At 36.0% G+C, this 72,089-nt stretch overlaps 3 protein-coding genes across 10 annotated transcripts in view; all 3 read right to left on the bottom strand.

Moving 5' to 3' along the window:
* The window catches only part of HSL1 (HSI2-like 1), an 8,129-nt gene extending 7,533 nt beyond the window's left edge, over positions 1 to 596 (bottom strand). For 4 of the 8 annotated variants that reach the window (XR_016516324.1, XR_016516326.1, XM_068622015.2 and 1 more), the window contains exons 1-2: positions 222 to 596; positions 1 to 116 (exon numbers count right to left, since the gene is read on the bottom strand). The exon at positions 1 to 116 is cut by the window's left edge and continues 20 nt beyond it. Coding sequence is in view for 4 of the 8 variants with exons in the window: in XM_068622015.2 (XP_068478116.1) it covers positions 1 to 93 (93 nt within the window). In the remaining 4 variants the exon portion in view is untranslated. The remainder of the gene's footprint in view (positions 117 to 221) is intronic. The other 4 variants (XR_016516325.1, XR_016516327.1, XM_068622016.2 and 1 more) reach the window with 3 other exon arrangements.
* Positions 597 to 25,726: 25,130 nt separating this feature from the next.
* On the bottom strand, positions 25,727 to 26,077 carry LOC137817897 (uncharacterized). The gene has a single exon (XM_068621122.1). It carries the CDS (start codon positions 26,075 to 26,077, stop codon positions 25,727 to 25,729), a length of 351 nt encoding a protein of 116 aa, XP_068477223.1.
* Positions 26,078 to 28,542: 2,465 nt separating this feature from the next.
* On the bottom strand, positions 28,543 to 29,445 carry LOC137817898 (uncharacterized). The gene has a single exon (XM_068621123.1). The coding sequence runs from the start codon at positions 29,443 to 29,445 to the stop codon at positions 28,543 to 28,545; it is 903 nt and encodes a 300-aa protein (XP_068477224.1).
* Between the last annotated feature and the right edge of the window lie 42,644 nt (positions 29,446 to 72,089).

The raw sequence follows: 72,089 nt of genomic DNA, 5'->3' as shown, positions 1-72,089 counted from the left end.
GGCGAATTCGCCGGATCGCAGGGCCCAGCCTTTGCGCCACCGAATCGTCGTCAAGGTGGCGCACGCCACGTTCATGCAGTTCTTTGACTCCATTTTCAACTCCAATTCCACGCGCTCTGCAGCACACAACAAAAACCAGAAAAATCAAAACGAAAAACCCTAACTGTCACCTTACCAACTCGTTCGACGTCGGACGCCAAATCCGGCTACGGAAAACGTACCGTACCGAAATTAAGCCTGAGAGCAAAGCTCGAGTGGCCGCTCGGCGTCGCCGGAAATTCGCAAGAAGAAGTTCCAGTCACCGGAAGTCTCTACGAAGCGCAGGCGCGGCGAGTGATGAGGTTTAGTATTGGCATTCGCGCGGGAGAGAGGTGGCGAGTGTGATCGGAAGGTTGTTGGAATCTGAACCGAGGAGAGGAACCGGAGAGAGATTTGAATGGACGGTAACCGGAGAGAGAATATGAGAGAATAAGAGAGGGTGAAACAGAGAGAAAGAGAGAGAGAAGGCGTGTGCATGCAGAATAAGAAAGAAGAAAGGAAAATGCACCAAAATGCATGCACGATGATTATACTTCAAGACTCGGCCAACTCCCCACTTGCTTCCTCTTTTTTACAATTTTTAATTTATCATCATTATTAGAATTATTATTCTTTTTCTAACTTTTATTATTATCAATATCATCGTGCTTGGTTGGTTACTGTTATTCATTATTTTCCTCAATCTTTTTTTGTCAGATAATCTTTAGTATATATATAAAATTTGAATACCACTTTCACTCATAATTTCACCATCACCAAGATTAGATTATTTTTCTCACTTTCATTTTCATTGGTTCTTTATCTTAAAATATAAATATAAATTTATTCTTTTATGCGTAATTTTCTTATTCTTAAAATATATCAACGTGATAAAAAAAAAGTCTCTATAAAATCGATTCTTTCTTCTTACATGGCACTTCTATATTTATTTTGAATTATAATAATCAAATAATTAATAAATTAAAACTCTCGTTATCTTACCTACTATTATTTTCTAATATTTTTTAATTTTTTAAAATTACATTACTATCTCAATTCAGGAATTCCCGTAGTCCATGATGTTAATTATTATATTTCATTGCATAAATAATATCTATCAATCTAACATTATACTCTCCAAAATAACTTAGAACACACAAAAACATAATCAGAATCATTGGAATTTGCATAATAATGTATAGGCTTTAACTTATGGATAAAATGAAGTTTCGTTATTTTATTTTATTTTTCGATAAATGGGCCAGAGGGCATATGAAGCTTCGTTTGTTTGTCATTGTTATTGAGAGGACTTATTGAGAGGACATTTCTTCTAGGCGTCAGAATGAGTAGAAATTTGGTGTTGTTTGAGATAATATTGAGAGACTCTTTCATTTTATTAATTACACTAATACTACAATTTTTTAAATTAAAAAATAATAATTATGGTCACAGTTATTTAATTAATATTTTATTCATTATAATTTTCTTAATATCAGTTATTATATATTTTTCTCTCAATTCTTTTTTATATTTGTTATACGTTATGAGTACCCAAACTTAAAATATGAAAAGTAACAGATAAACGCGCAGAAATATAGCGTATAATGGGGGAGATGCGACCGTGAGCACCTCAAAATGCGCCACTCAGATACAGTTGCTTTTGCTGTAATTACTATATTATCCTCTGTCACCCAAAACATAGGATTAGAGTTAACTGGTCAACGAAGTTTGTCCTTTTTCGTCCATTCGTCTAATTTCAATTTCAATGTGGACCCGTCTAACATTGATTAACATTCCGACATTACAGTATAAAATAAACAATATTTATTATTTTTATCTTATATCAGTACTATATATATCTTTAAATCACATAATAAACTGCATCATATTATATGGTATGAAATCTTTATATACATGTTTTTATTAATTTTTTTCATCAATTTTTTTCTTATCATTTTAATTATATGATACTAAAATTCTTTGCTGCTGATAAAAAAAAAAAAAAAACTAACATTCTTTGCTAGACTTGATTATCATTTTAACCAGGGTTTTGGGTTTATTCTTGTATCAAAGAAATATGGCATTCTTCCACTTAGATATTCTATATATTTATTTATAAGCAAGATTTTTTTTATTTGTAATATTTTTTGCAGCAATTATGTCTTTAATTAAATTTATTTTTGTCTTATTTTACTAATTATTATTTTGATTATTTTTCTAGTTATTTGTATTAATACTCATTAGATTATCTTGGTATTTGTTTCTAAATTATTTATGTAATTTCATAGAATTCTTCTATATCTATATAAAATAAACTTCTAATTTGTTTGGTAATATTTCTATCTTATTATTTTAAATCCTACTTAATTTTATAATTATGAAATTAAGTTCATTGAAATAATATACCAGAATCAATTATTATATTTAATGTATTGTTTTTAAATTTGGTAACTCTATTATAATTTTGTTTTCATACATAGTACTAATATTTTGATATCAAATTCATTATAATTAAGATAACTATAGTCTAAAGGTTTTTTTTTTTTAACGTGATACTATAATTTCTTAAATAGATTTTCTCTGGTAATAAATTGTATCAGTGTATTTTGTAAGAAAAATCCTAACAATAATACCAAAGTTAAAAACAATAATACCAAAGTTAAAAATTTGTATGGATTAGATGGGAGATCCCACATCAATAAAAATATTTCATTGTATAAAAAATAAGTGAAGTTGGATAGAGTAATTTAAAGTTTATGTTAACGAAAGTGTTTAAGAAGAAAACCATAAAATGGACGTGAAATTGGAAAAGTTAACAAATTTTGAAATGTAATAATTTGTAAATGGAGTTTCTTTGAAGTGAAAATGATTGTGCAGTGTGACGAAGAGGAAGGAACAGAGGGTGATGCGAAGGGGAATGAAGGAGGACAGGTAAAGGACAGTGACAGAGTCATCTCCATCCATCTGTCACGCGTGTTCGCTCTGCTCTGCTCACTCTCTATGCCTCCCCACACCTTCTTCCTTTCACTCCACTACTATAAACAAAATTGTTATTAAGTTTTTAATTCTATTTTTTAAATATTAAAGTTCACATTGATACAAAATAATAACATTTTATAATAAAATTAAAAATAAAAACATACAAATCTTATGATATGAATCAGATCTTAAAAATAAAAATATTTTACAATAAATAAATAAATACAAATATCAAATTATGAGTTGATTTTATAAAAATTAAAATTTATTTTATAGAACAAATTCTTCCTTTCTCTAATTCCCACATATAAATAAATAAATAAGAGACAATTATTTTTATATGCAATAAAATTTTGGTAATGTTAATTTTAATATAATGACAAAAAGTTATCAATCAGTCATGTAACAAAAGATTTTCAATTTTAGGGAAATCAAACTGGATATAACAAGAAAGCAATCAATTTCAATGAAACCAGTAGATTATAGAATAAAAAATTCTGTCCATGTTCATAGAAGTTTGATTTTCCAAAAAAAAAAGGCATTAAGAATAAAGCTTACACATATCTTGAATTTTTTATAAATAAATTTAAAGAGAAATGCACGAAACTAAATTACTAATGAAATAAAAATGATTCGTGAAAAGATAAATATTAAAAGTTAGATTAAATTTCTTTTAAACAAAAATATTTTCATTAGGAACATGATTAATTGCATAAATAATATAGAAATCAATAACTCGGGAATGGAAAACAAATTATATTGGATATTTTTAAAACAATAAATATATCTTAGGAAAATTAAAAATAATAATTTTATTAATAAAAAGTTTACGCTTATTAAAATGGAAATGCATGTGCTGATAAGTTGGCTAATTTAGGGTTCATTCATAGACAATCATTTCATTGGTATAATAGACTTCCATCTAGTCGGTTCTTAGAATTCTTTATGAATAGGTATAGTCTACCTATGTATCGTTTTTGTTAACATGTGGGTTTTGGTCTAGTTCCCCATATTTTTGTATTTTTTTTCTTTTTCCTTTTTTTAATAATACTTTTTTCATGTGATGGCAAATGATTGTTGTTACTTGAGATGTCAGCCTAACTGAGATGTCAAGTTGCATAGTGATACCTAACATGAAAATTTTCATTAAAAAAAAAATTGCTATGTCTAAAAGTTAAAATGAATTTATTTCACGTGATAGATTAAATTTTAAAAATATTTTTTAACTTTTTTTTTTAATTTAAAATTATTTCATTTTTAAATTATTTTTATTTAATCCATTGGACCTAGTTTTGTTTTGCTTCTTCTACTATCTTATTTCACTAAAAAACATAAACTTAAAAATTATTAATTAAAAGTATACAACAGAGATATAATACTATGCACTTTTTACCCATTAGCTATAACATTACGTATGGATCATGTAATGTGCAACAAAAATATCTCAAAGATTTTTTCCGTCAATGTTGAATATTTGTGAGGAAACATGAACTGTTATCTTCAACATCCTTATGATAATAAAAAAGCAACAATTTACAAAGTTGCCACTTAATTCTTATTGCTCTTAGATTTTTTATTTCTTCCAAAAACAATGTATTTCTTAATTTCAACGCTGATTCAAATCTCGAGTAAGACTTTTTTTTCTTGAAGATATACATCAAAAATAAAAATTATTCTTTATGATTCTTTGTCCCTTTATTGAAAAATAAAATGTGTAAATAAAACTTTCTACTCATAGAATTACTCATAAAATAGTGACTAGAATACCTAGAGTAAAATAACTTGTTATTATCCCTAAAATTATATATATATATATATATATATATATAATTGATGAATTAGTTAGATTTATCTACGGATTTTTTAAATAAAATTTTATTAGCTTAATTTATACTTTTATTATCTTCTTATTTTCTAAGTTGTGTGTATACTTAAAAACTATTTTCTATTTAAACTCATTTTCCTTTTTTTAAGTTGAAATATGAAAAAAATTTAAATGTTTAAAAAAAATTAATAAAACTAAAAAATTCTGAAACTTTAACATAAATAAAAAAAACTTAATTAACTCATGGTGACCAAAGTTATATTACGTCTAACACATTACATATATAGTCTAATCAAACTTATTTTATTTTAATATCAAACTTATTTTATTTTAATTAGAAAATAATATTTATATGAGTTAAATAATCTCTTCTCATACCTATAATGTTAAATTAGTTTTTCTTTCTTATACAAACTTTAAACCTTCATTTCTGTAATATAAAAATATTAAAATAATTCTTCACAGCACGTTAATTTCATTTTTTTTATGTAACAAAACGAAAAATAATAAATATTATAATATAATATGTTATAATATATTATAATATTATAACATTCTCATTAATAATTATCATCAACAACCATGATAATGATGACTATATTTCATATTAATGTTAATGGACTAAATATAATTTTAACTATTTATTTATATAAAATATTTTTTTTTAAATTTTAAATATTTAAAAACTATATTATAATTAAAATTTATATTAATATAAATGTGAATATTTATTTACAAATATTAATTATAATATTAATTATAAATACTAATTATAATATTTATAATAAATATAAATTATAAATATTAATTATAATATTATAATATTTATAATAAATATTAATTATAATACTTATATATTTATAATAAATATTAATTGTAATATTTTTACATTTATAATAAATTATATTATAAATATTAATTATAATACTTATATATTGATAATAAATATTAAATATAATATTTGTTATGAATATTAATTATAATATTTGTTATAAATATTAATTATAATATTTATTATGAATATTAATTATAATATTTATTATGAATAATAATTATAATATTTATTATGATTATTAATTATAATATTTATTATGAATATTAATTATAATATTTATTATGAATAATAATCATAATATTTATTATGAATATTAATTATAATATTTATTATGAATATTAATTATAATATTTATTATGAATATTAATTATAATATTTATTATGAATATTAATTATAATATTTATTATGAATATTAATTATAATATTTATTATGAATAATAATTATAATATTTATTATGAATATTAATTATAATATTTATTATGAATAATAATTATAATATTTATTATGAATATTAATTATAATATTTATTATGAATAATAATTATAATATTTATTATGAATATTAATTATAATATTTAATATTAATTATAATATTTAATATTAATTATAATATTTATTATGAATAATAATTATAATATTTATTATGAATATTAATTATAATATTTATTATAAATATTAATTATAATATTAATTATAATATTTATTATAAATATTAATTATAATATTTATTATAAATATTAATTATAATACTTATTATAAATATTAATTATAATACTTATTATAAATATTAATTTTAATACTTATTATAAATATTAATTTTAATATGATGGGATGAATAAGGTAATTGTAGTAATTAATAAAGTTGCAATTGTACAATGTAATTAATTATATATTAATATGATAACTAATTATATAATATTTATAATTATATATTAATTATAAATGTAAGGACCGAGAAAAATAATCTTAAAGTATAAATGGTACAATTAAAATGGCACCTGAATATTGTATTATTAAAGTGGAAAGGTTATATAAATATAAATTTAGTTATTCAGGTTTCATTTTAAAAGAGTAAAAACATTTTTTTTCTTTTCCTCTGCCTTCTGTCTAAAATTTCGACCTCCTCGCTCATCAGATCAACGATCGAAGTCCGTCATTGGACTCTTGGCAGTGAACTCTACAAGATTTACTTATCAAAATCTTAGATAAAGTAAGTTCATTCTTGGCTCCTTTTCCTTGGAGTTAGTTTTGATCTGGTTAGGTTGCCTTTTAGTTTAAGTTTGCATGTGAGGTTTTTATCTTTAGAATTAGTCTTTGTTAGCTGAGGGTCCTAGTGATATAGTTAGATTTGTGATCAGGACTATGTGGTGCAGGTTAGGGTATCCTTAAACTTTTGGTGGGTTTGGAGCTCTTAGTGAGCATCTGCTAAAGTCCAGGTACGGGAAACTAGTTTAAAATTTTCAATAGAACCCTATGTTAGAAGATTTGAATTGAGTGTGACGTGGTCACCAATTCCAAATTTTGTTGCAAGATTTCTTGTTTTGAGTAGATTGTAGTTTAATTGAAATTGAAAGTGTTGTGATTGAGAATTGGTTGTTTGATTTAAATGGTTTTGGAATTAGAAATCATATATATGTATAGATGGACATAATAGCTCAATGATTCAATGAGAGTGATTGTATCATGCTGAACAAGAACTGTCGATGTAATGTGTAGATTTATAAATTTATGAATTGAATGAGATGTTGATTTATAATCTAATAGGTATATTAAGTTATGCAGAATTTTTCAGCATATTTCGCTTAAGTTAAAATTCTGGGTGCTCTCGGGTTGAGTTTAGCTCAAGCTAGCAAATTCTAGTTCAAGTTAAAATTCTGGGTGCTCTCAGGTTGAGTTTAGCTTAAGCTAGCAAATTCTAGCTCAAGCTAAAATTATGGGTGCTCTCGGGTTGATTTTAGCTTAAGTTAGCAAATTCTAGCTCAAGCTAGACTCTCTAAAAAAAAAATCTGAAATTTGTTTTCTGTATATATATGTTTTTAAAAGGTTGATTTATTTCTTTTTGTATAATTAAAAATTATATAGACTTTAATTTCATGTATATTTAATTGAAAATCTCTTTAATTAAACATTTATATGATCAGTAGATGAATTGTGGTATGTTTTGGAAATTCTAAAATTTTGTATGATTTGATTCTTTGATGTTGGATTTCTGTGAGGTTCAGAGTATGAATTTTAATCAAGACATAGTATTTTTAGGAAAGAAAATATCGTGTTAAGATTGTTTAGGATGTGCATTGACTAGGGATTTGTCTAGAAGGAGATATCCTGACTCTACTGAGATAATGGAATCATATAGATGAAGTTATTCAGGTGGTGAGAGTCGAAGGAGGTTCATATGAATTTGTAAGTTGTTTGAAAGATAACTAACTTGACCTGTTATATGAGTTAACCTTGTCATACTAGGAGAGAGATGATATTGAGATTATTTATGCGCATAGTTGTGTGGATTTCACAGTGATGTAGTATGACAGGTGCAGATCTTTGAGTCTAAGTCAACGTACGAGTCTTCCGGAAGTAGAGTCAAGTGTCTATGTGTTATGAGTGAGTAGAAGTTTGACATGAGAAAGATGAATATTGAAATTGTTGATAGACACTTGATGGTTATGTGAAATACATGAGAAATGATGGATTTATGTGGATGTTTAAAGTTATATTTATGTTATAAGTTTTAAAAATACCTAGCTTACCCTTTGTTTTCTTTTGTGGTTGTTTTTCTTTGATCTGTGATGATCGTGTATTTTACACGGGAGCAAATGATATTACAGGTGATAAAGTTTATCGGTGAGAAGATGGATGATGGAAAAATGTTTTTTTTTTCTTTTGAAATTTTGTTTTTAATTTTATGTAAATGTTTGAAGTCTTATAAAGAGAGAGATAATTTGAAACATTATAATAATGAAATTGTAGATATATTTGTATTATGTTTATATATTTATTTTAATATTTTATACAGATTATGGTTATTAGATATGGGAAAATATAAGGATGTTACATTTGGTATCAGAGTCGTTCATCCTTAGGATGACCTGATGGTAGTGGGTTCATTGTGTTTCTTCTGCATATAAATAATTATTTGAGTCTTAATTAAAGCTATAGTGAAAGGTTTTCAAATGTTTTTTTAAAGGTTTTTGAAATATTGCTTGTGCTATAGTAAATATGTGTTCTAAATGAAATTTTTAGTATTAAGAATGAAAGGATCTTGATAAAGTAGTGAGGTTGCACGCTCATAACTTAAACGAGATGATTCTCTATCTTAATTCTAAAAGTTTGATGTTTAGCATATATTAAATTTCTGTGTGATTTATTTTATTTTATTAAGTGTTTTTGTATTTGATTGAAAGTTGTCTTTTAGATTAACAGTTTTACATTAATAATTATTTTGGTATAATACTTTATATTATAAGTATTATGATTTTTTTGATAAACTCAAATTCTAGATGATTTTGAGACGCTTGCCTTTGTAAGATCTAGATGTTGTCTTCTAAATGAATTGATTCTTTATCAATTTCATTTTATAGGAATAGGAATAGAAAACAATAGTTTCAAAATCTCTAGAAAGTAAAAATGGATAGTTACCCTATAAGTGTAGAGCAAGTGCAAGTTAGATTTAGTTGTGCCAAGGTTTAGTTTCAGATACATATAAGTTATGAAGAGTAAATAAACAGTATGTTGAAGGTTTAAAGATTTAAGCACGTGTTTCCATGGGAAGTACCTGAGTTAAGTTCCATGATGAAAGTATGATTTTTCTTTGATCTGAAGCTTGGAAGATGTTAGTGTCGATAACACAACATAAGATGGCTCCAACTGAACAACAAAACTTAAAGAAAATTTGAGATTTTGTGGAGAAAGAAGTTTACAAGTTGATTATATCATTTTGAGAAGTATCAATGATATTGAGAAAGATGAAAGATGAGATATCTTAATTGTGTTTAGGTTACAGTGAGACAAAGAAAATTGTTGAAAAGCAGACAAAGAAATTACTTGGAAAAGGAAATAACTCATGCAGAATGGATGTTGTTTAGTTGATATGGATTTGAAAGCATTGTGTGATTTGGAATCGACAGACTAGCTTATGTCAAGTATGTAGGAGATGAATTGGATGTTATTCCAGGAATGGATTGGCTATCTTCCAATCACACTTTCAAAGGTTGTGCTCAACGAAAGATAGTGCTTCCAAATTCCAATGAGTTAGAATCCATGTCTACTCAACAAGTGTGGTATGAACTGAAGAAAAAATCAAGTTGTTTTATAATTTTAGCTCAGATGGGAGTTAAGAATGAAGATGAGATGAGTAGTATACATGTGGTGAAGGAATTCATGGAAGTATTTCCAAAAAGGAATACCTGGATTAACTCTAAAGAGAGAAGTAGAATGTTACATTGATCTGGTACTTGGAGTTGGACCAATGTCAATAGGACCTTACAGAATGACTCCAACTTAGTTGACTAAATTCAAGGAACAAGTAGAAGAGTTGTTAGAGAAGTGGTTAATCTGGCTCAATATATTTTCATGGGTTTCCATTGTTGTTAGTTAAAAAGAAAGATGGAGGGTCTTAGTTGTGTGTGAACTACATGCAGTTGAATAAGTTGACCATCAAGGACAAGTATCCTCTACCCAGAATTGATGATTTGATGGATCAGTTACATGGAGCCACAGTTCTCAAAGTTTTATCTGGGATCTGGATAGCACAAGATTTTTGTAAAGGATGAAGATGTGCAGAAGAAAACCTTTAAGTCTCGATATGAACTTTATGAGTATGTATTATCAGCTCAGTGGTCTCTATGGATCCAGCCAAGATGTGAGCAAAGTTTCATAAAGCTGAAGAAAAGGTTGACAAGTGCTCCAGTGTTGGTGATTCCTGATACAAGCAAAACCTTTTGAGGTTTAGTATGATGCTTCACATCAGAGATTGAATTGTGTCTTAATACAAGAGAATATAAGAGTTGCATATGTTTCAATGCAACTCAAAGTTCATGAGAGAAATTATTATACTTATGACTTAGAGTTGGCAGTGATGGTGTTTGCTTTGAAGATTTGAAGACATTATTTATATGAAGCTCAATTTCAGATGTTCAGTGAATACTTGTTTGATCAGAAAGAGTTGAACATGAGGTAGAGAAAATGGGTGGAGTTTATGAAAGATTATGATTTCCAGCTGATGTACTATCCAGGGAAGGCTAATGTAGTTGTATATGCTCTTAGCAGAAAGTCAACACAAGTGTCAGCCATGATGATTGAAGAGCAGAAGTTGATTGAGCAGTTTAGAAATCGAAATTTGGGAGTACAATTCCATGTTAATCATATTAGTTGTAGTAAGTTAACTATAACTAATGATTTCCTTGGAATGATTAAGGAAAAGCAATTAAGAAAATCCTAATCTGAAGTGTATTGTGAGTTTTCTAGGTATATATCAAACTAAGGACTTTGTGATGGGAGAAGATGAGATATTGAGATTCAAAGGCAGAGTTTGCATATCTACCAATGAAGAACTGAAGACAATGATTCTAGAAGAGGGTTATAAGGGTTATATAAGTTTACGTCCCAATGTGAATAAGATGTACCAAAATTTGAAGGAATCCTTTTAGTGGTCAGGCATGAGAAAAGAAATAGCTTAGTATGTTGTCACGAGTTTGACATCTCAAAAGGCAAAGGTAGAACATTAGAGACCTAGTGGTTGTTGCAGTAGTTGGATATTCTCGAGTAAAAATGGGATAACATTGTTATGGATTTTATTACCTATGTGCCGAGAATAGTAAGAGACCATGATGCAGTCTAGGTGATAGATGATTGACTAACGAAGAGTGTTCATTTTCTTCCAGTTAATTTGAGAATAATATGGCCAAGTTAGCACAGTTGTACATCAGAGGGATTGTGAAATTTCATGGAGTGCCTTCGAATATTGTTTTTGATAGAGATTTCAGATTTACTTCATAGTTTTGGCAGATTCTACAAGATTCTTTGGGGTCTAGATTGAGAATGAGCTCTGCATATCATTCTCAAACAAATGAGCAGTCTGAGAGAACGATCTAATCCTTAAAAGATTTGTTGAGGACATATGTATTGGATCATCTAGGAAGTTGGAATGAGATGTTGCCTTTGGTGGAGTTTGTATGGGAGGAAATGCAAAACTCTTTTATGTTGGTATCAGAATGGTGAGACAATATTGGTTGGGCTAAATTTAATTCAACAGATCACTGAGAAGGTGGAACAGATACAAGACAAAATGAAAATTTCTCATAATAGGCAGAATCATATGCAAATCAGAGGAAGAAACCTTTGGAGTTTACGGTTGGAGACCATGTGTTTCTGAGAGTATCACTTACCAAGAGTATAAGGAAGAGCTATTAAGAAGAAGTTATTCCTGAAGTTTGTTGGACCCTATCAAATCCTAAACCTACACAATGTCTTTCATGTGTCTCAACTAAGCAAAGTATATTCAAGAATCTAGTCACGCATTGGAAATGCATTGATATGATTCCACTAGCCAAATAGAGATGATTCTTTGAAATTTTATGGAATCAACTTGAGTTGGAGATTGAATAGGCACTTTTAATAGAATTGGATCAATGTTCTATGTTTCAAGAACTCACCAAAACTTGCACCAAACACCAAACTCACATGGAAGATCCATCTATTAAAAGCAAAAGAACTGAATAGAATGCTTCAAATACAGAATTGAATCGAACAAACAAGCTAGAACAAAAATGCACCGAACATAAAGTGAAAAGGAAGCTTAACACCGAAAAGAAAGAAGCTTAAGACATGTTTAGCATTTCGTAAAGCGTAGGAAATGAATTGGAAGATGAAGGAGAGAAGAACTTATGGAGATGAAGGACTTGGTTTGGTGATCACGCCACTTGGATGGTGAAGGCTCCAAGATAAGTGAGCTAATGCCGCCACTTGAGAGAACCTAATGCACTAAAGATAAGAAAAGGTGTAGGAGAAGACAAAGTTCTCACAATTATCTCTCAATTTGAGTAGAGTTTCTCTATATCCAATTTCCAATTTGCATTTTACAAGAGCTCACACCTCTATTTATAATGTGAGGGTGCTGAAAAATAGGTGGGAAAATTCAAATGAAACTTATTTGAAATTCCCACAAAAAACAAGTCACATGGGAGGTGTGCCCTTTTTCTACTATGACACCTCCTAAAAACTACACCTATACCTACTCTCCTAAGTCACATGGATAATGTGACTTTATTTTACATTTTCACACTTCTTTATTTAATATTCACACCTCCTACAACTATACAAGAGTACTTCAAATGATGCTCTTTTATTTAATGCTTGGCCTTGCCCCTCATAGGATGGACTTGGGCTTTTTGGGCTTTGGCCTTCTTGGGCTTGGGCTTGGGCTTTGGGCTTGGGCCTCATCTTTATTTTATGTCTTCTTTTAATTTTGAGAAGACTAGAAGGAAGAACTTCAAATGTGAGGGTGAATGTCCTCTTCCTTCATTAATAAAAACCTCATTTATTTGATTCTCATAATCCATAATGTGCAAATCAAGAATAACATGTCTTTTAAAGTAATATCAGTTTATATTGAAGACCGTCAGTATGGTGAAGGTAGTGTGGGTTGATAGGTTTGGTGATTCATCTTAAGAAATAGATGAAACCATGAGAGAAACCTATCCCTGTCCCTTTTATAGCAAGTCAATTTTTGAGGTCAAATTTTTTTTCTTGTTGGGGGAATGTAAGGATCTAGAAAAATAGTCTTAGAGTATAAATGGTACAATTAAAATGACACTTGAATATTTTATTATTAAAGTGAAAAGGCTATATAAATAGAAATTTAGTTATTCAAGTTTCATTTTAAAAGAACCACCATCTCTCTAAAAACATTTTTTCCTTTCCTTTGCCTTCTCTCTAAAATTCTGATCTCCTCGCTCATCAGATCAACGATGGAAGTCCGCCATTGGACTCCTAGCAGTGAACTCTACAAGATTTACTGATCAAAATCTTAGATAAAGTAAGATCATTCTTGGCTCCTTTTCCTTTGAGTTAGTTTTGATCTGGTTAGGTTGCCTTTTAGTTTAAGTTTGCATGTGAGGTTTTTATCTTTAGAATTAGTCTTTGTTAGCTGAGGATCCTAGTGATATAGTTAGATTTGTGATCATGACTATGTGGTGCAGGTTAGGGTATCCTTAAACTTTTGGTGGGTTTGGAGCTCTTAGTGAGCATCTGCTAAAGTCCAGGTAAGGGAAGCTAGTTTAAAATTGTCAATAGAACCTTAAGTTAGAGATTTGAATTGAGTGTGACGTGGTCACCAATTCCAAATTTTGTTACAAGATTTCTTGTTTTGAGTAGATTGTAGTTTGATTGAAATTGAAAGTGTTGTGATTGAGAATTGGTTGTTTGATTTAAATGGTTTTGGAATTAGAAATCATATATATGTATAGATGGACATAATAGCTCAATGATTCAATGAGAGTGATTGTATCATGCTGAACAAGAACTGTCAATGTAATGTGTAGATTTATAAATTTATGAATTGAATGAGATGTTGATTTATAATCTAATAGGTATATTAAGTTATGCAGAATTTTTCAGCATGTTTCGCTCAAGCTAGCAAATTCTAGCTTAAGTTAAAATTATGGGTGCTCTCGGGTAGAGTTTAGCTTAAGCTAGCAAATTGTAGCTCAAGCTAAAATTCTGGGTGCTCTCAGGTTGAGTTTAGCTTAAGCTAGGAAATTCTAGCTCAAGCTAAAATTCTGGGTGCTCTCAGGTTGAGTTTAGCTTAAGCTAGCAAATTCTAGCTCAAGCTAAAATTCTGGGTGCTCTCAGGTTGATTTTAGCTCAAGCTAGCAAATTCTAGCTTAAGCTAGACTATCTAAAAAAAAATCTGAAATTTGTTTTCTATATATATTTGTTTTTAAAAGGTTGGTTTATTTCTTTTTGTATAATTAAAAATTATATACACTTTTATTTCATGTACATTTAATTGAAAATCTCTTTAATAAAACATTTATATGATTAGTAGATGAATTGTGGTATGTTTTGGAAATTCTAAAATTTTGTATGATTTGATTCTTTGATGTTGGATTTTTGTGAGGTTCAGAGTATGAATTTTAATCAAGACATAGTATTTTCAGGAAAGAAAATACCGTGTTAAGATTGTTGAGGATGTGTATTGACTAGGGATTCGTCTAGAAGGAGATATCTTGACTCTACTGAGATAATGGAATCATATAGATGAAGTTATTCAGGTAGTGAAAGTCGAAGGAGGTTCATATGAATGGGTAAGTTGTTTGAAAGATAACTAACTTGACCTGTTATATGAGTTAACCCTGTCATACTAGGAGAGAGATGATATTGAGATTATTTATGCGCATAGTTGTGTGGATTTCACAGTGATGTAGTATGTCAGGTGTAGATCCTTGAGTCTAAGTCAACGCACGAGTCTTCCAGAAGTAGAGTCAAGTGTCTATGTGTTATGAGTGAGTAAAAGTTTGACATGAGAAAAATGAATATTGAAATTGTTGATAAACACTTGATGATTATGTGAAATGCATGAGAAATGATGGATTTATGTGGATGTTTAAAGTTATATTTATGTTATAAGTTTTAAAATTACCTAGCTTACCCTTTGTTTTCTTTTGTGGTTGTTTTTCTTTGATCTGTGATGATCGTGTATTTTACACGTGAGCAAATGTTGTTACAGGTGATAAAGTTTCTCGGTGAAAAGATGGATGATGGAATTTTTTTTTCTTTTTTCTTTTGAAATTTTGTTTTTAATTTTATGTAAATGTTTGAAGTCTTATGAAGAGAGAGATAATTTGAAATATTATAATAATGAAATTGTAGATATATTTGTATTATGTTTATATATTTATTTTAATATTTCATACAGATTATGGTTATTAGATATGGGAAAATATAAGGATGTTACAATAAATATTTATTATAATTATAAAATCCAGTTTTAATATAAAAAAATATTAATTATAATTTAATTTTTAAATAATTTAAACCTCTTTGATGTTAAAAAAAATATTTTATGTATCTCCGTAAACAATAGAATTGTATCAATGTAAACAAAAGAAGAACACTTGTTTTTCAATCTAAAATAGAATTGTATATAATAGAATAAGATTTGTTTTAAATGATTATGCTGATTGTTGATATTAAAAAATATCTAAAATACTGGATCTACATTTTTTTTCATTTAAGTATTATTAGTAATTAAGAGAAGGATACATTAGGGAGAGATACAAGGTTTACTAAAAACAAGTGATTATCATTATCAAAAACAAAAATAAATTTTGGAACAAACTAATTTAATCCCACCTAGAGTGGAATAGCCATTAAAAACAGGATACAAAAATTTGATGGCAACCAAAACTATTATTTGTTCCAGTACATGAAAACAACACACGGGAAAAGATAGGACAGTGGAAAAAGATGCATACAAGGGAAGTAGAGTTTGTTGGAAGGATCGAGCTTCAACGACGTCGTCTAGGAGATCTGATAAGGGAGTATTAGTTATAATTATAAATATTAATTATAATATTAACATTAATTATAAATATAAAAATTAATTTTTATATTTATTACAATTAATAAGTAATATTAAACTGGATTTTATAATTATAACTAATATATAAACATTATAATTAATATTTATAAATAAATATTCACATTTGTATTAATTTTATAAATATATATTATAATTATAAGATTCAGTTTTAATATAAAAAAATATTAATTATAATATATTTTTTAAACATTTTAAATTTGGACCCCACCAAACCTCGAGAAAGCATCAACAGAAGAAGAAGCTATAAACCAGAATATCAGAAATTTTCCTTCTGGTCTTTTTCACAAGAGAAAAGTTATGTAAATAAATTGGGCTCAATTTAGGGTCCAAATAGTAATGATAGGCTAGAATAAGGTGTCTTTAGTATAATAGGGGGTGTAGGTAGCATTTTAACTTGTTCCTAGCCTTTTTGGAAGACATTTTAACCTAGTTTTTATAAGGACAAACTTAGGATGCGGGTTTGACTTAGTCAAACCCTATGACTTCCCATTTTTTTCATTTTCCCATCCTACCCCTTTAGATTGTTCTCCAAGGCTCCTTCACCTATAAATAGGAGGCCTATGTATTTTACAAGTTGAATTAAATAGAAGAAAAGTTACTATGCACAATTTGTGTGAGATGCTAGTGAGGCTTGTCCTCTTAGTCTTTTAGTCTTATCTTGTGAGAATTTGAGAGCTCTCAAGTGGCGGCTTCCAACACTTATCTTGGAGTAATTTCATCCTCCAAGTGGCGTGCTCGTCATTTCAATTCTTGCTTATAAGCATCCTTAATCCTTCATCTTTTCCTTCCATTATCATTCCATTCAATTCATAAATATGTTCTCGTTTTGTTTCCTTGTTTCTATTCGGTCATTTCCTTTTGTTATTGTTTTTATTACGAAATAGAACAAAGATGAATAAAAGAGAACAAAAGAGTAAAAAGAAGGTAAAAGATATGAGAATGAATATCTCTCTTTTCTTGCTATTGAAATCAAAACAAATGATCTGAATATATACAATTAGTACACTCATTATAGGTTTAACTAAAGAGGAAAAGAATCAACAATTAAATAGTAGAATCATAACACAAAGATAAAATAAAGGTTATACCTCTATAAAGAGAAACAACTGATAATTAGAAAAGACACCCAATTAATATTAAGATCCTTCTAATACCCCGTCACAAGCTAGGGAACAAATATTGATGAGACCCAGCTTGGAACAAATATTCTTAAAAGATTGAGGACTTAAAGCTTTGGTATAAATATCAGCCAGTTGCTCTGTGGTGGAAATGGGAAGCAAATGGATGAGATCCTTCTTTAATTTTTCCCGGACCACGTGACAATCTATTTATATATGTTTTGTACGCTCGTGAAACACTGGATTTGCTGCAATGTATCTTGCTGAGTCATTGTCACAATATAAAAGAGATGGTTGCTCAAAATGAACTTTGAAATCTTGAAGAAGATAAGTTAGCCATTGCCCTGTATTCAGCTTCACAAGAACTCTTTGATATTGTTCCTTGCTTTTTTGATTTCCAAGATATGATAGAATTCCCAAGATACACATTAAAACCAGTCACTGATTGTCTTGAATCACTATAGGTGCCCCAATCACTATCACAAAAGACTTTAAGATGAACAGAGGTAGTGGAAGAGAAAAATAGACCAAGACTTGGAGCCCCTTTAATATATCTGAGAATTCTAATCGTTGCATTATAGTGAACAATTGTAGGCTTAACAAGAAACTGAGAAAGTTGTTGTAAAAAAAATGTTATGTCAGGTCGGGTATTAGTGAGATACTTAAGTCTTCCAATCAATCTTCTGTAGGTTTGAATATCTGTGAAAGGAACACTTCTAGTAGAAGAGAATTTCTCATGATTATCAATAGGAGTGGGTGCAGGTTTCAATGCATATTTCATTTGATTTACCATTATTCCTGTCTTACTTCTTGCTACTTCTAGACCAAGAAAATATCTTAAATTCCCAAGATCTTTAATCTTGAATGTCTGATTCAAGGCTTGTTTGATTCGAGCAATCTCTTCTTTATCATTTCCTGCCAATATTATATCATCCACATATACCAATAATGCTGTAAAAGATCCTTCAGAAGAATTAATGAACAAGGAATGATCATTCATAGATTGAGTATATCCCACAGAAAGCAAAAATGATGATAGTTTGGCAAACCATTCTCTGCTGGCTTGCTTAAGGCCATATAAAGCCCTTTTTAGTTTACAAACTTTTCCTGGTGGAATAGAAGTCAATCCAGGAGGAGCAACCATGTATACATCTTCTTTCAAATCTCCATGTAAAAAGGTATTGTTTATGTCTAATTGTTTCAATTCCCAATTATAAATAGAAGCTAAAAAAAGAAGCAACCTTATGGTGGTCATCTTTGCTACTGGAGAGAAAGTATCAAGGTAGTCAAACCTTCTGTTTGTGTATATCCCTTTGCCACTAACCTTGCTTTATACCTTTCAATTGTCCCATCAACCTTATATTTTATTTTGAATACCCATTTGCAACCTATGGCAGCTTTGTTCTTAGGTAGAAGAGCAGTCTCCCAAGTTTGATTTGACTCTAAAGCAGATATCTCACATTGTATAGCTTTTCTCCAACAGTCATGTTTTACAACTTCAGAATAAGTGTTTGGCTTAACATGTGAAGAAAGAGACATAACAAAAGATTTGTAAGAAGGTGATAAATTGTTATAAGACAAAACAAAATTAAAAAGGTATTTAACTCTTGAAGATACACTGGAAACATTAAGATTACAATGATAATCCTTTAAATACTCAGATGGTCTTTTTATTCTTGTGCTCATTCGGACAGATGGATCTGATTCAGAACTTTGTTCTATATCATGATTTTCATTGAAGTTTTGATCTATATGGGAACAATCTTCTTCTAAAACCTCAATTTCTGACTCACAGTTATTATCACTATTATTTTCAACATTATCACAAGGTGTATTATCACAAGGTACAAGAATGGCTTGTGATGGCCGACTTAAGACAGATTGATCTTCAACAAACAAAATTTGATCATTAATGTCAGAACTGTTAGTTTCATTGCTATTATCTTGAACCCTTTGGTATGAAAAAACATGTTCATAAAAGACAACATCCCTAGACACAAAAATTTCTCTTGATTGAATATTCAACAAAATATATCCTTTTGTCCCCCTTTGAAAACCAATAAAAACACATTTTGATGCTCTTGGATCAAATTTTCTTCTATTTGTTGACAAAGTGCTAGCAACATAAAGAACCAAACACCTTTAATCCATTAAAATCTGCATCAGTTTTGAAAAGCATTTCATGAGGAAAAGAATAGTTTAAAACAGGTGTGGGAAGCATGTTTATAATATGCGCAACATGTATCACAGAATATGACCAATAAATTTTGGGTAAATGAGATTGTATCATAAGAGCTCTTGCTACATCTAATAAATGACCATGTTTCCTTTCAACTATACTATTTTGTTGTGGAGTATTGACACATGATGTTTAATGTATTATTCCTTTACTAACAAAAAAATTAGTCATGACAAACTCAGTTCCATTATCACTTCTTATTATTTTTATTGTTGTCTCAAACCGTGTTTGAACAAAAATAACAAAATGTTCCAAAACCTTAACAACTTCAGATTTTTGTTTCAAAAGAAAAATCCATTTGTACCTCGAATAGTCATCAACTATGGTCAAGAAATATTTATGACCATGAATTGATGGTATTGAGTATGGTCCCAAAATATCTACATGAATCAAATCAAAACATTATTTTTTTGATTTAGATGTACTAATAGGAAAAGAAAGTCTTTTTTTCTTTGCAAAATGACAAACATCACAAACAAAAGATTTGTTATATTTAACATAAGGAAATTTATTCTTGATAACATCAATACATTTATTTGAAATATGTCCTAATCGAAAATGCCAAAGGGTTTCTAGATCACTAGCACTGACATTAATAGTATTGATGATGTGTGTAGATTCAAGGGGTTTAATTTGAAATTTCTGGTAAGATGGGATATATAAAGTCTATCTAGCATCTTAGCAGAACCAATTATTTTCAAGGAGTTTTTGTCTTGAATGTGACAACCATTAGAATCAAAGGTAAGAACACAAGATAGACTATCAATCAATTTTGCTACTGAAAGAAGATTAAAAGCGAAGCAAAGAATATACAAAACATTGTTTATGACATGATTTTGATTGAGAAAAACACTTCCAGAATAATTGGCAATGACTTGATTTCCATTTGGTAATTTGACATAAATAGGATCAATTTGATGATACGAAGTAAAGTAAGTTAAGAATGAACAAATGTGATTAGTAGCACCACTATCAATAATCCAAGAACTAAAAGAAGAAATAAAGTTATTACCAGTTTGTGTTGTCATGTTGGAAGGAATAACAAATACTTGACTAGAAACATTGTCACTGGATTTGACCTGTTGTAAAAGAGCTAACAATGTTTGATACTGCTCATGAGTAAAACCAATTTGTTGAGACTCCACTTCTGACTTTGAACCTTCATGATTCTGCTCATTATTGTTAAAATTTGTATTGTGAAAGGTTGCATGACTCTGATGATGGTTCTGATTTTTAAATTTGAAATGAGGTGGAAAACCACGCTTTTTATAGCATGTATCAATGGTATGCCCTGTCTTTCCGCAATAACTGCAAATTTTTGAAGTATATCCTCCTCCATAGCTTCCTCTTCCATATCCACCACCCATGCCATAAGTCGTAGCATTGTTATTATAACCTCCTTTACTAGTAGCAATCATTGCCTTGAATTGATCACCAAAAACTTGCCTCTCTTGTTATGTAATGAGAGAGTAAACTCTATTCAAACATGAATTATCTGATGAACTAACATGGTAAGGTGAACAAAGATCTTGTGAGGGATCAACAATTTCACCCATAGATAAATGTAGCAACCAGAGCTCTAATCAGAGCTGTAATACCATATCTTGTCATCATTTGCACCTTATAATTGTGTTTTCCTTTTGCTTTTGTGAAATGAGTCTTCACATCTACTTAACCACTTGGTTAAGTTAATGTGCAGTGGGGATTTTCCTTACGTTTTCACTCTTAATTGCCTAAAAATCTCAATCATAAATCTAAAAAGTGTCACCTTAAAATGAACAATCCTAAATTCAACTCACATCAAGGGACGAGGGTTTAATGGAGCCCAAGCTCTAATCGCTAACATGAAAAACAACAAACATAATCCAAAAATAATAGAGCCCACTAAATTTGTATTGGTTCACCCCTCAACATTATAATATTATTAATATTTATAATATTATTAATTATTATTAATATTATTAAATATTGTTAATATTATTAAATATTCTTAATATTATAAATATCATTAACATTATTAATATTATAAATATTATTAATATTAATATTATAAATATAATAAATATTAATAATATCATTAAATATTGTTAATATTATTAAATATTACTAATATTATTAAATATTATTAATATTATAAATATTATTAAATATTGTTAATATTATTAAATATTCTTAATATTATTAACATTATAATATTATTAATATTATGAATATTATATAAATTATTAATATTATAAGTATTATAAATATTACAATTGTTATAAATATTATAAGTATTATTAATATGATAAATATTAATAATATGTTTAGTTATTTTTTAATTAAATTTGAAATAAATTATATACCAATTTGATTCGTATGTAATATTTTTAATTAAATTTAAAATAAGTTATATATAGATTCTATATCTATATAATTATTATTATTATTATTATAAATATTAATAATAATATAATTATAAATATTATAAATATTAATATTTTTACTATTTTAATATTATAAATATTATAAATATTATTGATGTTATAAATTATTAATTTTATAAATATTATTAATATTATAAATATTAATAAAATTTGTATGTAAATTATTTTAAATTTAATTAAAAAATATTACATACATATAAATTCGTATGTAACAGTTTTTTTTTTTAATTTACGTTACATACGTATTAAATCCGTATGTAACAATATTTTTTAATTAAATTTTTAATACATTACATACGAATATAATCTGCATGTAACACTTTTTATTATTATTTTAATTAGATTTAAAATAAATTACATACGGATTATATCTATATATAATAACTTTTGTTTTTTGAATTAAATTTTACATACGTATTAGAATCCGTATGTAAATATTTGTATGTAACATTGACTTTACATACGAATTTTTATCCGTATGTAATAATCTCTCTGTAAATCTAGATTTTCTTATAGCGATTGTCCTAATCTTCTCCTAAGATCAAGACTTCTGAATACAATGAGAAAAAATCTTGTTCAGAGAGAAAATGAAATCTCACAAGGGATACTTCCCGGTAATGAAGGACTTACAATGGTTAAACACATTACCCAAATTCTCACATGTTACTCCCTTCTAACAGATAATAAATTCTATGCACAAATGGGGAGAGGGAAAGAGCGAAAAGATTTCTTTTACTTTTATTTTTGTTTGATTTCGGATATTCATGTCCACTTTCCCTTTGATAATTTTACCATGGAAGTGTTGCGTATCTTAAACGTAGCACCTATGCAACTGCATCCGAATAGTTGGGCTTCACTCCAGGCTTTCCGGGTGTTGTGTGAGGTGCTATGCGTTAAGGCAACCGCCAAGTCTTTTTTACACTTCTTTGGTACGAGGCTGAGTGACCGTATAGGTTGGGTGTCTTTGGTTGGTCAAGCAAAAAATAGCTTATTTTCTCCTTACACGACTTCTTATAAGAACATTAAAGGTGGTTTCTTTAAGGTTGTCGTTGAGGAGGAAGGTCAGTCGTTTTTCTTTGACGGCCAAACTCCTAGGTTCCCTTTCTATTGGACGAAGGATCCAACGCGCTTCAATGTGTGGCCGAGGTCCTTGATGATCGATGATGACCTACAAGTGTTATCGGTATTGGACCAACTTCCATGCAAGATTGCAACCCGGTCTCTCGTCTGTGCTTACTTATCGTCTCATAGATGTGTAGATATTGACGGTATGTGACTCTGCTCGTCCTAGCGCTTATCCGACTATGAATAATGGCAAGTCTGGTTCTGCCAAGTGGGAAGAAAGATTACTTTCAAGAGCTGCGTTTGAAAAGGCAAGCACGACAGGCCGAGGGGGGAGAGGTGCCGGGAGGTTCATTTACGCCGATTGCGGAAGTGGCCATTCCCCTCACTACGGTGCCTGCCACTGAGGTCAATCGTCCTCCTTCTAATCCAAAGAAGAGGAAGGAGGAGCATGGGAAGGACCGTGGCAAGTCTTCTCAGCGTCACGGAGAGTGCTCTTCCTCGGGGAAGTCTCCCAAAATAGGCCGAGTGGCTGGAGGGTCGAGTTCAAGTGACCCCGACTTCCTTGGTAATGAGCTCAATGTGGCCGAGAAGGTCAACGTCAAGCTGAACCCCTATCAGCAAGATGCATTCCTCTCGGTGCGTCCTTCCCAAATGCACGATGCATTTATGGAGTTGTGCTCCAGGACTCTAGTCCTCAGTAAGCGTATGGCTTCAGACTTAATGAAAAGGGAAAAGCATGCTGCCAAAGTGGAAGGTCTTCGCGTCAAGTTGGACGAATTGGCTGCCAAGTTGCAATCAGCGTCGGCTGAGAATGCCAATCTTTCAGCTCGGAATCAAAGCCTGGAGGTCGAGATGAAGAAGTGGAAGGAAATGTGTGAGTTGGTTGAGAAGACAGGGAGAGAGGTTGCCGAAAAGGCAGATGAAGAGATCCGAGGTCTGAAGGGGAGTCTCTCGGACATGGCCTTGACCAATCATAGGTCTGAAGAAAAGACAGAGAAGCTGTTGAAAGAGCTAGAAGTGACTGAAGATAGCGTTATGGAAGAACACGAGCTTGGCTTCAAGAAGGCTCTCCAACAAGCGGCTTTCTTCTACAATGCTCCTCTAGACGAAGGGAAATTTGATGTTGATAAGGACTTTTATGAGGGTTAGCTCATGCCGATAGACTAGATTCTAAGTTTTACTCAAGTAGTGGCCTCAGCTCCCCCGAAAGATTTTGAGGTCGAGCACATTGAGTCTGATAGCTAGGTTTGTTCTCTATGTATGGGTTATATGTGATTGTTTTGTAAACATTTGACCCCCTTTTGTGTAGACATAACGACTTCCCGGTTCTTTTGACTATGATTAAATGACAAGTTATTTCTCTTTTCAATATCATTTTTGTCCTTTCTTTCTCCTACTCTCTCGGTGGCATATGCATGTTTACATTTTCCTAATTGCTTTATCAGTAGTGTTTGGGCCGAGAGGTTTTGTTTCGTACTCTCGGCATGAATTTACTCTGGTGAGTCCTTCCTTGGCCGAGAGGTTTTCTTTCGCACTCTCGGCAGGGATTCACTTTGTTGAATTCTTCCTCAGCCGAGAGGTTTTCTTTCGTACTCTCGGCAGGGATTCACTTTGGTGAATTCTTCCTCAGCCGAGAGGTTTCCTTTTGTACTCTCGACAAGGATTCACTTTGGTGAATTCTTCCCTGACCGAGAGCTTTTCTTTCTTACTCTCGGCAGGGATTCACTTTGATGAATTCTTCCTTGGCCGAGAGGTTTTCTTTCGTACTCTCGACAGGTATTCACTTTGGTGAATTCTTCCTTGGCCGAGAGGTTTTCTTTCTTACTCTCAGCGGGGATTCACTTTGGTGAATTCTTCCTTGGCCGAGAGGTTTTCTTTCGTACTCTCGGCAGGGATTCACTTTGGTGAATTCTTTCTTGGCGAAGAGGTTTTATTTCTTACTCTCGACAAGGATTCACTTTGGTCAATTCTTCCTTGGCGGAGTGGTTTTCTTTCTTACTCTCGGCAGGGATTCACTTTGGTGAGTTCTTCCTTGGCCGAGAGGTTTTGTTTCGTACTCTCGGCAGGGATTCACTTTGGTGAATTCTTCCTTGGTCGAGAGGTTTTGTTTCATACTCTCGGAAGGGATTCACTTTGGTGAATTCTTCCTTGGCTAAGAGGTTTTCTTTCTTACTCTTGGCAGGGATTCACTTTGGTGAATTCTTCCTTGGCCGAGAGGTTTTGTTTCGTACTCTCGGCAGGGATTCACTTTGGTGAATTCTTCCTTGGTCGAGAGGTTTTGTTTCATACTCTCGGAAGGGATTCACTTTGGTGAATTCTTCCTTGGCTAAGAGGTTTTCTTTCTTACTCTTGGCAGGGATTCACTTTGGTGAATTCTTCCTTGGCCGAGAGGTTTTCTTTCGTAGGAATTCATATATAGCTGGTAAGTCTGATTTCATTAAATGTGGTGCCTCGTTAAAACTTTCTTCAATAAAAAACTCTTGGGAAAAAAGATTGAAGGTAGGAAAGAGTATACCCATGATACATATCAGCAAAAATACATTTTAAAATGACTGGCGTTCCAAGTCCTGGGAACTTCCCGACCATTCAATTGTTCTAGGCGGTACGCGTTTTGAAGATTTTATCTGACTTTGAAGGGGCCTTCCCAATTTGCATTGAACTTTCCTTCTGCCGGGACCTTGTGAGCTTTTCCCTTCATCCTCCAAACCAGATCTCCCTCTTGGAACACTCTAGGTTTAGTCTTTGAATTGTATCTTCTTGCGATTATCCGTTTGCAAGCTTCTTCTCTTATCTTGGCCTTGTCACGTGACCCCTGGAGTAAGTCCAACTCCGTTCTTAGACATTCTTCATTTATCTTCAGATCATGGAGTCCTCTTCGGATTGTCGACTCTTCGACTTCCACTAGCTGCATGACATCTGTGCCGTAAGTGAGGTTGTACGGGGTTTCCCCAGTTGCCAAATGGGGGTACATCGATAGGCCCATAGAACTTCCACGAGTTCTTCTACCCACTTACCTTTTGAACTGCCGAGTCTTTTCTTTAGTTCATTCAAGATGACTTTGTTGGCGGATTCGGCTTGGCTGTTAGTTTGCGGTTGTTCCACAGAGCTTGTCTTGTGCTTGATGCCCAAGCTTTCATAGAATTCGACCAACTTCCGATTCGTGAACTGTCTTTCGTTATTCGTGATGATGGTATATGGGATTCCAAACCTGCAAACGATGTCTTTCCATACAAAACTCTGAACTTCTTGAGCCGTGATGCTTGCAAGGGGTTCTGCTTCTATCCACTTTGTAAAATAATCGACAGCTACCAACAAGAACTTTCTTTGTCCAGTTGCTGGCGGGAAGGGGCCTACTATATCCATTCCCCATAGAGTAAACGACCAGGGAGAGTTAATGTTTTTGGAGATTGTGGGGGTGAAGGTGGATTAGTGGATCGTGCTCTTGGCAACTTACGCATTTCTTCACAAAAATCAGCGCAATCAGTTCTTAGTGTCGCCCAGTAGTATCCGACCCTTAGAACTTTAGTTTCCATCATTCGTGCTCCGGAATGTAAGCCGCATGCTCCTTGGTGCAATTCTTGCAAAACGTATTCTTTCTTTGCTTTCGAAACACACTTGAGTAGTGGGGTAGAGAACCCCCTTTTATATAAATCTTCCCCTATTATGACAAAAAAGGAAGTTTTTTTTTGTGAGAGACAAGTCACGAATTTCTTTCCCTTCTTCCCGGTCTTTAACTACTTTTTTCATGTCGGACACCCAGTCTTCCTCTCCTTGCTCCGAATGTTAACAACTTTGAAACTGGCTGATAATGTTAACAACTTTATGATAGTACTTTAAGAGCAGGGGATCTTTGATCTGGTAGTCCCCATTAATATGTCCGACCATAAGTTGTGAATTTGTCTTACATTCCACCTTTCAGGCTCCCATGTCTTTAGCCAATAGCAATTCGGCTATGAGTGCTTCGTATTCTGCTTGGTTGTTGGATGTTTTGAATTCGAAGCGTAAAGACTGCTCAATTTGTATCTTCTCCGGTCCCTCTAGAACAATTCCGGCTCCTCCTATTCTCTTACTTGAAGAGCCGTCGACATGCAGTGTCTATGTGCTTTCGGGTTGTCGGCATTGCTGCAACTCTGATGTAAATTCTGCTAAGCATTGGGATTTGATAGGTCCTCGTGGTTCATACCTGATGCTAAACTCAGATAATTTGACTGACCAGCTTATCATCCTTCCGGCTAACTCGGGCTTCTGCAAAATTTTATTGATTGGGAAGTCAGTTCGCACAACGATCTTGTGGCTTTGAAAATACAGTCGAAGTCTTCTGGAAGCGTGAACAAGGGCCAGAGCCACCTTCTCAATTACTTGATATCTGGTCTCGACATCTTGTAGTACTCGGCTTACGAAATAGATTGGTTTATGCTCTGTTTTGCCTTGTACAATGGCGACACTTACGACTTCTAGCGAAACGACTAGGTAGACCAGCAAAGGCGTCCCCTGGACAGGTTTGCTTAGAATGGGTGGTTGCGCTAGTATCCGCTTTACGGTTTGGAAAGCCTCTTCGCAATTCTCGTTCCACGAGAACCTCTCTGCTTTCTTCATGAGTTTCAAAATTGGTCTGATTTTATCCGCTAATCTGGGCATAAACCTGGAAAACGATATTAATTTCCCTACCAGCTGTTGGACCTCTTTCAGGTTGTCTGGACTTCTCATAGTTTTCAGGGCTCGACACTTGTCAGGGTTCGCCTCGATTCCCCGACTTGTCAACATAAAGCCTAGGAACTTGCCCCCTTCCACTCCAAACACGCATTTCTCCGGGTTGAGACACATATTATACTTCCTTATCTGCTGGAAGATCTCAGCTAGGTCATTCACATGTTGCTCAATGCTATCGGACTTTACGATTATGTCATCAACATACACCTCCATAGTTTTCCCAATCTGTTCTCGGAACATTCGGTCCATCAACCTTTGATAGGTTGCACCAACATTTTTTAGACCGAAAGGCATGACTTCATAGCAGAAGTCGACCCGGCCGAATTCATGCGTATTTGGTTGTATCCAGAGTATGCGTTGAGAAAGCTCAACACTTTATGGCTGGCTGCCCCATCTACCAGTCGATCAATGATTGGTAGTGGGTACAAATCCTTAGGGCAGGCTTTGTTAAGATGAGTATAATCGGTGCACATTCGCCATTTTCCGTTACTCTTTTGTACCAAGACTATATTTGCCAGCCACCTAGTTGTGACGATGCTCTTTTCTTCAACTCCCTTGGTTGACCTCAGTCGTGTATTCTATCTTCCCAACCCATTTAACATAGCATTATGTCTTTCTTTGGCTCTACCTGATGTTCGTCGTTTGGTCTGGGATCTAAGTCATTATTTAGGGATATATGATGGACCTTGGCCCTTCGGCTAGGTGGTGGTGGAGGCGGGAGAACTTTCAGGCTTGCTGCGTAACATTCTCTTGCAGTTTTTTGATCGGCCGACTTGGGTTGTCGGCCGGGAACTTCATGGCCAGGTGAGGAGTTGAGACTATAGCCCCCAATTTATTGAGAGAGGACCGTCCGATCAAGATATTGTAGGACGATTCAGCGTCGACTAGCAGGTACCAGATCTTGATTATTCTACAGTCCCGGTTTCCTTCTCCGAACTTAGTTTCTAAGTCAATGTACCCCTTGGTGTTGACCCTCTGTCCCGCGAAGCCAATGATTTCCTCATCATAACGAACGATGTCGTCGTCTGATATCCCCATCTTCCTTAAGGTTTTCCAATACAAGATATCCACTGAACTTCCTTGGTCTATCAATGTTTTCATGATTACAAAGTTGGCTACTTCAATAGTGACCACCATGGGATCGTCGTGTCTTGGGTTTATGTTTTTGAAGTATGCGTTTGTGAAAAACATAGGAGGCAGGTCTCTCTTGTTGCCCCTGCTAATGGAGTAGACAGAGCTGACTGCTCGGAGGTGCCTTTTCCAGGAGGATAATGTTGTACTTCCTCCTACGAAACCTCTGGCAATCGTGTTTATCACCCCTCGTACAAGCATGGTTCGTTGGCGGTCTCTTCCTTCTCGGCCTCGTCGCTCGCTCTTTGAGGTGTTCCTACGTACCTCTTGCTTCTTTCCGGCATTTGCTTCGATTTTCCCATCTTGGCTTGTTTGGACGCAACATCGCAAATGTCCTACTTGTATGAGTTCTTCAATCTTGTCTTTTAGGGCCCAACAGTCTTCCGTTGTATGCCCAAAATTACGGTGGTACCGACAATGCTTGGTCTGATCCGCACTCTGCGGAGTGGGAGTTATGCTTGGTGCTTTAAGAAGATCGACATTGAGGGCTTCTTCCATGACTCTCGACCTTTCGGGCGTCATGGGGGTGTAACGGGTGAAACGCGACCCTTTGGGAAAGTCTCTAGGCTTCCCGAATTGTGTTGGTGTTCTCCTGTCACCCCTCCTTTCGGGTTCATCAGGTGTCCGAGCCTTGTTTCAGAATTCTTTCAATTCCTCCAGCTGCATGTATTTGGTGGCTCTTTGGCGCAACTCATCCAATGTTGTGGCCGGCTGCATGCACAAGCTATCTGAAAACGGTCCCGACTTTAGTGCGGTCACCATATGGTGCATTGCCACTTTGCGACTTAGGTTTCATATGTTCAAAGTTGTCTTGCCGAATCTGTCCATGAAGGCTCTCAAGGACTCAACTTTTTCCTGATAAATATTCACTAGGGCGATCAAAGTGAGGTGGTGTGGCCGGCTGGTAGTGAATTGAGCTCCGAATCTCATTGTGAGCGTGTCAAAACAGTCTATGGACTGAGTCGGTAGTCAGGTAAACCTGCTCCTTTAAGAGAGGTGGGAAATATTCGACACCATAGTGCGTCTTCTGCTGTGTGCAGGCTAACTTGCGTCAAAAAAAGCGTTCACATGTTCATCCAGGTCTGTGGTTCCATCATACTTATCCAACGTTGGATTATTCCAAGTTCCCGGTAGAGGCACCTCCAGGATGGTTTCAACAAAGGGGGTTCTTCGAGGAGCTGTGCCTAAAGCATTAGCTGAGGCTGGCCTGGTATTTTCTTGATATGAACTCCCGACTTAATGTACATCCGTATCCGTGTTCTTGTCCAGGGGGATGTCAGCCACTGCTTCCGGGATGTCGGATCTCTCAGCGAGCCTTTGTTTCATTTGGGCATTCTCCTTTCTCAATGCTTCCATCTCCTCCTCCCCCCTGCGCTTTATCCCTCTTATCTCTTCCTCGCTTTTCTTTTTCAACATCTCTATCTCCTTTTGTATTTTCAAGATTAATTCAGAGGATCCGGGTGACTGGTTTCTTGCTGCGCATTTCAGTCGTTGCCTGTAATGTTCCTCGTAGTTACCATGTGGATATTTCGTGGGGTTTCCTTCTCGGCCCCACGGTGGGCGTCAAAATGTTCCTACAAAGCTAGAACCCTGCAGAACACTTCTTCTTGTTACAATCTTCTCATCTTTCCGGTCTCTCGATTGGGCTTTTCTTGGTTGGATCTCCCTTGATCTGAACACGATGGGGGGTGTGCCTATGAAGACACTCTGACGATCAAGTCAGTTCGAGAGTTAGGTACCAGAGGAGTAGGGAGTGAATAGTTACCTCGAGTGTTGTGCCTCTTCCTCTATTTATACTGTTATGGATGGGCTCTGCTGTTATGGGTCTGCTTTTAGGTTCAGTTGGAGGCCCAATTACACCTTAACTATGCTTTGCGCTTAAGTTGGTTTATTCATGTATAATCACGTTGTTTAACTGTGATACTTATTGGCAAGTCGACCTTCCAGCCATCTGGTAGCACAAATTTTGATGAAAAGTGGAAACTTTGGAAGGTTGGTGTAATTTTGATAGGGTGAAAAGGGTAGTGCGAGGGAAGTTCCTCTCTGGCCATACCCATCTCAATGATTCATCATCGTTTAGAAAAGGTACACCAACCAGAGTTGCGTGGAGTTAAAGTGTGACGGTAACGTAGAAACTAAATGCTAATTATGATTGAGTTTACAAATTTCCTCCAGGGCTGTTCAACGTGCAGGTGGCGGCGTTGTCGAGCCCAGAACCGCTCCGCGACGCGAAGTGCAGGCCGTGCACGGCCGTGTGCGAGGGTTTGTGCGTGGAGACCGTGATGGAGTCAATGGAGAGGGAGTGGTGTTGGACAGAGTGGGAGAACGGTACACTTGAGCTCTACGACACTCACAAAGGGTGGGAAAGTGGTTGGGAGAAGATTTTCTATCGGGTTGCAGGAAATAACTTGCCAATGCTAGAAAGTGAATTGGTGAAGAAATGAGAGAAAAGGGGAACAGAGAGAATGGTGAAGAGAGAATTTTTAATAAAACTGCCACGTCAGCGCCACGTCACATTTATCAATCCATCACTTTGCCACATAAGTAGCATTTGATGCGGTAAGTTACGATTTAACAGAAAAGTTCATTTCGAATATATTTAAAACAATTTAGGGATCAAATTAATTTTTATTATAAACCGCTGTACTAAATTGACTATTGGCTCTAATGTAGGGATGAAAAAGGTAATTCAACTTTTTTTTAAATAGTGGGAGTTGGGTTTTAGTTCATGTTTTTTATGTGCTCAGCAAGCATGTGAGAACCTCGTTTCCAAAGAAGGTTGAATATTGGGCTAAGCAACTTCTCGAATTGATTCATACAGACATATGTGGGCCAATTACTCCAGAATCCTTCAGCGGTAAAAGGTATTTCATTACCTTTATCAATGATTTCTCACGAAAGACTTGGGTTTATTTTCTGAAGGAAAAATCCGAGGCATTTGAGGTGTTCAAAAAGTTCAAGGTGATGGTGGAGAGGGCAACTGATAGACAGATCAGAGTTGTACGATCTGATAGAGGTGGCGAGTATACTTCAACGACTTTCATGAAGTATTGCGAGGAGCAAGGCATAAGGCAATTTCTAACTGCACCATACACTCCTTAACAAAATGGTGTGGCCAAGAGGAAGAACCGGACCATTCTCCACATGGTTCGATCAATGCTTACGAGCAAAAAGATGCCAAAGGAATTTTGGGTGGAAGCTGTGCAATGCGCCATCTATATGCAAAATCGATGTCCATATGTGAAGTTAGATGATCAAACACCACAAGAGGCACGAAGTGGATAAAAGCCAACAGTTTCTCATCTCAAAGTGTTTGGTAGTGTGGCTTATGCACACGTACCAGATCAACGAAGAACGAAGCTTGAAGACAAAAGCAAAAGGTATGTTTTTATTGGGTCTGACGAGAAGACAAAAGGATACAAACTCTTTGACCCGATAAGCAAGAAGGTAATGGTGAGTCGCGATGTGCGAATAAATGAAACAAGCGAGTGGGATTGGAACAATTCTTCAGAGGTTATGATTGAAGTTGGAGAATCATCAGTTGTTGCACTGACAAGTATAAATTCCGAAACAACCAATGATGAAGATGAACCACGACAACCTAAAATTCAAAGTTTGCATGATTTGTATGATTCGACAAATGAGGTACACCTTGTATGTCTTTTGGCATATGCAGAAAATATCAGCTTTGAAGAGGTGGTGCGAGACAAGAAGTGGCAAACTACCATGGATGAGGAGATTAAAGCGATTAACCGCAACAACACATGAGAGCTAACAGAATTGCCAGAGGGAAGTCAGCCCATTGGTGTGAAATGGGTATTCAAGAAAAAGATGAATGCTCAAGGCGAGATAGAGAGGTACAAGGCGCGACTCGTTACGAAGGGATACAAACAAAAGGAGCGAATTGACTAGAATGAGGTGTTTGTTCCCGTTGTAAGAATGGAGGCAATTCAATTGCTCATTTCCCAAGCGGCTCAATTTAAATGGCCGATATTTCAAATGGATGTCGAGTCGGCATTCTTGAATGGTGTGCTTGAAGAAGAAGTCTACATCGAACAACCATCCGGGTACATGAAAATCGGAGAGGAGAAGAAGGTGCTAAAATTGAAGAAGGCACTTTACGGGTTGAAGCAAGCATCGCGGGCATGGAATACTCGTATCGATACATACTTCAGGGAGAACGGGTTCAAGCAATGTCCTTACGAGCATGCTCTTTACACAAAGAATAATGGAGGTAACATGATATTTGTTGCTCTTTATGTTGATAATCTCATTTTTAAGGGTAACAATAATGAGATGATAGAACAGTTTAAGGGCACAATGAGACGAGAATTTGAGATGAAAAATTTGGGATTGATGAAGTTTTTTCTTGGTTTGGAGGTTAGACAAAAAGAGACGAGTATTTTTTGTATCACGGGAGACATATGCAAAGGAGATTTTGAAGAAGTACAAGATGGAAAATTGCAACCCAGTATCAATACCATTGGAACCAGGTGCAAAACTCTCAAACTTCGATGGAGGAGAACGTGTCGATGCAAGTAGATACCGAAGTTTGGTAGGAAGCCTTTGTTATCTCACATGCATGAGGCCAGATCTTTCATTAAGTGTTGCCATCATAAGTCGATTCATTGAGGAACCAGTTTACTCACATTGGAAGGCGTTGAAACTGGGTGGATCCTACAAACACTTCATCTACATTCAGACCAAAAGAACAAACTGATTAAAATCCTTACGTTGAGCAGCACCCGGTTGAGTAAGTTTACTCTTAACTATGGATATGTATAACTTTTAACCACTCCCGTTATATTTTATTTCATCTTACATGTATTTTCCAAAAGAAAAAAATGTTGTAATCAGTGACTATTTTTTACTCAACTCCCAAGTTCTAAATTACGTTGTAATCCGTAGGTAAAACAACAGTTAACCAATGACTCCAAGTCCGTAGGTAATGTTAATATACTTTATTTTTAACATTTTAATGATTATTTGAAATTTTTTATTCAATTATTAATTAATGTTAGAACTAAATTGCAGCAGGTGGGACTCGAAGCCAAGTCCCTTGAGAAATGTCCATAAAAGTTTTAACCATTACATCAGTCAAGTTTTGTTAGCATGTTATGATTATTATTATACTTATGAGTATGACTATCAATATTAATATAATTAATAATAAAATTAATAACATTCTTCATATATTTAATATCATCATTATTATTAATATTGTTAAATATTATTAATATTGTTAATATTGTTAAATATTCTTAATATTGTTAAATATTCTTAATATTATTAAATATTTTTAATATTATTAAATATTAATAAATATTCTTAAAAATATTAAATATTATTAATATTATAAAATATTATTAAAATGAGAAGTTAAAGAGTATACAGTTAAAAGAGTAGTGTGTATCCGCATTTTTTATTTCTCTTTCTTTAGTATTTTTTTATTCTTCAAAAACAATTTCTCTTAATAACATTAAAATGAGAAGTTAAAGAGTATACAATTAAAGAGTAGGTTAATAAAATAGTGGAGAGCGGTAATTAAAAGTTACATATGGTAAAGAGAATGAATGAATTTTCAAAATTTAAAATTCAAAATTACTATTTTGAATTCAAAACCGTCTCTTAAGATAGAAAATAATTAAATAGAATTTGAGTTTCATATTTTTTTTTATAATTTTTAATATTTTATTAATTATGGGTAAAAATATATGTATTTGGTAATAGTTAAAATTTATTTAAAACTACAAACTCAACCGAAAAAATAATTAAATAGAATTTGAGTTTCATATTTTTTTTAATAATTTTTAATATTTGATCAATTATAGGAATTAAACCAATATTTTTCATTAGGTTTATAAACAACCAATAATATATGACAATCATTACAATACATATGACACCATTAAACAATAAACCAAAAATTCATCCTTGTTTGAAAAATATTATATACAAAAGAAGAAAATGCAATGAAATCTGCTTCTCTTTTCTTCACCTTGGACCCTTGGACCTGTATAGAGACTCATTTAAATTGTTCTCATCTTTCGCACCCAAATCTAATGTTCCTTCGTGTTAGAACCTTACGATTGGGGGAGTGAGCGCGACAACGAAACTCAGTTTTTCCTTCTTTGATTCCTCTATTTTGCTATGAATATTAACTCTCTACAATTAACAAATAAAAAACAAACAAAATATTAGTATAACATGTAAAACATAGATTTAAGAACACGATGACATACCTTCTCTACATAATGCTCTTTGGTGAGAGAACCTATTTTGAAGGTGGTCTCTAAAATCATAACTTTATGAAAAGTTAAGATGATTTCAAAAATCAAAACCTAAAAGAAGAAAATATAGAGGAAGAGCAAAGATAAAGAAATGGTGATGACAGAAAACTTAAAAATCAAATTGGAAGTAACTTTTTCGTAAAATATGAGAAAATGAGAATATAGTTTAGTTAATGCTCTATATGATTTCATTTAAATCCATAAAATTGTTACCAAAAAGGGTCTTATGATGACTTTCATCATGTACCTCTGTCTCCTCTTGTTGAGTCCTTCTTATCCCTCTAGTCACATGTTTCAATCACAATTTCAGAAGACAAATTAGTGTTTTACAAATTGAAATGCATATAAAGAGAATTACTTTTCGTTCCCTCTAGTCACAAACTTCAATTACAATTTCATGAAACAAATGTCAAATTAGGGTTTCAGAAAGATTAATCAAAGAAATGAAAGAATGATTTTACATGAAAGTGAAAAGGAAAGAGAAAAGAAAGTGAGAAGTATGGTAAAAAAAGAATGTGTTATGTGTAGTGGAGAGAGAAAGGAAGTAGGTACCTATATAGGAGAGAGAAAGTGGGAAGTAGGTACCTATATAGGAGAGAGAAAGTGGGAAGTAGGATACGTGGGTTATGTGTAGTGGAGAATCATAAAATCTGTTTCTTAAATCAATTTTAAAATTCTACAATTTTAATAAAAAAGAATATCAGTTTAAATCAGAAAAGTAACGTACCAAATCTCCACTCTCCTGCTAAAGTGGTCCACAAAATATTACAAATATCTTTAATTTTTTATTTAATAGAGAAGAAGATCTTTAAAACAGAAAAGTAACTAATCAATCTCTCCACTCTCCAGTTAAATAATAACAAATAAAAGAAATTTTAAAATTAAAAAATTATTTTATTAATTTTTGAAATTATAAAATGTCCAAATAACCAAAATAAATTAATACAATAAATTATTAAGTAAAGATAAAATGGAAAAAAAAATTAAGAGCAGTTAAGAGGAGAATAAGAAATGACACAATGACCATAATACAATAATAAAATTAAATACTAATATAAGGATAAAATAGGAAAAAAAATTAAGAGCACTTAAGAGGGGAATCCTCTTTATATATAGGTATAATATTATTAATATTACTAATATTACTAATATTATTAAATAATTACTAATATTATTAAATAATTACTAATATTATTAAATAATTACTAATATTATTAAATAATTACTAATATTATTAAATAATTACTAATATTATTAAATAATTAATAATATTATTAAGATTATTAATTATTATTAATATTATTAATTATTATGAATATTATTAATTATTATTAAGATTATTAAATATTATTAAGATTATTAAATATTATTAAGATTATTAAATATTATTAAGATTATTAAATATTATTAATATTATTAAATATTATTAATATTATTAATATTATTAATATTATTAATATTATTAAATATTATTAATATTATTAAAATTATTAAATATTATTAAATATTATTAAATATTATTAAATATTATTAAATATTATTAAATATTATTTGTATCGGTAGGCACCGGACGAACCTGGCCGACCGATCAAATCCTCAATAAATGTGAGGCACCGGACGAACCTTGCCGACCGACCTAAGCCACAATAAATGTGAGGCATGTATGACAACTAAAAGTGGTTAAGATACACCTCCGAAGAATAAGGAATGCGCGTTTAAAAGAAGATATGTTCCCCGGGCATTTCGGAGCACGATTGACAGCACCTATCCACAACCACCCTGAGCCCAAGGAATAGAAAGCCCATTAGGCAATCCTATAAATATGTGCTCAAGCCCCACTTAGAATCTCACACTTACTTGAGCGTTGGAGTGCCTTCGCAGGTACCCTCCCCCGCCCGACCGAAGGAGACACCAAGAAGGAGCGACCGACCGAAAGAGAAGAAGACCGACACGTCAGCAACTACACTATATCAACCGACCGTGCCTGGGCCCCATCTCCCCACTCAGGTACATTATTAATATTATTAAATATTTTTAATATTATTAGTATTATTAAATATTGTTAATATTATTTAATATTAATAAATATTATTAATATTATCAAATAATATTAATATTATTAATATTATAAATATTATAAATATTATAAATATTTTTAATATTATAAATATTTTTAATATTATTAAATATTATTAATATTATTAAATATTTATTAATATTATTAAATATTATTAATATTATAAATATTATAAATAGTGTTAGTATTATTAAACATTATAAATAATCTTAGTTGTATATATATTTTTATTAATAGTATTTATATTATTAATGTTATTATTACTGATATTATTAATTTTTTTATATTACTAATATCATTAATATTATTAATATAATATTAATTATATTATTTAAATTATTATATTAATATTATAATATTAATAATATGTAGAAATTAGTTATGATTATTATTATTTATGAATGTGAATTATGATTTTATAATTCTTCATATTATATTATTATTTTTAATATTATGTATATAAGTATTATGATAATAGTTGGTAGGAAATAGAAATCTGTGGGTGATAGTTCGTAGGTAATAGAGATTCGTGAGTAATAGTTGGTAGGTAATAAAGATCCGTAGGTAAAAGTTGGTAGGTAATAAGATCCGTGTTTAATAGTTGGTAAGTAATGCTGAATTTACCTACGGATTCAGAATCTGTGAGTAATGTCCGTAGGTAATATTGTTCGTAGGTAATATCCGTAGGTAATGCTGAATTTACCTACGGACTCAGATCAGTGGATAAAAATTTGTAGATAATACTTAGTTTTTTTTGCAGTGTATGTCCAGTTTAAAACTCCCGTAAATAGTTGTGTTAGTTGGGATACAAAGCAAAGTAAAATTAGAAAAATAACCAACTAGCGTCGCTCTAATGTCTTTTATGAAAGCATATTCTATTCTACCAACTAGCGGAAATACATATATTCACATTTTTATTTTATAAAAGAATTATATATATATATATATATATATATATATGTTTTAAATGATCCTAACTAACTTGGTTCCTTTATTAAATGCTTTTGACCACTTGGTGACCACTTGGTTTTACGCTCCTAATCTTTGAGTAAGAGAAAGAGTTTATCAAAACAGTTTTTCCAAGATTTGAAAGAGCTTTTGATCATTGTTAAGTGTGTGGAATAAGATTGGGTTGTAATTATGAACTTTAAGCTTTGTAATACCCAGGTGTATTCTATTCCCTTTTTCCTTGATTATTGTATTTATGTAGTTGTGTTGCCAAGGAATGTTGTGTGTTCTTGAGGTGTTCAAGATAAAGTTTCTTGGTGTGGTTTGCCAAAGGTAGTGTGTTTCTTGAGTGGTTCAAGGTCACTACTTTGGTGTGTGATGTTTGTAATTTGGTTTTGATTGCATAGTGGATTACCTAGTGGTTTCTGGGGACTGTAAGAGTGAACCAGTATAAATCTGTTTGTGTGATTCTATCTTTCCCTGATCTCACATATATCTGTTTTAAGTTGTTTTTATAAACTGCTGATAAAAACAACCGATTGTTTCGACAAACCAACCGATTGTTTTTCTGATATCATCTTAAAACAGTTTTGGGTATTTATTTCCTTGATTCTTTTCTCTGTAATTCAGCATTGATTTTCATTATACCTTCAAAGTTTGCGAAAATCCCTCTTAAATAATTCACCCCCCTCTTGTTTAAGGCCATATATTCTAACATTACTAATATAAGGTGGATGCACTAGTACAAAATACTTTATTAACGACACCCTTCAAAGACGGTTTGGAGACATCCATCGTAAAAAACAAGACGGTGGCAATTCTGTAATTTTTTTTTTTTTTTGCACTTTTAACGACGGTTCGTCCCAGAATCGTCGTTAAAAATGGGTGTTGAGGATACAACAACGGTTCGTGCCCAGAACCGTCGGTAAAACTAAACATTCCATGACAGTTCTTAGAGAATTGTCGTTAAAAATAAATATTTTAAGCGCGCCCTTTGCCTCCCTTTCTCATTTTCACACGGATCCCACTTCTTTCTCACACTCCCATCTTCATTCTCACACTTTGCCTCCCTTTCTCATTCCAGCACCGTCCGCTCCGTTGCCAGCATCCCCCCCGACCGTGCCTCCACGAGCCCGCGTGACCACCGTCGCCCGACCCGCGTGACCGTCGTCGCCCGACCCGCCGACCCGCGCGACCCTCTACAAACCTCGTATCCACACCTGCGACCGCTTGCCTCGCGACCACGACCCGCGTACCCACGCCCCGCGACCGTCATCCCGCTCTCGACGACTTGTGAGTTGCGACCCGTGACCTCTGAGCCGTGCCACTGTGCCCTCCGGGCCGTGCCATCGTGTCCTTCGAGCCACGCCACTGTGCCCTCCGACCGCGACCGTCGCCCCTTTTGAGGTTAATATATTTTTATTTATTATTAACTATATTTTGAAAGTGTTTGTTTTGAGTTAGATATTGATTTTATATATTGAACGAACTGATTTTGAGTCCGGAGGTGTCCGACCTTTGGCAGTTTTGATTTAATTTTCAATGATTATATATTGTTTTGATATATTGAACACACTGGTTCTAAGTCCGGAGGTGTCCGACCTTCGACAATTTTGATTTATTTTTTAATGATTACATATTGAACGCATTGGTTATGAGTCCCCACTGGTTCTTAGTTTAGCAGTTCTATGATTCGGAGTTGGATTAATACACCACGAATAAATGATACTTACAAAAAAGGGGTGGAAGAATTCATACAATTCCCAAAACATAATGTCGTTAGTTGTAATAATGGAGTAAGGATAAGGTGTCCTTGTGTCAATTGTTTAAATGGAAGTATATTGAGTGTTTCCGAAATTAGAGAACATCTTTTGTGCGATTGATTTTTGAAGAGTTATACAACATGGACGTGACATTGTGAATTGTTAAACTTGCCAAGTGTGCACGGAGCTTCGGAGGAAGTTCATTTCTCAATGGATGACAGATTAGAAGACATGATTCGTGATGTGGGAGCAGAATCTTTTGCTAATGCAGTCTTCAAAAATATGTCTAATGATGCAGAGACTCTTTTGTATCCTGGTTCAACTAACTTCACAGGATTATCAGAAGTGATAAGGTTGATGAATTTGAAGGTAATGAATGGATGGACCGACAAAAGTTTTACATAATTGCTTCAATTGCTTAAGGACATGCCTTGCCCAACCGAAATTATGAGGCAAAAAAAATACTTTGTCCAATGGGTATGGAGTATAGAAAAATACATTCATGTCCTAACGATTGTATTTTATACAAAAATGAGTATGAAGGTTTAAGAAGATGTCCCAGGTGTGGTTTGTCACGTTATAAGGTTAAAGTTGGTCAGAATGATGAAATTGATGAATTCACAAAGGAAGGTCCTCCTACTAAGGTTGTTTGGTATCTTCCAATAATTCCAAGGCTTAAGCGTTTGTTTGCAAATGCAGATGATGCTAAAAACCTTAGGTGGCATGCAGATAATAGAAAATGTGATGAACTACTTCGTCATCCTGCTGATTCTTTGCAGTGGAAGAATATTGATAAAGAATTTCCTGAATTTGGAAAAGAATCAAGAAACTTAAGACTTGGATTGGCAACTGATGGAATGAATCCCTTTGGAAATTTAAGTAGTAATCATAGTTCATGGCCCGTTTTGTTAGTGATTTACAACTTACCTCCTGCTTTGTGTATGAAGCACAAATACATGATGTTATCTATGATGATCTCTTGTCCAAAACAACCTGGAAATGACATATATGTTTATCTTAATCCATTGATTGAATATTTGAAGTTATTGTGGAATGAAAGGGTTGATGTGTTTGACGCGTTTAAGAATGAATCTTTTCGATTGCATGCGATGTTGTTTTGTACTATCAATGACTTCCCTGCATATGGGAACTAGTCAGGTTATAGTGTGAAAGGCCATAGAGCATGTCCAATATGTCAAGACAAGACATCTTATGAGCAATTGAAACATGGAAGAAAAACCGTGTATCTTGGGCATCGTAGATTTCTAAAGAAATATCATTCGTATCATAGATTGAAAAAACCTTTTAACAGATACCAAGAACATGACATTTGTCTCACTCCCTTAAGTGGTGTTGAAATTTATGAAAAACTAAAAAATGTTAATGTGACTTTTGGAAAAATGAAGAAAAAGAAAACTGTGAGTGAAATATGGAAGAAGAGATCAATCTTTTTTTATCTTCCGTATTGGTGTAAGTTAGATGTCAGACACTATCTAGATCTAATGCACGTAGAAAAGAATGTGTGTGCCAGTCTAATAGGAACACTTCTGAACATTAAAGGCAAAACAAAGGATGGTGTGAATGCACGTCTGGATTTGATTGAGTGAATATACAAGAGGAATTGGCACCGAAAGAAGTTGGTAAACGTACATACTTGCCTGCAGCGTGTTACAGTTTGTCAAAGAAAGAGAAAACAAGTTTTTGTGAATGTCTTAAAGGTGTTAAGGTACCACAAGGCTACTTTTCAAATGTGAAGAGTCTTGTATCTATGAATGATTTGAAACTAATTGGCTTAAAGTCACATGATTGTCACGTTCTAATGCAACAATTACTACCGGTGGCTATTTGTGGAATCTTCCAAAAAATGTTAGGCATACAATCACTCGGCTATGTTCATTTTTCAATTTCATATTTAGTAAAGAAATTGACTCTCAGAAGTTGGATGAACTTGAAGAAGAAATAATTGTTATCTTGTGTCAACTCGAGATGTTTTTTCCTCCATCTTTTTTTGATATTATGGTACACTTGGTTGTTCATCTTGTAAGAGAAATCAGATTGTGTGGGCCAGTTTATATGCGATGGATGTATCCAGTTGAACGATACATGAATATTTTGAAGGGATATGTGAAGAATCAATGTTATCCAGAAGCTTCCATTATTGAAAGATACATTTCAAAAGAATCTATTGAGTTTTGTTCTGAATACATGTCAAAAGCCAAATGTATACGAGTTCCTGAAAAAGGTTGGCACTCTCGTAGATTCATAAGTAAATCTTCAAAAGGTGTACATGTCATAAGCAAATATAGAGAAGAGGTTTTGCAAGCACACTTGTATATCTTGAATAACACTGATGAGGTGTTACCATACTTAGATACACATAAAGACATTGTCAAATATAAAAATCCAAGACAGTAAGAAAAATGGGTGTTAATTGAGCATAACAAAACTTTCATGTCATGGTTTAAGCAACAAATAATGAATGATCCATCAGCATCTGAAACATTAACATGGCTTGCAAACAGTCTCAAATTTGATGTTTTATGTTGTTCTGGCTATGAAGTAAATGGTTGTTTGTTTTACACAAAGTCTCGAGATGATAGGAGTACAGTGCAAAATAGCGGAGTCACCTTGGAGGCAGAGTCTATGCAGTTTTCAACTGCAAAGGATCAAAATCCTATTGTGGGATTAATGCCTTATTATGGTGTCATAGTAGAGATTTGGGAAGTTAATTATACCAAGTTTACTGTACCTATTTTCAAATGCAAGTGGGTTGACAATAAGATTGGTGTCAAAGTTGATGAACCATTCATAATGGCACATCAAGCTTCCCAAGTTTTCTATATCCAAGATCCTACGTCTGACAATGACACTTGAGAGATTGGATCACTTACAAGAACGACCATCAATAAAGAGTACGAGGATGTTGTTGATGTTGTACATGCAGCTCGAAATGATCATGAAGAAGGAATATATATTTGTATGTGCATGTGATTCATGTTTAGTTTTACAATATATAACTTTAATTATATTTCATATTCTTGATGCTTATCATATGTGTTTGATAACAGGAACATGGCAGATGATAAAGTTTCTCGTACAAAAACTGGTAGAGGACCTACAAGATTAAAGAATATGTTTAAAAAGATAAATAAAGACAACAAAATACCTTTGTCTATTGATATCCACACTGGTGTGGCCACTTGGCAATATGCAAAGAAATATAGGAGTTATCTCGGAGTACTATCTCGTGAAAGGATCTCTATCTTAACTGAGTTTTGGGATCACGTGACTGACCTCGAGAAAAACATGATTTGGCAGGATATTCTGGTATGTAATTGTTTTTACTTTGTTCAATCTTAAGTTCTTTTATACTTTGTTTTTGTTTATGAACTTATTCTTTCAAATAATGTAGACGCATTACAAGATCCCGAATGTGGAAACCTTGAAAGCGAAGGTTCTTTCTGATGTGGGTGTCAAGTTTCGTCAATTCAAATCAAAATTGACAACAGATTATAAATATGGTGAAAGGAAAGAAGAAAATCTTTGTACAAAATATGCATCCCTTGATGAAGAAACTTGACAGCATTTTGTGCAGATTTGACAAATTGAAAAATGGGAGGTTAATATCACTTTTATATTTGAATATAGTTTATATTAACGTATTATTAAATTTTGAATGTTATGATAGGAGGTTCGGATCAAAGCAAAAGCCAGTCAGACACATAATGATACCCCACACTTATTGTCCCGTGGTGGTTATAAGTTGTTAGAGCAGAAGATGCTTGAAGAAAAAAATTAAAGCACATTCTACTTCCATTGAGGAAATGAATAGTGTAGATTCTTTGAGGCCTCCATCCCCACCACCCCGACATGAGATTTGGAAGGGTGCCCGTATAAACCCATTAGGGACATGGAGTTCTAAGTCTACAGAACAAACAGTTGAACGAATTGTAAGAAATATGTTTTCAATGTGTTATTTTAAATTCAATGTGTTGAAGTTTGACAATTTCTTTTCATTTGTATTAGGATTCTCTTGCTGAGCAATCAACACAGGGGACTTTTAATCCATGTGGTCACAATGATATTCTTAATGTTGCTCTCGGACAACCTGAGCACCTTGGACGTGTTCATGTAGTTGGATATGGGGTTGGGATTTGCTCATACTTTGGACCTTCATCACATACAAGGAAAAAATCGTCTAATCAACCTAGCCAAGAGTATTTACTACAATTACATGAGCAGTTAAAGGCTGAGGTAACTCAAGAGCTTAAAGAAAACTTCATGGAGGAGTTTAATGTGCGAATGGAAAGGGAGTTCAAAAAGTGGTGAGAGGGTTTAGGACTCTCTCAGCAACCACCTACTATGGTAGAAGATGAACCAGCTCCACCTCCTATTAAGAAAGTTAGCACTAAAGGGAGTTGTTCGGCGGTTGATGTATGAGGGGATGACTTTGGCTCAACTAGCCAATGGAAGTTGTATGTTGAATGTAATTCTTTGACCCGATTCGTTGCCTTTGGTAAGTGTTATGAAGGGGTCACAATGTTACACAATGTGCCTTTTCCTTCTAATTTCATTGGCAATTATTGATCATATCTGTTCAAGATCATACCGCTGCATGTTGCTCCTTGCATAAAAAAACCCCACCTATTTTAAAAACATTATAGATAGGTACGACAGTTTCATTTAACATTTATTATTACTTATACATTATATAATGTTATGTATTCTAACATGAAATCTTATTATTTTAGTGCTTACTCTGGATATAATATGTTGTGTGGGACGAGAACATCAAACGCACAAAAACTCACTGGGATGTACCTTAAGATATTTAAAGTATATTTGTTCACTCAATTTAATGTGTTTCACTCATTCATTTAATACATTTATTTTCACATGCAGTTCAACATGCAATCTAGAAATTATGAGTGCGACTATTATGTTATGCAGTGGATGTTGACTATTTTGCAAGTTGAAATTAATAAAGGTTGGGATCAGGTAATACCTCAATATAATAAACACTTTAAAATTTGAGGTTTATTATTCATGCACTAATTCAAAAAATTTCAAATGTCACAGTTGTTCAACAACCAACACCCGCTAGATTCGGAAGCATGGGAGTATGTGAGAACAACATGGTCAAAGTATTTTGTAACCATGTATAACACCTTAGAATAGATAAATCATTAGAATGACAAACTTTTTCATATATTAGCAAAACTTTTTATATAATGTTATAATTTGTTGTATGTATTTTTCATATTTAAATTATAATTTTAAATGTTTTGATTTTCTGGAATTGGAAATTTTATGCAGGTTTGTGATTTATTAAAAAACCAATTTTTTTAATAACTTAGATATAATGACGGTTCCAGAGGGAATTGTCTTTAAAAGTCACTACATACAACAGCGGTTCTAGAGGGAATCGTCTTTAAAAGTCATTTAATTTTTTTTAAAAAAACTAGTTAACAGCCACTTATAACGACGGTTGAAGAACCGTCGTTAAAAATCACCATTTTATAACGACGCCCGCAATAATGACGGTTCTGGAACCGTCTTTACATGTTGTTTTTAACCGTCGTTAATTTACCTTTTTGTACTAGTGACACTGTCTGGTTTTAGAATCTTTGCATTTGTCTTCTACAAGCTTGGTTAACCCAATGGCTTGTGAAATAGAAAGGGTTTAGGATAGCTAACTCTCGACGAATTTCTGGTTGTAAATTGAGTATAATTTTTGGAGTAAGTCCCACAATGCAATTGCATAATTTTTTGAAACGAGCCTGATATTCATTTATTGTGGTGACTTGAGTGAGCTTGAATAGTTTAAACCACAGAACATAGATGGTCTATTTATAGAAGCACCTTCCCCAAAAGATAACTTGTCAGCCATTTAAAAATTTGAAAACAGGACGTGAGTAAAGTTCAAGAACCTAGCTCTTGATGCCAATTGTTGGAATTATAGGCCTTTAAACAAGACAATGGTGAATTGTTTATTGAAAGATTTTCGCAAATTCTAGGCAAGAATGAATATTAATGCAGAATCACAGAAGAAGCAATCAGATAAGCCAATCAACAAAACTGTTTTAATTTGATTCTATAAAATCAATCAATTGTTTATACGAATCAATCGATTGTTTTTATCAGTTCTTTGAAAAAAAAATACAGATCAAACTGTTTTAGAAGTAGTGAGAGATAGAGAGATTGAACACACAAGGATTATACTGGTTCACTCTTAACCTGAGCTACATCCAGTCCCCAGAAACCCCTGGGTATTTCACTAAGCAATCAAATACTGATTACACATCACAAGCACCAAAGAGGTGACCTTGAACCCTTCAAGAACACTCACCCTCTTTGAAACACAACCACTACAGGTCAGAACACCCTCTGACTGTAGACACCAGTTTCTCACACTTTTACAAAATGAATTAAAGAACAACAAAGAATAGGAAGGATCAAACCTGTTACAAAAGTGAATACAACAGAACCTACTCCACTCTTAACCATGCAAAGCTCTTAACAATCTTGCAATATTTTTAAAATCTCTTTGATCTTTTGTAATCTGATCTCTCTCCTTAATTGGAGATTCAGAAACTAATTATATAGCCTTAAAAATAGTCGATTCAGATTATCAATCAGGGGCCAAAACAGATTTGAAATAAGCAAAAACAGATTTAACCAATTCTGTTATGTTCTAAAAAAAACAATCGATTGAAAGTGCGGATCAATCAGTTGAAATGGCTTTGACTGTGAGGTCAACCAATTTTAGCTTTTTCAAATCCTTTCCAAAATTACCAAGTATAAAACAACCGATTGAAACGAAAAATCAACAGGTTGTTTTTCACTTACTTTGAAAAACACGTTTTCTTTTAAAGAACATGATTGATTTAGTTTTGAATCAAGCTAAGAGTGGATTGAAAAATTCTAATCTACCTAGACCCCATGCCCACGAGTAACAACCCAGTCTTCAAGCAAACTTCACAAATTTGGAGACATAAAAGCTTCAAGTTCAACAAATAGTTCTGCTTGGTGGTTAACATAGGTAGATGGTCCAAAACGTCGTTCCAAGGAACTGGTGAAGGAGGGCCAATCTGTGATTAGAAGGTTTTGATGCATCCACTTAAACCAACTGAGAGCTTCACGCTTCATGAGGAAAGATACCATAGATAATCTTTGCTCAGGTGGGATTTGATAAGAAAAATATTGCTCTGCTTTAAAGAGCCAATCCAGGGGCTCAGGACCTTTAATAAAGGCTAACTAAAGCTTGGGGGGTTGGATGGTGGGGGCAGGATTTTGATGTTGTTGAGCGTGGTTTTGGGTGTGTTTAGGAATATCTTGTGCCTCACTGGTGAGGGGAAAGGATGTTGCTGTATTTTGAGTGATGGTTGCGCCACCTAGTGACTGGATAAGGTTCTCTAATGTAGAATAGAGGATACTTGATCAATGAGGAAGGTGACAGTGGAATGAAGGGATTTATTACGGGCTTCCAAGGAAGCTTGACGAGTGTGGGTTTCTTCCATTTGATCTTGGATGGCAACAAGGCGTTCATGGATGGAGTGGAGTATTTCTTCCAAATCTTTTGTTTGGGGTTTGGGAGGCATGGTAGGTCAATAAAAACACCAATTTGCTTGGCCTTTGATACAACTATACTAAGAGAAGAGAACTAATATAATTAGGACACAAAATCTTTCATGCATTCATTTGTAAATAGGCGTATATTCTGATGATAATATAACCTCATTTTCTAACTTATTAGATTGCATATTGGTCCATCCATTTAGGTTGTCGAATTGATCTTTTGGGCCATCTTGGGTTGTTGGATTGAGGTGTATCACTCTTTGATTGACACCTCTCCTTTCTAAACTTTTTCTCAAAGCATTCCACATGTTACAGTTTTCATATTGCTTGAGACGTATCTCATTCCAAATTTGATGCTTATCAACCAGATTAGAAGATGAATAAATGTTAATAACACCTACTTGTACTTTGTCTTTACTATACTCTCCCAAGACTGCAATGAACCTATTACCTATAGTGGTTTTTTCACAGTGAAGCACACTTTTTATCCACATAGTTAGAATACCCCCTTTTCCATTTAGCATCCTTGTGTATACAACCTATATTATTATCTCCCAAAAAGAAAAGTACTGTACTTTGAGTCCAAAAAAAGATGTGATTTTGTTTCCTGTATCCAAGTAATATCCTATTCTTCCTTACTGATATTATCATTTGTTTAATATAACTCCATTGTCATTCCCCAAGTCCTCTTATATTTACTGATATTATCTTCATTGATCACTGGCTTATTTCCTTCATCTAATTTTCATCTTAAAGCTTCTATCCCTATCTTCCATTTTTTTCTAATTCCCTAATGTTTTCCTCCTCCACTGAAAACGTGACTCCTATTTGTTTCTCCATTTTCCATATTTTGACTATTTCATTTCTATGATTTCTAGTCCAAAAAGTCTATTGCGAATGACAATATCTCTATGAGAAATGGAGTCATAAATTGTACGTACAGCTAACCCCTCCGATGGTCCGCTTGGTTCACCTGGTTCTTGCTGGCAGCCTTCAATTTCCTTGTTTACTGGACTCTCCTTGCCATATGTTACTATTTTCCGCCAAGAGACTTTTTTATGCACATTGTCTCTATACCAAGTCAACTTTGGTCCGCTATGGCAAACAATTTTTCATATTCCAAAAATCTACATCAATTAACTTCGAATTCAATACAGAGTTCACAATACATCAATTAACGTCGAATTTCATACATAGAATGCAAACAATTTTTTCAATAAAAATCCAGAAAAATAAACACTACAAAATCTGCAAACTGATTTTAAAATTAACAACTATAAAAATGTTTGTAACATGTCTCTCATCCCTATTCATAAAAATCTCTCTCACACAATTAAATAAGTAACTGACATCAATGCCTGGATAAAGTATTTTAACAGCTTCTGCTTGTTGCACCTTTCGCCCGTGGCCAGTTGCAGCAAAAACACAGCCACCTTCGGAAACCTACATCAAAGAACAACACAATAAAAATAATATGCATATATGTAGTTGGTCTGTGATCTCTCATATAGTTGCTATTAGTGAACCTTATTCAAATATAGTTAATGAAGAAACTTCATATTAAGTTTTAGCAAAAATGAATGATGAACCGATCGACCTATAAACTGAAGACATGTATCTTTCAATTTGAGAATAATTAATAGAGTAGTATTAATAACAATGATGGAAACAAAAGCACACATAGTAATTGATTAAGAAATATAAGAACCTTTTGATGCTTGAAGCTGGAGGATCTCCTTTTGATCTCTTGCACTCTGAGCTGCCATGATCGTGTTGAAAAGCTTATGAAAGGAGTCATCAAATTCTTTCAGTTCAGCAATGTAACTAGACTTGGAAAACATGCCTACTTTGGAGCACTTGTTCAAAAGTTTGGTTCCCTCTTCCATTTTCTTTTTCAATGATTCCAGCTCCTCCTTTGAGCGTCTCATCTTGTGGTTCAGACGTTCCATGTCTCTGATTACAGGTTCTAATGACCTTAGGGTGGATTCGAGGGTGTTCAAGTCGAAGGCTTTGGTAAACATGGAGGGTTTATTCTTCTTTGCTTCTGCTATGGCTGTAATCAACTCAGCCAACACAATTCCCACACCTTTCAATACCAAAAGCAAGTCTGGGCCTGTCATGATTCACACTTACCACAACCAAACACAACCTACACAAACTACAACAACAAAGCTTTCATCTGTATCAGAATATATATAATACTTGTCTTTCACATATAGATGGAGCTGGCAGACACAAGATTGAGGTTAAGCTTCAAGGATGGTGCTGGGAAGGATCAGAAGTAGTCCAAACACGTTACAAACTAGTCCAACACGCTATTCTATACCAATTCCATCAACCGGAAGCCCGTCTTCGAAGGGAACAGTGACATTTTTCACAGCGTCTTTTATTGTAAATTTTGCATTGCGAATAAAAAGCTTAGTATCTTACACAGCTGACACTGCTGTTGGAAATTTCATCCTAATCTTTCTGCAGAACTATACCGTGTAAACTTTAAAGCTTGGATTTAAGACAGACCGCTGTTTGAATTTTTCCCACGTCTGAAAAGTCTAATACTTGGTGGATCCTACAAATACTTCTTCATCTTGATTCAACCCATTATCCCAAAGTCGTCCATTTTAAGAATTTCTCATTTTAACGATTTTATATTTGGTTATCTTGATTTCAGTTCAGAAATCTAAACTTTAACAAACTATTAATGTATTTCTCATATCAATACTACAAACTACGAGAAAATCCTTATATAAAAACTAATTTTAGAACAAAAAATAATTAATACCTTTATTTACTAAATTAAATATTTTTAGAGACTAAAATAATTATTGATTTCAAAATTAGTTTCTATTATTAATGTTTTTTATACGGTACTAAATCTCAAGCTTCGGCTCTCGATCGGGAGTATACCTGCAAAAGATACTTTGATACTCAAATAAATGTTCGATATTTGGTGTGTAATGAGTGTTGTATTGACTATGTACATTTGCTTTTTCTGGTGTGCTTATTTATATAGTTTGTTATGGACTATACTATTCATGGACCATATTTCATGTGTATAATCATAAAAATTGAAATACCTGATTTGTTGCATATTCCTTTTCTATCTTGAGATTTTTATCCTTAGTCAGTCGGGCGACCTTAAATATCGGGTGTTATATGTCGTCCAACCCTGGTCGATACACTTGCCCTCAGACTCGAATGAATTAATTTTGACGAGTCTTAATGAAACTTGTATGACTCGTTCGGTCCAGTTGTCTCTGCTGATATATACCAATGATGTCATGATGTGACTAGACCGTGTTGTCGTCGCCCTGTCATCTTTGTCATTGGGGCACTTTTCATAAGGTTATTTTGGCACAAGATTTTGAATTTTCCGTCACATTCGTGTGTTTCAGATGAATACTATTAGATCTTAAGGGATCTAACAGTTAAGGTATGTGATGCTTCGTATTCTGAGGTTGGGCCTCTATAGGGGATCTCTCTTTCTCTAATTCACTCTGGCTTCTCTTCGACTTCTGAGTTGTTCATTGTGGCCAGGTGTGATGAGAATAAAAAATACCTGAAGATGACTAAGGATGCTACACTTGAAGGGTCATCTCAACAAGCAAATAAAGATCTCATTAATAGGAGGAATGGACAAGGGCCAAAACATTTAAAGTTCTTCTTATTAGTCTTTTCAAAATATGAGGCCCAGCCCAACCCATGAGGAGCAAGGCCAAGGATTAATAAATGAGCATCAATGGATGTCTCTTTTTGTAATTACTTTTGTGTAGTTTTTAGTATAACTTTAAAAGGAAGGTGTAGATATTAAATAAGGGGTGCTAATGTACAAAACAAAGTCACACCTTCCATGTGACATAAAAGAGTAGGTGTAGATGTAGTTTTAGGAGGTGCCAAAGAAAGAAACCAAGTCACACCTCCCAAGTGAAGTCACACCTTCCACGTGACTTGTTTTTTGTGGCAATTTCAAATGAGTTTCATTTGAATTTTCCCACCTAAATTTCAGCACCCTCATACTATAAATAGAGGTGACATGCTCACGTAAATTCAGAATTTGAAATTTAAGAAAGGTTACTATACACAAATTTGTGTGAGAGTTGTGAGAATTGCTTCTCCTTCTTCTTGTCTCATCTTGTGAATGATTGGAGAGCTCCAAGTGGCGGCATTCAAACACTTATCTTGGATCATCACCTCCAAGTGGCGTGTTCATCTCTCCACGGACTACAACCACATAAGTCTTTCTCATTCCATCTCCATTTCATTTCCTAATCATGACTTTGTAATTTCAATCGGTAGTTTGTGTTATTGTGTTGTGTTATTCAATTTCATTCGGTTGTTCTTATTCTTCTTGTGTTTTCCTTCTCAATTCTGCACTTATAGCTTCATTTGATTCGGTAACTATATTCAATTTCCTTGTGTTGTTTTCGGTTCTATGTGGAATGGCACTCAATCTTGAGTTTGGTTCATCTTTTGAAAGGCTTTGTTCTCCAATGATGTTTCCTTAAGTTCCTCCACTTGTACCGATTTGTTTATCTTGTTTATAACTCCTAATTGTCATCTTTCTTCACATATATTGTTGTTCTCATATGCTGAAAAGTGTCTATGCTTGATTCAACTTACATCAAGGTGTTTCCCTTCCTTCTGAATGGTTAGTCATGGCTTCCTCTAGGTTCTCTTCTTCTTTCTTTCTTCTTCTTCTCGGGGTCGGTCGGGTGCTGAAGGTAGTAGACCCAATACTACTACCAAAGGTAGTTAACGCCTCGGAAGACACAACCAATCCGTTTTGTGAAATGTCTCCGAGTGAGCTCACTTACTGAGAGGGATATGAGTGGGTAGATCATAAGGTAACTGAATATTGTTCTGAGCACTGGTGGTTGTCTTTGGTCACCACCTTTGTTAATAGTGTGTCTCTCCTTAAACCCTGATGCCGAGGATGCCATGATCTCGGTCGGCTGTTGTTCGTGCGTTGAAAACCTTTGTCACGATCGGTTGGGGCCAGAGGCTCCTTTCCTTAATGTATATTCTTATTTTTTCACCAGTTTGAACATAACTTTTCTTTTATACGAGTCTACGGATCGTCCTTCAGATGATCAATGTGGCTCCAACCCAGCTTCAACCAAACTCATGTGTTGCATTGCAGGTCTTTCGGTTTGTTGGTAATTTATTTCACCTTCGTCCTTCTCCCCAAGCTTTCCTTCACTACTACCATTCCCACCAATCCCACCCATTGAGTTGGTTGTCACTCATTAATCGGCCCAGTAACATTCTTTTTGCTCCATTTATAAACATTTTAAGGGTAAGTTTTTGAGAGTCCTTGTGGAGTCAGGGGTAAGGAGTATTTTTATTGTCGAGAGGGAATCTAAAATTTCCTTTTTCATCGGACTAAAAACCGTACTCGGTATAAGATATGGACTCATTCATCCACAAGAACCAAAGATATGGAAATATTCAATGTGTTTGATGAACTCCTAAGAAGACTCATCACCCAGAAGTTTTTTTTTTTTTTATCAGCAATGAATTAATAGAATAAAAAGGGACACTTAAGGGGTGTCCCAACCCTTATACAGTTACTACACCTAACATAAGAAAAGTTAAGGATAAACCATTATAGGATACATCACATAGAATACGTGGTTGCCGCAATGAGCTTTGATTGCATAAAACCAGCAGAGCTATGTTGCTGGAGTTACCATACTGCTGAGATGCCTTTGGGTAGCTTATGCCCCTGTAGTCACCCTGCATAAAGCCACACACCACGTTGATCACTTTGTCATTTTGACGGTCTTCACATCTCCAAGACCGAATGCCAACACACATAACAGCCCCAACAGTCCTTTGTTCCACTTCTCCCCTTTGTTACATTCACCACCATGAACACCTCCACTCCACCCCCCAGCCCCATCAGGACAACCCAAAACAACATGTCCTACCCAATCCTCACAGAAAAGTTTTACTGCTTCATACCTCCCCTGACAAGTAAAGAGCAGGATCCCCTATGTTCCTGTGCTCACAGCATAGATGACTGCTATGGATAGCGTGGTAAGCAAGGCTTTCCTACAATCCTTACTCCATACCAGTCCATACATGCACCATGTTACGTAACAGTCATATACCCCGCTCATTATAGTGCTCCCCAAACCAAGGCAACAACCTCGTCGAGCATGCCCAAGCCATTCCGCCGAACGATCAGAACCAGAGCCTCCATCCATCCCAGTCGCGCCTTGGCTTACGCCTATTTAACACAACACCTGCAATCCAATGATCTTACCACAAATGCTAAATGGCCTACAGATTTTCCAATCTTCCACGGACCCTTCTGCCTTTCCTGTACCGGACTTTACTTTGGAGGTCCATTACTTATAGCTCTTGATACACAAAATTGGGTTTAAAACCCAATCCACAAAAGAGTAATTGAACCTGCATACCTTATACTTCATCCACAGCCATGATTTCAGTTGAGCTTGCTGGAACATCTCTTCAGCATCTACAACTCCTTGCTTGAACGCGACCAAGTTCCTTTGTTCCCATACACTACGTACTATAGCAGTCCAGATACCTTTCCAAATCAAGTCTTGTTTGTTACTGACCTGAATCAAAGTGAAACTTTCAAAGAGATTACTCAGAACATTGTGTTGAACAGAAAGGATGCCTATCCATCTAAGACATAAGTCCCAAACACGCACGACCACTTGACACTCCAAAAATAAGTGATGACTGGTTTCAATTTTAGAATGGCAGAACTCGCATAAAGTGGATTCCATCGTCACCCCCCTCCTACTCAGGCATTCTCTAGTTGGTAGTCTATCCAGTAAGGACCTCCATGCAGTGGTCAGAACAGAGGGAAAGGCCTTGGCCTTTCAAAGAAGGTCAAAAACAGCATTGCGGGTGCCATCTCCTCTTATGCTCGCATAAGCTGATTTCACTGAGAAACACCCCTTATCGTTGATCCCCCATACCCGAGTGTCTTGCTCCTGCCGTGTAATAACAGCCCTAGAAATATATGAGGCTAGGTCCGTTTCCATCACCGAATCCCACTCGAACCTGGCCCGCCTCCATCTTAAGTTCCATCGCCAAACGTCCCCTTCCCACATGACTACCTCTTCCACTGTTTGACTCTGATTACATGATATGGTGTACAATCTGGGGAACACGGATTTGAGATTGGTATTCCCAACCCACACGTCATCCCGGAATTTCACTCTGTCACCGCACCCTAACCTCCAACCCATTTCGGCTTGGAACCATCCCTCTCCTCCTCCCTCCATACAAACTTTATGTAGGTCCCTCCACCACCAAGACTACAGCTTAATTGGTGGGTTCGTCCCCTCACATCCTCCTCCATATTTCGACTCCAAGATGTCCTTCCATCTTCCTTTTTCATCCGAGAGCCACCTCCACTTCCATTTTGCCATCAGAGCATAATTGAAATCACGTATATCTATGATCCCCAGCCCTCCTTCCTGTTTTGGTTTGCACACATTTTCCCAACTGACCCATGAGATCGGTTTCTTTTCCTTCCCCCAGCCCCACAGAAACCTTATTTGAATATGCTTGATGTTCTTACAAACCGAAATAGGTGCTTTGAACATGGAAAGGTAGTACAGGGGTACTGCTGTAAACACCGATTTAATAACATAGATTCTACCTGCCATTGGTAAGAACCTCCCTCTCCACGTGCTTAGGCTGCTCTCCAACTTATCAATGACTGGCTCCCAGAATGTATATTTACGGGACAGTTGTATATTCCTTTCTTTTGAAAAATTGACGAGTTTATCGATAAGTCTTGGGAGGGATTACCGTTTTAAGGCAAAACTTTTTTGACTGAGTCGTGTTGCCTTATTTTTTTAGGCATTAGGAGGGATTGTCATTTTAAGGCATAACTTCCTTAATTGAAACAAGTCGTGTTGTATTTTTTAGGCATCGGAAGGGATTGTCGTTTTAAGGAAAAACTTCCTTGGTTTTAAATCAGTGCTTAGCCTTAATCAACGTTGTCTGCGTAAACATTAAACAAGTTTTGAAAAAGTGTCTCGTTAAAACCTTTTCAGCCTAAAACCATCCTTAGGGATAAAACGATCGAGCAAGGAAAGATGACACATAACAATATTAAATGTAATAAAACTTGAGCCGAGTGACATTCCAAGTCCTCAGTACAATTTTTTCTGACAAAAAGTCCAAGTATTCTGCTCCACCTACTGAAATGTATCGTATTCGAAATGTTCATTCCCAATTTGCTGAGAATTTCCCTTTAGTTTGTCTTGCATCACTGTGCATTCGTCACACGAGGTTACCTTCTTGGAAATTCCTCGGTTTGACTTTGGAGTTATACCTTCGTGTTGCTTTAAGCTTATAGGTCTCCTCTCCAAATTCATTAATCATGTCAAGGCCAACAGTTAGGCTTTCTTGGTTTAAGTTTAAGTCGAACATTTTCCTTCTCAGGGACGATTCTCCCGCCTTTACCAATATCATAGCCTCGGGTTTCGTACGTAAGGCTGTATGGAGTTTCTTGTGTGCTCGTTTGAGGTAACCTCCATTTTCCCTTCATGGAGTCAAGTAGCCTTTTGAGTTCATTTAGAATAAATTTATTTGCAACCTAAGCTTGTCCGCTGGTTTGGGAATGTTCAATCGAACTAGCGATTGGTTTGATGTGGAGTCCCTCATATAAAGCTATCAAGCCTCGGTCAATGAATTATCACCCATTATCCATGATAATCATATGAGGGATACCAAAAAAACATATAATGTTTCTTTCAACAAAATTCTATACATTCTTAGTCAATATAAAAGCTAGAGACTTGACCTCGATCAATTTTGTAAAGTAGTCTACCCCTACTAAGAGGAACTCACATTATCTTTTTCCCAGGCTGAAGGGTCTGATGATATCCATCCCCCATATGGCGAACGGCCATTGAAAAACAATGTTATGTAGAGTCTACGACATGAGGTGAGATAGTGTTGCATGCTCATTACACTTGATGCACTTTTTTACATATTCCGTGCAGTCATTTTGCACAATCGACCAATAATAATCGGCTTTTGAGGATCTTGGACTTATTTGACTTGGTCATCTGAAATACATTTAAGTAATGATCGAGCACATCTTCGAAAAAGCTCTTGGCCGATTATAAGATACCTTGCACAACTCTGCTTCATCGTTTTTTCATCATTAGCTTCACAGGTCCTATGCTCCAAGAACTTCCAAATGGGGGTTATCCAATTATCACACTCGGTCCTTGTCAAACACTTAGTTTGTCCAACACTTGGAGTTTTTAACGAGACTTGAATAATTGATCGGTCATGACTTTTCTTTTTGGTCGTGAACAACCTACACAATAGGTCAACCTGAATGTTGTCCTCCCGTCAGATTTGTTCAACGCGCATGCTTTGAAAATTTCTGATCATTCGTAAAACCGCATGGTAGTACCACTGTAGTAGGGAGTCTTTGACCTTAAACTCTCATTTAACCTGACCAACCACTAGGTGAGAGTCACTTTTGCAAATCACCTCTCGTGCTCCCATAAAAAATATGCCAGGTTTAGGTCGACCAAGATGGCTTCATATTTTTCCTTCTTGTTCGTCATTTTGAACTCGAAATGTAGGGCTTGCTTGAGAAGGAGATTTTTGGGTCCTTCCAGGACTATGCCGGCTCCACATGATTTTTTGTTAAAGGACCCGTTGGCATAGACCAACTAGCATTCGTCCAACCTCAAATTCAATTTTGCAGAGAAACATGTTAGGCACTGTGAGTTGATGGCTACTTTAGGCTCATACCGAGTTTCAAATTCTAACAACTCGATAGACCATCCAATCATCTTCCCTGCGAGGTCTAATTTGACCAGGATTTTCATGATCCGGTAGTCAATCAGCAATATTGTGTTGTTGTTGACTTTCTACAGCAAGTGCATTGCGTTGTCAGAAGTAATAATTTGTCCCTAAGGACGAAGATCGATCCCACAAGGAACATTTGACTATTCAAGTACAATATTCGCTAAATATAAAATAGAACAATAAAAATTTGGTTTGAAGATTGTTATAATGGCGAGAATTAACAAGAAAAGAAATCAAAGAGTAATTGCTTCATTTGGAAAAATAGGGATTGAGTTTCATCTGTCTCACTCTTATGTATTTTGATTAGCATGTTAACATTATGTTCTTTGATTGTAATTGATGCTAGTATAAATGTCATTTATATCGATTCTTCGCATATAATTTTTTTAAGAATGTTCCCTAAATATCGATCCCTCTTATATTTATAAGAACAACTTAGGATCAAGCTCAAACGTTAATAGCAATTAACATTTCAAGTTTATTCCTAATACTCCAATATGTTAAGTATTGTTGTTTAGGTCAGAACCCTAAAATATATTTCCTAGTCATATTTAAAAGCAAAACAAAAATACCAATAATCAATCAAGAACATAATATTATATCATAGTTAAATATCACCTCAATACATAAGAGTTTGAACAAATTACTCCCAATCCCAAAGGGTAGAATTCGCCATGCATATTTCTAGCACCTTCCATTCTCCTAATTGGTTAGAATTCACTCAATGATGTTTTCCTCTCAATCTGGCACCCAAGGGTTGTGCCTATACCCCCCTATTTAACCTAATTTTCTAGGGTTAGGTGACTTCCTGTGTTGCGTTTTGGGCTTGTTCATAAAAACATGAAATTAGCCCAATCAATCTTACGCATTCTCACTGTTGAGTTGGAGTTTTTTTTCTCTCTTTTGTGAGTTATGGGCCTTCCAACTTTCTCCTTTTAGCACATATCATTCCTTTTTTGGTTCAAATCTCCATTCTTCCCTAGAAACCTGCAATTAACACAAAATTTGGGAATAAAATGCTCTTATTCAATTAAAGATCATAAAAAATGTAAAAGGTATAAATTCATAAATTAAAGACAACTTTATATGTAAATTAGCAATTAATACTCATAAGTGCCTATATTTTAATATGAAATATTACGAAAATTAGGCACTTATCAGTTGTGATTTTGAAAATATGCATGCATCCTCCGAGCGGTTAAGACTAGTGCAAAGGCCACTTTCTCTATGGTTTGATAGAGAGATTCTTCATTATGTAGCATTTGGCCAACAAAGTAGATCAGGCTTTTTTCTTTGTTGATGTCCTAGACGAGTGTAGCGCAAAGAACGTCCTCCGAGACCAACAAGTAAACTATTATTAGTTGCTTAGTGTCAGAAGTAATAATTGTCCCTAAGGACGGATATCGATCCCACAAAGAACAGTGAATCATCGAGTACAATATTCGCTAAATATAACAACAGAACAATAAAAGAGAGTGTGAAGTGATTATGTTGGCACTGATCAATAAGAAAACAAACAAAGAATTAGTTGCTTCAATTGGAAAAATTGGGATTAAGTTTCATCTCTCTCACTCTCATGTATTTTGATTAGCATGTTAATATTAAGTTCTTTAATTGAAAAAAAATTGATGCCCGTATAAAAATCATTTATATCGATTCCTCGCATATAAAATCCTTAAGAATGTTCCCTAACTATCGATCCCTCGCATACTTATAAGAACAACTTAGAACGAAGCTCAGACGTTTAATAGCAATTAACATTTCAAGTCTATTCCTAGCACTCAAATATGTTAAGTATTGTTGTTTAGGTCTGAACCCTAAAAATACCTCCCGGTCAGATTTAAGATTCTCAATTTGTCACGGAGAATTAAAAGTAAAACAACAATACCAATAATCAATCAAGAACTGAATATTAATATATAAAATATCACCTCAATACATAAGAGTTTGAGCAGATTACTCCCAATCCCAAAGGGTAGAATTAGCCACGCATACTTCTATCACCTTCCATTCTCCCAATTGGGTTACAATTCACTCTATGGTGTTTTCCTCTCAATCTGGCACACTAAGGTTGAGCCTCTAGCCCTCTATTTATCCTAGTTTTCTAGGGTTAGGTTGTTTCCTATGTCGCGCTAATGGGCTAAATGATAAAACATAAAAAGGCCCAATCTTTCTTTCTTTCTTTTTTTCTTTCATTCTGGGACCTTCTATCTTTATCTTTTTGGCTCAAATCATTCATCTTTAATCCAAATCTCCAATCTTCCTTAGAAATCTGCAATTAACACCAAATTTGGGAATAAAATACTCTTATTCAAATAAAGATCATAAAAAATGTAAAAAGGTATAAATTCATAAATTAGGGATTATTTTATATGTAAATTAGCAATAAATCCTCATAAGTGCCTATATTTTAATATGAAATATTACTGAAATTAGACACTTATCACTTAGGATTTGGTTTCTGTATCGTATGGGGTGAATCCAAAAAGTCCTTCAACTTCTGAAAGATTTCTTCACACTTAGCGTCCTATTTGAATTTTTTTTCTTTCTTTAAGAGTTGTACTATCGGCCGAGTCCGTTCGACCAACTTTGGAAGGAACCGGGATAGAGCGGTCAAACGCTCGATGAGTTTCTTTATCTCCTTAACATTTTGTAAGCTCCTCATCTCTGCTCAACATGTGTCAGGATTGGCTTCAATATCTCGGTATGTCAACATGAACCCCAAGAATTTACTCCTTTTGACCCTGAACACACATTTTTCGGGGTTGAGCCACATGCTTATTTTTTCTTCCTCTACTGATCGCACGAGCTAGATTTTCCCACAATGTCGATGACATAGACTTTGACACTTTGTCAGAGGATTCCTTTGAAGACTTTATCCATCATTCATTTGTAAGTAGCTCCGACATTTTTGAGCCCAAAAGGCATGACTTCATAATAATAATTGGCATCATCTGTCATAAACATTGTTTTCTCTTTATCTCTTGGATGCATGTTGATCTAGTTGTGTCCATAGTACGCATCCAAGAAGCTGAGCAATCAATGTCAAACTGTACTGTCCGCCAGTTGAACAATTCTTAGTAGATGATATGTTTCTTTCGGGAACGCCTTATTGAGGTTCATATAATCCATGCACATCCTTCACTTTTCGTTCAACTTTCGAACCATTACCACATTAACTAACCTTGTGGTATAATGGGTTTATTGTATAAATTCGGCCTCAAGCAACTTCTCGACCTCGACCCTTGCAATGTGTCTCCTTTCTTTACAAAACTTCCTCTTTTTTTGAGCAATCGGTTGGGCCTCATTGTAGACAAAAAGCCTATGAGTTATTAAATTCAGGTGCACCCCAGGCATATCTGATGCAGTCCGAGTAAAGAGGTTGGCATTTTCTACTAGGGTTTTCCGAATGAGGGTGCATTATTGGGAGACAATGACACTCTGATGTTTTTCGTATGCACCTTATGTTGGAATGGAACCGAACGTAAGTCCCCCCTCGCATCTAACTAAGCATCATTCATTATGGGGTCTAAGTCAACAAGAGCGACCATGTGTTCTCTCTTAGGGGCCTTAGGCTCTCGAGATAGTTCTTCTTGGTGCTTTAGGCTCTCGAGAGTGATCCTGCAAGGCTCTCGGGAGCGTTCCCTTCGAGGTTCTTAGGACTCCTCCCTATTAGTATGCTCCACCCTTAGACTGGTCACATAACACTCTCTGGCTATTTTTCGATCTACATGCACCGTGGCGATGTCTTCGGATGCAGACGAGAACTTCATGGCAAGGTGTGGAGTTGTTATTATTTCACGCAGGACATTGAGAAACAACTTCCCCAACAAGATATTATAAGAGGTGTTAGCCTCCACTATCAAATACCTTATCTTGATGGTTCGACAAAGATGTTTTCCTTCACCAAATGTGGTGTACAAGTCTATGTACCCCCTAGTATCTAGCCGTTCTCCGAAGAAACCGACGATTTGGCCATCATATGGTTCGATCTCGGTTTCCTGGACCCTCATATTTTTAAAGTCTTCCAGTAAAAAATATCTATTCAACTTCCTCGGTTGATAAGGGTTTTCATAATTGAAAAATTATCAACGTCCATAATGATGACCATAGGATTGTGTTGTTCTGGATGAATGTCCTTATAGTCATCATCTGTGAATGGTATTGGGGACATCCTCAGTCGAGCGGAAGCCAAAGTCGAATTCACACAATGCACAACCTGAAGATTTTTTTTCTAGGCCGAACTCGAACATCCGCCACACGTGAAGCTGCCCACGATCGTGTTGATCACCCCTCTACCACCACGACGTGATGGCTCTCTCCTCCTTGAGGAATCACACGTCTCGGGTTGTTTCTCTAATCGTTGGTCGTCATCATGATTCCGTAGGGAATAATAATCCCTTCATCTCTTCTTGAATACTCCTCCCGGTGTTGTGGGGAGCGATTCGAGCTTCAGTTGTTGCTTTGCATAAATTTGCAAAACTGACCAACTTGGATAAACTTTTTTATCTTATCACTACAAGAAAATTTGGTATTACATACAACTCCAATCCATATGTAAGAGAGCAAATTTTTATGTAAAACATAGTTAAATACGAATTACATACGAAAAAAATGCAAATGTTAAACAGTCGTAGGTAACTGCTATGCACGAATTAAAAATCCATATATAATTACATTCGGATAAATCCATATGTAATTTTGTATGTAATTACATACAGATAAATCTGTACGTAATTATTGATTTATCTGTAAGTAATTGTCTATTAAATTTACATACATATATTTTAGTAATAACTCATTTCCATTCCAACTTTTTTAACCTTCTTTATTTTCTCTAAACATTGGATGTTTTCATATCCCTAATCAAAATAACTATTAATAATATCTTAATCTAAACTCTTCTAAATAACAGAGAAATTTAACTACATGCAAATAGGTACCATACATTTGAAGAAAAGTTTAAAAAAAAGAACATCTACTTTTTAATAAATAAATAAAGAATACAAAGTGCAAACATGGATGAATTAGTTCACTTGAGACCGAGTAAGAAGTTTTTTTTTTATATTGGTGCTCATATGGGGATGTATATTTTCATTTTAATATTGTTTTGTCATTTTAAAGAATACATACATAAATGAATGAAATAGATGAAGAGTATATTTTGTAAGATGAATAACTTAGTTAAATTATTTTAATATTATATTATTTTTCATTTTAAATTTTATTAAATTATAAATTATTTTCATAAAAAATTGTTCAAGAGGAATTAAAAATAAAAAAATAAGAATTAAACAATATATAGGCTATTGCCGTTCGTTCGAATTTTTGACCGGTGAATCAGAAGTTTTGGTGGAGAAGTGGTAGGTTCGTGCTAAGATTGCAAGTTTCTGTGGAGGTTTTTGCTGTTGTGATTGCGTTCTTGGAAGTTCTTTGGAGTTTACGAAGTTTTGACCAGTTGATTGCTGGATCGATCGTTTCGCTGGTGAAGGTTTTGTTCGTCGAACTTTGGTTTGCTGAGTTTTCATGAGAAAGATGAGAAGCAACTGTTCAAGTCCAGTTGTACCAGTTGCTGCTGAAGGTGCCATGACCATGGAGCAGATGATGGAGATCATGCGTGCACTACAGGCGAACGTGGAGGCCTCGCGCGTAGAGTAGGCAAAGATGCATGAGGACCTAGTTGCCTCTCAGGCCAGGAATGAAGAGCTCAGCAAAGTGACTGAGGAGTTGCGCCAAGCTCTTCAGGAGCAGAGAGGCCGCCCAGTCGCTGAAGAGGTCGCACTGTCGTCGCCACCTCGCGTTTTCCCTATGCCATTTGCTCAGGCGATCACAGACACGCCTATCCCTGCGAGCGTGGTACCCGTGAAGGCTACTTTCACCAGCGTGGAGGATCCTGAGGCACATCTCACCACGTTCCACACGCAGATGATGCTGTCAGGAGGCTCGGATGCTGTGTATTGCAAAATGTTTGTGAGCACGCTCCAGGGAACAACGCTGGAATGGTTTGTGAGCCTGCCTACAGGTCACATAGCCAATTTCCAGCAGTTTTCGAAGATTTTCGTCGAGCAATACATTGTGAACAAAGCGCCACCTAGGGTGTCTTACGACCTGTTCGACATAAGGCAATACCAGGGAGAGTCCCTCAGGGACTATCTGAATCGTTTTGGAGCACAGATGGTCCGCTCGCCTGCGAAAGACGAGGAGATGCTGGTATACGCCTTCAAAAAGGGCGTGCTGCCGGGACCTTTCTGTGAGGCACTGATCAGGGCTCACCCCACCATGTTTGCTGAAGTTAGGCGACTTGCGGTGGCCCACATCGCCGATGAGAGTGAGGTCGCCGAGAAGAGAGGGAGCGTGGCCCCCGCTAGGCCACGTGCCCAGACTAGGATCCAGCCACAGAGGGTGCTGGAGACAGCGGCGACCAAGAGGGATCAAAGGACCCGCCATCCTTATGATCCAAGGAAAACCAAGGGCAGGGGGCCAGGGCGCCCCAGGGAGTACAATCGCCCGCCAAAGGATAAGTTTGTCATGGGGCTGGCGGACCTGATCGCCATCCCCAATATAGCAGCCAGGCTCAAGGCACCCGAGAAAGTGGGCGACAAGGTGTTAGGACCAAAACCAGACGCCTGGTGCGAATTCCACCAGAGTTTTGGTCACACCGTCGATTCATGTTTGGCACTGGGATACCAGCTCGACGACTTGGTCAAGAGCAGTTTCCTGAATGATTACCTGCTGGACAGGAGGACGGGGGCGCGTCGAGCTCCCAGCCGGTGGGTGGTGAGGCTTAGCAGCACGAGATGCCCACTCATGGAGAGATCCACACCATCGCAGGAGGTTTCTCGGGTGGTGGATGCACCGCGTCACAGAGGAAGAAGTATGCAAGGTCTGTGATGACGGTGGACATGTTCGAGGACCACTCGCCAGATGTGGACATCACGTTCACAAGAGAAGATCTCAGGGAAGTTGTGCCTTTTGACAACGATCCCATAGTTATCTCGCTTGTCACAGCGGGGAGGAAGGTCCACAGGGTACTGGTGGACCAAGGAAGCTCGGCAGATGTGATGTTCTGGCCGACTTTCACACAGCTGCAATTACCCCTTGACCAGCTGAGGCCCTATGGAGGGTGCTTATACGGTTTCGCTGGTGACCAGGTGGAGGTTAGGGGGTACATCGAGTTAAGAACTACATTCACAGATGAGGCGGGCTCGAGGATGGAGAAAATCAGGTACCTCGTCGTGAATGCTCCCTCAGCATATAACATTCTGTTGGGAAGACCAACACTCAACAAAATAGGAGTTGTGCCCTCGACCAGGCACATGAAGGTGAAGTTGCCGTCTATGGAGGGGGTGGTGATCACCATCAAATCTGACTAGAAGGAAGCGAAAAAGTGCTATGAGAATAGCCTGAAAAATAAGAGGTCAGTAAGTTACATCACTACCACCCCGCCTGATGTGATTCCAATAGCTTAGAAGAGAAAGGTTCTTGACCTTCTTAGGAATCACCTTGAGTTGGACATTATAGAGGCACTTTTCTTAGAGTTGGATCATTATTCTAAGACAAGAACTCACCAAAAACTAGTACCAAATCCCAAACTCATTTGGATGAACCAATTTTAGTCAAATTGAACTGAACAAAAGAGTAATAAAAGCAAAGGAACAAGATGAATGGACTGAAATATAAAACTGCCGAACCAAGACTCATAAAAAAACAGCAAGAACACCAAACCAAAACTCAAGAACACAAGCTAACAAAAACAATAGAAAGAGAAGAAAGGAAGGAGAAGAGAGTGCTCATGAAGATGGAAGAATGTTGGATGATCTCGCCACTAGAAGTGTGGAATGCTCCTAGATGAGAGTGATGCCGCCACTTGAGGACTCCAATGATCCATCAAGATAAGACTAGAGAAGAAGGCTCAAAGCTCTCCAAAGTTCACTCAAAATTTGAGTAGAGTTTTCTTAGATTAATTCCAATCTGAATTTTACAAAGGAAGCACCTCTATTTATAGCCTAAGGTGCTGAAAAATAGGTGGGAAATTTCAAATAAACTCATTTGAAATTCCCACCAAAAACAAGTCACATGGGAGGTGTGACCTTTTTCTACTATGACACCTCCCAAAAACTACACCTACACCACTCTCCTAAGTCACATAGACAATGTGACTTTATTTTACATTTTCACACACCTTTATTTAATAACCACACCTCCTAAAACTATACAAGAGTATTTCAAAGCTTGGCCTTGCCCCTCATGGGATGGACTTGGGCTCTTTGGGCTTTGGCCTTCTTGGGCTTGGGCTTGGGCTTTGGACTTGGGCCTCATCTTTATTTTATGTCCTCTTTTAATTTTGAGAAGACTAGAAGGAAGAACTTCAAATGTGAGGGTGGATGTCCTCTTCCTCCATTAATAAAAGCCTCCTTTATTTGATTCTCATCACCGCCTCCCGGTGTGAAGCCCAGGTCGACGGTGCTGGAGGCGACCGCCGGTAGCGACGTCGTCATGGTAGATGCTGAAGCAAGGGAGGAGAACGCCGATCGGGAAGAAGAGGCGAGGAACCGCCCAGAGAAAGCGAGGGAGATGGGAATCGCCAAGGCGGTGATCGTCAGGGAAACCCGACCCAAACCCGTCGAGGAGTGGCTCGAGAGGGAGATCGGGGGAAAAGTCTTCAAGCTGGGAAGATCTTTGGAGGCTGAACTCCAAGACCAGATCGCCAAGGTGAGAGAGCGGCATCTGGATGCTTTCGCATGGTCTGCTTCAGACATGCCGGGAATCGACCCCGACTTCTTGTGCCATCGCCTAGCAATGGACAACCAGGTCAGACCAGTGCGGCAGAGAAGAAGGAAGTTTAACGAGGAGAGGAGGCAGGCGATCAGGGATGAAACACAGAAGCTCCTCGCCGCAGGCCATATCAGGGAAGTTCAGTACCCTGAGTGGTTGGCCAATGTCCTGCTGGTGAAGAAAAGCAATGGGAAGTGGCGCATGTGCGTCGACTTCACTGATCTGAACAAGGCTTGCCCAAAGGACTCGTATCCTTTGCCAAGCATAGATGCCCTGGTCGACAGTGCTGCAGGGTGTAAGTTGCTGAGTTTCCTGGACGCCTTCTCGGGGTACAACCAGATAAAAATGCATCCTATGGACGAAGAAAAGACCGCCTTCATGACCGAGAGATCGTGCTACTGCTACAAAGTGATGCCCTTTGGGCTGAAGAACGCGGGGGCCACATACCAAAGATTGATGGATAGGGTACTTGCACCAATGCTGGGAAGGAATGTGCAAGCGTATGTGGATGATATGGTTGTGACCTCGCCGGAAGGTTTTTTTCTCTTTTTATAATATCTTTTGTTTTAAAAGGTGCTTAGAGGGAAACATTAGACACCTCTTTTGTAAAAACATCTTTAGGATTTAGTTTAGGAAATTCTAGAAGCTTGGGGAGTGAGCTTAGGAGGGGGCGTGAGCTTGGGGAGTGAGCTTAGTAGGGGGCGTGAGTGTAGGAGTATTTTGGGTAGCTTATAGAATAAGCTTTGTAAATACCGGCCCTTGCTCCTATAAAAGGAGGGCTTAGGTCCTTCATAATTCAGATTTGATAATTGAAGTAGCAAAACTCTCCCAAATTGGTGATAGAGTGTGTAAGAACTTGTCTTCTCCTCTTCCTTGTCTCATCTTGAGTGCCTTGGTTCTCTCAAGTGGCGGCATTGCTCACTTATCTTGGAGCCTTCACACTTCAAGTGGCGTGACCATCAACCAAGCTCTTCATTCGCATAAGTTCCTCTCTTCTCCATCTTTTCATTTCATTTCCATTTTCATACGAATTCAAAAACATGTCTAGGTTCCTTCTATTCGGTGTTTTTGAGTTTAAATTCATATAGTGTTCGGTTCTTACTCTCTTTTGCTGGATTCAAGTGTTTCTTCTTCATTTCTTCTTAACTTGTTCGGTGCATTTCAGTTTTTAAGCTTTTTAACCGGTGCTTTTGTATTCTTATCTCTTTTAATTGGTTCAATTGGCAAGAAATGGATCTTCCATGTGAGTTTGGTGTTTGGTGCAAGTTTTGGTGAGTTCTTGAAACATAGAACATTGATCCAATTCTATTAAAAGTGCCTAGTCACTCTCCAACTCAAGTTGATTCCATAAAATGTCAAAGAATCATCTCTAATTTGTTATTGGAATCATATCAATACGTCACTTGCGATAATAAGGGCATGCATGGCACGTGAATAATAAGGGCACCCACAGAACAGATGACGTTGCAACACTGGTACATGAGTCGGAACCCTGGCGGCCATGCTGTTAGAAAGATTGCACTCCAGAAGAGGCAAGTCTTGTGTCACGGCTGCGATAAGCTTGTGCGACGCGTCACAAGATGCCTCACCAGTAAACCCTAATTCCACTTAAGGAAAGATTCTTGAAGGATAGGGAAGTTGACCTAATTATAGCCTATATAAAGAGAGGTAAGAACCCTAGAAAGGTACGCCGTTTCTAAGACTGAAACTGCTTTACATACTTATTGTTTCTTAGCCCAGTACTGACTTGATCGTCAGAGTGCAATCAACAGGTAGGGGGCCCCCTGTTTTAACGGAGCCACTCTCAGCTACCCAAGGAGAGAGCGGAAACCAACATAGGAGGAGCCACCATCTTCCTTTGTAGTCAACGACAGCTAAGTCAACCACCAAGAACATTTGGCGCCCATCATGGGGCCTGATAAAACTAGGTCTCATTCACAATCGTGTTGAGAGCCAACCAGCAACATGAGAAACATGAGGCAAGGATCAGTTGCGCAAGAAGGAGGCGACAACGTCACCCTGCAACAACACATGGAGACCATACGTGCCCTTCAACAGGCGGTATCAGCGACCAGAGTTGATCAGGATCGTTTCCAGGTCGACCTGGCCGCGTCACAAGCAAGCAACGAAGAGTTGTGCAGAACCAACGTGGAACTGAACAGGTGTTTGCAGCATGTGGGGGAACATACGGTGGATGAGCGAGCTCCGCTCACACCGGTTAGGGCTCGCCCCATGCCGTTCTCTCAGGCGATCATGGACACTGTGATACCGACCACCTTCTTGGGCCCGAAGGTCATCTTCACAGGTGTAGAGGACCTAGAGCCCATATCACAGCCTTCCACACCCAGATAATGCTTTCAGGAGGCTCCGACACCATGCACTGTAAGTTGTTCATGAGTATGTTGTCAGGCACAACGTTGGACTGGTTCATCAGTCTTCCCAACAGACACATTACATCATTCGATCAATTATCAACAATGTTTAGAGAACAATACAATGTCAACCGGGCTCCCCCTCCAATCTCTTACGATTTTTTTTGACGTAAAGCAATACTAGGGAGAGCCATTGAAAGATTTCTTGTTCCCGCCGGTTGACCAGGGTCGTCTTTGCCGCGTGGCTTGTCCTCACGAGCTGGGGGCACCTTCGTTCCGCTTCGTCCGTGAATACCTGAAAAGAAGTGAACAAAGGGGCGCCCTCGCGGCCGTTTGCACTCCGACGATCAAGTCAGCTAGCGAGAAACATCAAAGGTGACACACCCTCTCAAGGTGGTCCAAAATAACTCTGCTGGAATACTGAAACTGGGTTGCCCTAATTGTCTTGTGCTCACAGTAGGTGCGCAGTAAAAGCAACTAGGGTTTTTGTTCTGTGTAAGACTGCGAGAATTAGGTTAAAAACTCGGTCCCCTCTCAAATGACCCAAGGCCTCTTTTTATATACCTTTTGCATTTAAAGCGCGTTCAAGCGCATTGAAAGCATATAAAAATGTGCCTTGAAACATTTGATACGTAAGCTAAGTTAACGCGTACCTTGACAAACTTTCACTGAAACCTTTAATGAACACATGTGCATTGCCACGTGCCTTTCTGACTTGATCGTTATTCTGTGTGGAGGGCCTCACAACGCCGTAACCCAACTTAGGGTTAATCCGTTGTGTGAGTCCTCCTTTCTTCAAGTGCATCTGGAGCGTGGGATGACTTTCTGGGCGCCAACTCATGCGCCCCATTCTCTAGTCACTTGCCCTAGGAGTGTATCTACCTTTCTCTCGTACCATGCATGTGGTTCTCCCCTGGTCGTGGCCCTCTCATGGGTCGTATCTGTCCCAGGGTCTCCCAGCAGTGGTGTGGATACTTCACGAGTCAGGTTACCCCCTACTGGTATTAGAACTTATGGCCTTGAAGACACCTTTCTCTTCTCTTTATTACTGCCCTGAACTGTCGAGGCTCGAGGCCTCCTTGCGACGTCTTAGCTTGGCGATGCCTTATCCTTGCGACGCCTTTGCTTGGCGATGCTTTAACCTGGCGACGCCTTAGCAAGGCGACGCCTCAACCCGGCGATGCCTCAGTCGGTCAATCTGTTGACTTCCTTCCTTGGGTCCCACGAGGGGTCCTACCACACCTTGACTTTGACCTTTGGTCAATGCCCGGGGACGGGAGGGTACATTTCTTAGATAGATTTTGATCCTGCCTGTTGACCGGAACGCTGGAGAATGCCTCGTCAAAGGATCGACGTGCGCACCGCTTCTCACCTTCGTTCCTCTCCGGGATCTACTTCAAGAACCTGCAAAGAAACGACACGGCGCCGCTGCGGCCGATCGCACTCCGACGCTCAAGTCAGTGACGGTATCACCAAATACTAAGAATGAGAACCGTGCAAATCCTCTCTCACAATCAGCTCTATCACTCGCAAACGTAAAGTGTATGAACTGAACGTGCGTACCTCAGAAAGTTTGTTAAGAGCTCTTATATACCTGGTGACTTTCTCTCTCCTGGCAGTTGCAGACTTGGACACGTGGCCCGCATCCAACCGTACACGTGCCATCATCTGGAGGCTCCCTGACTTGGCGCTGCTTCTACTCTCATTTTGGCTAAGTTACGTATGCATGGTACTGCCCAGTGCATAGCAAACTTAGGAGTGCGATCTCTACTGGAACTGGCGAGTTAGGGCCTTCATACACCTTCCCTGTGGTCTCGCCGACCGCCTTCATAATCTGCTTCTCGTCCATCTTCGGCGATGTGCTTGTTCTGGCGATCTCCGACTGCTTGGTCGCCTGGGTCTTCATCTGGCGACTTGATCTTTAACCTGGCGATCGCCTATTCTGGGAAACTGGAAGTCGGAACACGCCAGCTTAACAACTGGCGACTACGCGTGCCCCCCCCCGACTTCCTTCCCTTCTTGCCAACCTGGCGCCTTGTCAACACGCCTACACTGTAGCAGGATGCCACGTCATCATACCCGACTACCAGGGCGGTACAGATTTGTAGCACAAGTAGTGAAGTTGCACACCAAGGACGAAGACATGATGATGCATGCCTTCAGGAAAGGAGTATTGCTAGGACCCTTCACCGGTTCACTAATAAGGTGTCGCCCCAAGATGTTTTGCGAGATCAAACGTCGAGTTGTTGCCCACATCGTCGCAAAAGGAGCAGTCACAGAAAAGCGCGCGTTGGCCCTGTCCGACCTTGGGGAATCGGTCGTTCTCAGCCTTTGAGGGTACATGAGGCCACGACAAAGAAGAAAGCCCTAGGAGCACAACCGTATGAAGCAAGGAAGCCCCAGACCAAGGCACGCACGAGAGAAAATGATGGATTTGTGTCTTCCTCTTTGCGGTTTTTGAGGTGATTTGCGGAAGCTCCATGGATTGAAGGTTGAACAAGGATCTCACGTAGAGAGTTGGACTCCTTGAAGGTGCATGCTAAGTATGAAGAGTGAGTGGTGAGGCCATCTCACTTGGAAGGTGACGGTTGGAAGATTAAGAGCCTATTCCTAAGAGGTTTTAGGCAAAGAGTGAGAATGGCACAAAATTGGCAGCATTTCACTAATGAATTAATCTTGCATTTACATGACCCAAGCTCCTCTATATATAGAAAGAGTGGGCTGAATATGAAAAGAGAATTGGAGGGAAATTCAAATGTTGGCAGATGGGAAGGTGGCTCCAAAATTCAGCACATGTGAGGTAGGTTCTAGAATTCTTCCATGTGCTAGGAGTTCTAGAAACTTATGCTCCACTTAGGCTAAATGTGGGTTGAACCTAAGTTTAATTAGGAGTAAGAAACTCTAATTAAACTTAGGTTAGCATTTTAGGTACCACTTTCCATGTTTCAACAAAAATACAAAAGAATTAAATTATACTACTTTTGACAAAAATGTAAAAAACTATTCTACACTAGAGTTTATGACATGTAGAATGCGTCCTCTTGACCCCTCTTTGACCATAACTCTAGTGGTTGCCTCAATTTGACATTTTGGTGGCCTTTCAATGAATTGGTGTTGGGGCCTCTTCCATCAGAAAACGCCCCCACTAGACACAATTTTCGGGTGGACCTTAAGGAGCTGATCGTCATCCCCGACGTGGCTGGTAGATTAAAGCCTCCACCAAAGACCGATAAGAGGCTAGGGCCCAGCAAAAATGCTTGGTGCGAGTTCCATCAAGCTTTTGGCCACTACCTGCGCAACTATCTGGCATTGGGATTTCAGTTAGATGAACTGGTAAAGAACAGTTTCTTAAAGGACTACCTGCAGGAACCACAAGGGGCCCTGACGTCAGTGGCCCCAACAAGAGATCAGGGGCACGAGGTGCCCATTCATGGAGAGATCAGCACCATCGCTGGAGGATTCTCAGAAGTAGGATGTACCGCCTCCCAGCGTAATAAATACTCTAGGGGAGTGATGA

This window comes from Phaseolus vulgaris, chromosome 10, assembly GCF_051622355.1.
Source record: "Phaseolus vulgaris cultivar YP4 chromosome 10, ASM5162235v1, whole genome shotgun sequence".
Lineage (NCBI taxonomy): Eukaryota > Viridiplantae > Streptophyta > Magnoliopsida > Fabales > Fabaceae > Phaseolus > Phaseolus vulgaris.
The sequence above is the reverse complement of the archived record's forward strand: the minus strand, read 5'-3'. Positions and strand labels throughout refer to the sequence as shown.

Coding starts and splice junctions, on each gene's coding strand:
- LOC137817897 (XM_068621122.1), bottom strand. CDS start 26,077: ATGTACCCCCATTTGGCAACTGGGGAAACCCCGTACAACCTCACTTAC.
- LOC137817898 (XM_068621123.1), bottom strand. CDS start 29,445: ATGGAAGAAGCCCTCAATGTCGATCTTCTTAAAGCACCAAGCATAACT.